At 43.2% G+C, this 72,089-nt stretch overlaps 5 non-coding genes across 5 annotated transcripts; 3 read left to right on the forward strand and 2 right to left on the reverse strand.

Annotated features, from left to right (window-relative positions):
- Positions 1-17,255: 17,255 nt before the first annotated feature.
- Positions 17,256-17,327, forward strand: TRNAT-GGU (transfer RNA threonine (anticodon GGU)). The gene has a single exon. It is a non-coding gene; the product is annotated as a tRNA-Thr (tRNA).
- A 945-nt stretch (positions 17,328-18,272) lies between these two features.
- On the forward strand, positions 18,273-18,346 carry TRNAD-GUC (transfer RNA aspartic acid (anticodon GUC)). Its single transcript has one exon. It is a non-coding gene; the product is annotated as a tRNA-Asp (tRNA).
- Positions 18,347-20,941: 2,595 nt separating this feature from the next.
- TRNAC-GCA (transfer RNA cysteine (anticodon GCA)) lies at positions 20,942-21,012 on the reverse strand. Its single transcript has one exon. It is a non-coding gene; the product is annotated as a tRNA-Cys (tRNA).
- A 26,011-nt stretch (positions 21,013-47,023) lies between these two features.
- TRNAS-GGA (transfer RNA serine (anticodon GGA)) lies at positions 47,024-47,110 on the forward strand. Its single transcript has one exon. It is a non-coding gene; the product is annotated as a tRNA-Ser (tRNA).
- A 1,213-nt stretch (positions 47,111-48,323) lies between these two features.
- TRNAT-UGU (transfer RNA threonine (anticodon UGU)) lies at positions 48,324-48,396 on the reverse strand. Its single transcript has one exon. It is a non-coding gene; the product is annotated as a tRNA-Thr (tRNA).
- Positions 48,397-72,089: the final 23,693 nt, after the last annotated feature.

The following is a 72,089-nucleotide window of genomic DNA, read 5'->3' on the forward strand; positions in this document are numbered from 1 at the left end:
GACCATGATCTTGTTCCTTGACAATAACCAACTTTTTGACCAAACTTTTTTCCTATTTAGAGCGAAACATGGCCCACAACGATGAGGCCGGCGGTTCGGGCAGCAAGCAATTCTGGGAGCTGTCCCAGGAGATGGAGGAAGAACCTCACCGCTATCGGGACGATGCCGCGGAAGACACCGATCCTGACTACACAACCCCTATTGGGGTCGGGGATGACACCACTGATGGTGCCGCCGAGGATGCCACCACTGATGATGGCGGCGCATGCACAGATGGCAGCCAACCGAAGAGGCAACGGAAGGACCGGCGCCCGAACATGCTCGGCACCGTCAAGGATGAATTTACTGAAGTGAACTCCGACGGGCATCCAATGGCGCCCAAACATGTAGTCAAGGGGTACTCGGTTTAGCTCGGGTGCATTCTCCGGAGCACCGTCTCGATCAACACCGAGAACCTAAGGCATAAGGACCGAGGGAATTTGCGCTGCCTCCTCTTCACGAAGCTGCACGAACGATACAAGTTCCCCAATGAGTTTGCAAACACACGCCTCTCAGGGAATAAAGTGAACAGTGCCGCCCTCACGAGGATGAGCACGGCCCTGTCTACATGGAGAAGCACGGTGAAGGCAATGATTGAAAAAGGTGATAGTTATGAGAAGATCAAGGCGAAATATCCTTTGATGAGCGAAGATGACTACAAGGAGTTCAAGATCAAGTGCGAGAGCAGCGCAACCTCCGAATCAAGTCAGTGGGGGAAAGAAATGCGGCAGTTGAACTTAGGGGTCCACCAACTCGGTCCCGGCGGTTATAGAGTGGCGGAGCCTATATGGGACAAGGAGGACGCGGAGCGTGCCGAGCAAGGCCTACCGCCCTGCTTCAAGAAATTCCCTGACAAGCAGACCAGGAACTTTGTCAGGGCCCGATACAAGGAGGAACCGGTAACAAAGGAGCTTACCACGGATCCGAAGACCAAGGCGCTTGAGAAAGTTCTGGTAAGGAATACACCCCCGCGTAATTAGCTACATATATGGTTGCATTCTAGTTAATGAAGCCAAATTTCTAAATGGTTCACATTCCTTCCGCAGGAGGCTGAAAGCAGTAGCGCGGGGTCATCTCAGAGCTCCCCTTTTGACACCCCTTTAAATAGGGCGTTGAACGTAATGAAAAACAAGGATAAGCTCAGTAAGCCGTCATCAGCTGGTCGTGTGGCCGGCAAAGGCTTGTCCACAAAATGGTCGTCATACTATACCGCTGGTGGGCGAAAGGAGAAAAAGACCAGCTCGGAAAGCCAGTCGCGCGAGGTTCAAGAACTCAAGGCACAAGTGGCACGGATTTCGGAGATTGTCCAAGAGCAAGTGCAACAACAACTGGGAATGACGCTCACCGCCATTGTGCCTACCTTGATTCAGGGGCTGACGACGTGGATTGCGGGCGGCCAACAGGGGCCTCCCTCGGTTCCCAGCTTCACGGCCAGCAACTCGCACAACGCGCAGGCGGCGCCATTGGTGTCTCCGGCGGAGGCGGTATTCGTGTCTCCGGCGCCGGCACGGGCATTGGAGCTTAATGCACCTGGGTGTACGCCGGCCGGCACCTCGCCAGCAAGCGGCCCCTCCGTCAGTTGCACGCGCACGCCCGCCGTTGGCGGTGCCTCGACATTAGCCGAGCTCGACGGCATCACGGTAACTAAGCCTCTCGGCCGATGACTTCATCTCCTTGCCTTTGACTGGGCATCCCTGACGCCCTACATGTTTTCGCAGGGCGCCACCGATGTTCCTTGCACTCTCCTGCACTTCGTGGGCGGCGAGTTGGTCGATGTCGCCAAGGGCAGAATCGTTCAACCGGGCAACCGCGTGTTCCACGGTAATCCGATGCCACCCACCTTATATAGGGTTGAACTGGTTCGGGTACTACCAGGCTGCGACGAGTTGTTACCTCCGATTCGACCCGCTGGGGCCGACGAAGATGATGTGATGACCCTCAGCGCCTGTGTAAGCTGGCCCCTGCTTTGGCCGAAGAGCCAGATTCGTTTGGGGGCGGGGGACACCACCCCACAGACAAGACCGCCAGTCGTGCCAGTGCCAAGCCATGGCAAGAACGCCGCAACGCTACCGGACCTGCCGGACATCCCTATGGCACAGGATCCGAACATGCATATGGCACAGGATCCGGACGACGACGACAACGACGACGGTACATTTACCAACGTCGATAAGTACTTTGCCGAGCATGGGTACGGTGACGAGTTCTGCGGGCCTCCTTCTCAAGAACCCAACCCTCAAAAAGACGACCGCGATCTAGCTGGTACGGCGGAGAAACCCATTGCAACAGGCGTCGTCTGGTGTTCAGTTCTCAGGAGACGCCTCCAGCTGCCGCCTTCACCGAGCCTCAGATAGCTGAGGTGCCAAATATTATCAGCCCCAACACGCTCAAGAAGGCGGTCTGTGAGCAGAACTCGATCCCATTACAGCAGATCAAGAAGAAGGGACGGAAACGAAAGACTAACAAGGGCGCCAGTGCGAGCCAACCGGCACCGAGTACGATCCGTGCTCAGGACGGACCACCTTCACCTAAGGATATCTCGAGGAGGGTGCATGTGGCGGGTAGGCCGATGCTACCGACAAATATGCTCAATGCTGCAACCGGTGCTATGCGGAGTCTGCATGATAGTGTTCTTTCTTTGGAGAAGCGGCGTCTCAGAGAGAATGATGTGGCATACCCGGTTTTCGTGGCCAAGGTGCCAGAGGGCAAGGGCTTTGTGGATAGCGCCGTCAGGGGTACGATCGTCCTGCGATTTGATGACATCTTTGCTATGCTTAACCTTCATCCGCTGCACTACACCTTCGTTCGGCTGTTTTCGCTGAGTATGGAGATGCGGATCATTAGAGACAAGACCCCGGACATTGTGATAGTCGACCCCTTCTACATGCGTGCCAAGATCTTGGGCAGCGCTGGGGACCGGCAAGTCGCGAGTTCACACCTCGAAGGCGTCATTCTGGCAAACCCAGATAAGGATAACTTCCTCGTGCCTTACTTTCCCGAGTAAGTCATCTCCTAACCGCCCCGTAACATATGATTTCTTAGATTTTGATCGTTCTTTTTTTTCTAACATTCCGTGTTCTATGCAGTGACACACATTGCACACTCATCCTCTTAAGCCCGAAATATTCCATGGCCACGTATCTCGACCCGGACCGTGACTCCAAGATAGACTACACAAATATCAAGAAAGTTCTTGATGATGCTCTCCCCGGCTACGTCGCATCTGGAGGCACCTTTAAGAGGCCAGTTCGTAGGTACGGCAGGCACGTGTTCACCCATAATACGACGTTCCCCTGCGTCAAGCAGCCGCCTGGCGGTCAGAAGGATGCCTACTATGCCCTCCATCACATGCGGGCGATCGTGCGGGACCATAATCACCTTCTGCTACCAAATAATCTCAAAGATTGGGCCGCAAGCTTGGCGGCAATCCAGGACGCGGACATCCGACAAGAATTCTTTCGCATCCAGTCGGAGTTTGCAGAAATCATCCATCAAGATGTCCTTCGTACCTCGGGGCAGTTCTACCTCAAATTTCAACCGTCCACCAGCGAGATAGACACAACGCTACAAATGCAGGCTGACAACGCCCGCGACTTCATGACCATCACGACAGACGGCGGCTTCATCCACGCTCCGGTCCCATGAGTCGAGTCGAAAGTTGTGATGCTATGTGTAGTTCTGAAACATTCATTAGCTCATGTTGTAATTAAACTGTAGTGAACTTGTATGTCTCTTTGGTTTGGACAGTCGTTCAACTTAGATGTAATCGATGCTATTTGTTAGTAGGACCATGAATCGTGCTATGGATGTCTTGCTTTTCTCTTCCGATCCTTTTGTTGCATACTTATATATTGCTTACGTATGTCGTGTACAAGGGTAAGGTTACCGGAGTCTACGACGACTGGGAGGAGTGTCGGAGACAGGTTCACCATTTCAGCGGTAATAGTTACAAAGGGTACACCACTAGGGCGGAGGCGGAATCTAGATACGCGTGCTATCTACCGGGAGAGAGGAGGGAGCGTTGGAGGAACCGGATGAAGACCAGTTTCATCGCGATGATGCTCATCGTGATGACCGCATCTCTCTTCTATGTGATGGTAGTTTAGATGATCGATATCGACTTGTAATGTGAAGACAAACTCGCTACTCGCGGTCTCGAGACTTGTAATGTTCTATCTTCGTTCGGTCTTTTGAATTCGGAGACTAATATGATGAATTGTATTCGGAGACTAATCTTCTATTGTATTCGATGAATCTGCTGTTGCTGTGTCCTGCTGCTTATTTTCTGTCCAATAATATATTTTGTAATCTGTGCAAAAATCAGAAAAGAAAAAAATAATAATCCCTAATATACATACTAATGGCGCATCACACCAACGTGCGCCATTAGTATGCCAAAGGATACTAATGGCGCATCCCAGAGTAGTGCGCCATTAGTATGCCAGAGGGTACTAATGGCGCATCACCCAACAGTCGCCATTAGTATGCCGAAGGATACTAATGGCGCATCACACCGCAGTGCGCCATTAGTATGGCAAAGCACATGGGTATATATGGCCCCCTGGGAGGCATACTAATGGCGCACCGTGGCCTATACTAATGGCGCACTGCTCGGTGCGCCATTAGAGTACCAGATACTAATGGCGCACCAGCAGTGCGCCATTAGTAAAAATTACTAGTGGCGCACCAGTAGTGCGCCATTAGTAGGCAAAACTGGTGCGCCACTAGTAAGCCTTTCTCTAGTAGTGTATAGACCAAATGGCCAGACTCAGATCAAATACCAAGATCTCGTTAAGCGTGTTAAGTATCCGCGAACGCTGACCAGGGCCAGGCCCACCTCTCACCTAGGCGGTCTCAACCTGCCCTGTCGCTCCGCCACAAAGATCCACTTGCGGGTACTCCTACGAGCCGACCCGACTTTAGTCATCACATGTGTCATGTATATAGTATATAAGTATATACCCGTGATCACCGCCCAGGTGATCACGGCCCGATAGTATAGCACAGGAGACATACAAGAATGTAGGGCCACTGATGGAAAACTAGCATCCTATACTAAGCATGTAGGATTGCAGGTAAAGGTAACAACAGTAGTAGCAAGGATAGGCTATGCATCAGGATAGGATATCGGAAAGCAGTAACATGCTACACTACTCTAATGCAAGCAGTATAGAGAAGAATAGGCAATATCTGGTGATCAAGGGGGGGGGGGGCTTGCCTGGTTGCTCTGGCAAGTAGGAGGGGTCGTTAACTCCGTAGACGAACTGGGCAGCAGCAATGTCGGTCTCGTAGTCTACCGGAGAGAAGAGGGGGAAGAAACAGTAAATACAATGCAAACATAAACATGACGATGCGTGACATCACAATGAGCAGTGCGTGGTGTGTCCTAACGCGACAGTAGGTGGTACCGGCGAGGGGGGGGAACATCCGGGAAAGTATTCCCGATGTTTTGCGTTTTCGGACAGATGGACCGGAGGGGGAAAGTTGCAAGTTCGATAGGTTAGGGAGGTGTGGTGGACGAACGGACTGCGTATCCGGATTCGTCTCGTCGTTCTGAGCAACTTTCATGTAGAAAACATTTTCATCCGAGTTACGGTTTAAAAGATATGAATTTTCAAAGATTATTTGAATTTCTGGAATTATTTGAATTTAGCAAAAATGAATTATGACGTCAGCATGAGGTAACGCTGACGTCAGCAGGTCAACAGGTCGGCTGACCAGTCAAACCAGACCGGTGGGTCCAGTGGGACCCACATGTCATTGACAGGGCACTAACAGAGTTTTATAACTAACTTAAACAAGGTTATTAGCAGGTAGGCCCCACATGTCAGTGCCTATTTAGATTAATTAATTAGTTTTATTTTATAAAAACATTTTATTTAGTTTATTTACGCGGCGGGGCCCGCATGTCAGCGTCACAGAGACGCCCAGTCAGCACGTTGACTGGGTCAACCCAGTCAACGGGGCCCGCGAGGCCCGCTGGCAGTGACCCGGGGTGGCCCTAGGTGTGCCACGTCAGCGGCGGCCGGCGGCACGTGGCCGGTGACGCCAAACACGGCGGAGGGCTTCGGACCTCGTCGAATTTCGCCTACGGGCAACCATTTCGCGCGCGCGAGGGCGCGTTCGAACGAGCGGAGCAACGCGCGTCAAACAGCGGTGGTGGCGTCGCCGGAGTTGGCTGGAATCGGCGCCGGCGTCGAGGCCAGCGGCGGAGCGGCTTCGGTCGAAGACGGAAACGGCGAGGCAGCACGCTATTGAGCAAAAGAGGAGGCTGGGGAGGAACTACGTGGTGCGGCGAGTCTAATGGGTACGGGCCCGTGACCAAACCGTCACCGGAGAAGCGTCGGCGGCGAGCTCCGCGGCGACGCGTTCGGCCTCATCGTGAGAGCTAGCTAAGGTTTGCGCGAGAGCAAACGGAGAAGGGTAGGAGGTAGAGGAGCTCACCGCGCGGCACACGAAGGCCGGTGAGAGGCTTAGTAGCAGCAGCAGTCGCCGGAGTCGAAGAAGACGGCGGCGACCCGAGGAAGAAGGCGACGTCGTTGGGGGTGATGTAGGGGGTCCCAGCTCGAGCAGGTGGTCGGGGAGGACGGGCTCGACGCGGTGGAGCTCGTGGACACGTCGGGGAGGAGAACGGGGCTCGGTGGCCGCGGGAACGACGGCGGCACGTCGGCGACCGCGCTCGGGTGGTGGGGAAGGAGGGAGCGGCGTGGATCTGGGGGGGAGAGGGAGAGGCGCAGAGGCCGAGAGGGTGAGCGGGGGCAAGTGGGAGAGGGGCCCGAGGAGGCGGGGGCGCTGGCGTCCTTATCCTCGACGCCGGCGAGGGGGGGGGGGGGGTCCGGCGGGGACGCGCCTGTTGCGACCCCGGTCGGGGGAACAGGGGGGAAGGCGACCAGGGGAGGTGGGCCAGGCCGGCTGGGCCTGGGGTCGGCCCAGTTGGGCCAGGGTCCAGTGGGGGGGGGGGCTTCTCGTTCTCTTTTTTTTGTTTGTTCTGTTTTCTTTTGTATTTTCTTTTTATTTATTTATTTTATTTTCTGTTTTAATTCATTTAAACGCATTTAGGCATTTTATAAAAATATGTTTTCTTTAGTATAATTACCCTTGTAATATTTGGCACCCACCGAACATTTTGTTTCAATTTTTGAAAAACCTTTTCTGTCGGCATTAATTTAAATTTGAATTTTGAAACGGTTTTGGATCATCCCACGGTTAACAACAGTAACCGAGGTGACGTGGCATGATTAGCGGGGAATTACTGTAGCTTGATTCCCCGGGCGTTACAAATCTCCTCCACTACACGAAATCTCGTCCCGAGATTTAGGAGGTAGAAGGAAACAGTGCGGGGTATTCTTCGCGCAGACGATCCTCTCGTTCCCAAGTGGCTTCATCTTCAGAATGGTGCGACCACTGGACTTTGAGAAACTTGATCACCTTCCGACGTGTGCGGCGTTCAGCTTGGTCGAGAATGCGGACCGGATGCTCCTTATAGGAGAGGTCTTGCTGCAATTCGAGCACTTCATGATCCACTGCTCGGGTTGGATCCTTAAAGCAACGGCGGAGCTGTGACACATGGAACACATCGTGAACCTGAGAAAGGTTCGGCGGTAGCTCCAGTTGGTATGCCACTTTTCCACGCCTTTCGAGAATAGTGAATGGGCCAATATAGCGAGGAGCTAGTTTGCCCTTGAGTTCGAAGCGGTGAGCACCCTTCATTGGTGTGACTCGAAGATAAGCCTTTTTGCCAGGTTGATAGACCATGTCTTTATGATGACGGTCATACTGACTCTTCTGATGTGATTGAGCAGTCTTGAGATTCTCACGAATAATGCGGACTTGTTCTTCGGCATCTTGGATAATATTCGGACCAAAGAGTGGACGTTCCCCAGTTTCTGACCAGTTCAGAGGGGTTCGGCACTTTCGTCCATATAACACTTCGAGGGGGGCCATCTTCAGACTAGCTTGATAGCTATTATTATAAGAGAACTCAGCATACGGGAGAGATTCCTCCCATTTCTTGCCGAAGGAAATAACACAAGCTCGAAGCATGTCTTCGAGAACTTGGTTGACGCGTTCAACTTGCCCTTGCGATTGAGGATGAAACGCAGTACTGAATGACAGATGAGTTCCCATAGCTTCTTGGAAACTTGCCCAGAATCTTGAAGTGAATAAGCTACCACGGTCTGAGCTGATAACCAATGGAATACCGTGGAGTGAAACAATCCTGGACATATAGAGCGTTGCCAGTTGACTAGCAGTGATCGTTTCCTTGACCGCCAGGAAATGTGCAACTTTGGAAAGCCGGTCAATGACGACAAGAATAGCATCATTACCTTTCTGTGACTTGGGAAATCCAGTGACGAAGTCCATCTCAACATGGTCCCATTTTCCATTCAGGAATAGAGATAGGTTGCAGAGTTCCAGCAGACCTTTGATGTTCTGCTTTGATACGACAGCAAACGTCACACTCAGCAACATAACGAGCAATGTCTTGTTTCATATTAGACCACTAGAATCTCTGACGGATGTCTTGGTACATCTTTGTACTACCAGGGTGGATACATAGAGGCGTATCATGAGCTTCTTTCATAACTCCCTGTGTCATATCCAGGTTTTTCTCTGCACATGGCACCACTAGGCGGCCCTTGAAGTATAGGGTGCCATCTTCAGCAATGGTGAAGAATGAGGGCTTTCCTTCTGTGAGGTAGCGCTTAATCTTGTGGGCTTCAGAGTCATACTTCTATAGCCTTTTGATGCTATCCACGAGATCTGGTTTAGCAACTAGGGTATTGAGGGAACCCTGGGTAACAACGTGGAGGTTCACCTTGCCAAACTCCTTAGGAGGGGGAGCGAGTGCACCTGGAGGAACAATATGGAGGTTCAGCTTCCTGAATTCTTCAACAAGCGAGGGCTGAACTTTGTGAACCTGGAGGTGGTTGCAGTAAGACTTGCGGCTCAAGGCATCAGCCATTACATTAGCCTTGCCTGGCGTATAGGAAATACCCAAGTCAAAGTCTGCAACAAACTCCATCCATCTCTGCTGACGGAGGTTTAGATCTGGCTGAGTAAACAGATACTTCAGACTTTGGTGGTCAGTGAAGATCTCGCAACGATTACCGAGAAGGTAATGTCGCCACTGCTTCAGCACATGAATGACAGCAGCAAGTTCGAGGTCGTGAACTGGGTAGTTCTCTTCGTGAGGGCGCAATTGCCGAGAGGCATAAGCAATCACTTTGCGGTCTTGCATTAGGACACAGCCTAATCCTTGACGGGAAGCGTCGCAGTAAATGACGAAGTCCTTCTTAGTATCCGGTGGAGCTAGAACTGGGGCAGAAGTCAACTTGTCTTTGAGTGCCTGGAAACTTTCCTGACATTTGTCTGTCCATTGGAACTTGACGCCCTTAAGCAACAGGTTAGTCAGAGGTCTGGCGATCTTGGAGAAGTTCTCGACAAATCGATGGCAATAGCTGGCGAGACCGAGAAAACTTCTGACTTGCTTAACGTTCTTCGGAGGAGTCCAATCGAGAATAGCCTGAACTCGCTCGGGGTTGACGGCAATACCATCCTTAGAGATGACATGCCCAAGATAGGTTACTTCCGGTAGCCAGAATTCACATTTGGAGAACTTGGCATATAGTTGATGTTCTCATAGCTTTTCCAGCACAAGTCGAAGATGTTCAGCATGTTCTTCTTCGTTCTTGGAAAATACCAGGATATCATCCAGATAAACCAGGACGAACTTGTCGAGGTAATCCATGAATATATAGTTCATCAGACGAGAGAAGGTGGCTGGAGCATTGGTTAAACCGAAAGACATGACGGTGTACTCGTATGAACCATAGCGAGTCACGAAGGCGGTCTTTGGGATATCCTCTTCGCGAACACGGATCTGGTGGTAACCCAATCTCAGGTCGAGCTTAGAGAACACTGACGAACCCGCCAGTTGATCATACAGATCATTGATCCGAGGAAGAGGGTATTTATTCTGAATGGTAGCTTGGTTTATAGGACGGTAGTCTTGAACTAACCGGTTTGTCCCATCCTTCTTCTTGACAAGGAGAGAAGGTGCTCCCCAAGGAGAACAACTTGGGCGAACGAATCCTTTGCGAAGAGATTTGTCGATTTCCTCCTTAAGCTCAAGGAGTTCATGCGGCAGCATTTTGTAAGGTCGCTTGGCTATAGGAGTGGTGCCCGGTTTCAAGTCGATGATGAATTCGACAGCTCTAGCAGGGGGAATCCCTGGAAGTTCTTCAGGGAAGACGTCGAGGAATTCACGCACGACGGGAATGTTTTCAATGCCCTCGAGTGGTGCAGCGTTCAATGCATTCAATGCATAGAGCCTGGCCTCGGCATTTTGCACCAGATGAGCTTGGTAAGCAACTATTTCATCTGAAGGGTGAAGTAGATGGACGGTCTTAGTGGCGCAAACTATAGAAGCAGTATGCGCTTTCAACCAGTCCATACCCAAAATGAGGTCGATGTTAGACGACTTCAGGATAATGGGGGAGGCATAGAATTCCAGCCCTTCGATTTCCACGGGGACATCGATGCCAACCAGGGAGGTTTGACACTATCCCACGGGGGTTTTGACTAGTACCGAGGTGTTCATCTCCTCACATTTAACGTCGTGCTTGTATGCAAAATCTTCTGACATGAATGAATGCGATGCACCTGTATCAAATAAAACGGATGCTGGTACTGAATTTACGAGGAGTGTACCCATCACAGTAGCAGGCTGGTCTTGAGCTTCGTTGAGATCAACGTGGTTGGCATGAGCACGACCATAAGACTTAGCATTGTTGTTGCGGGGCTGATTGTTACCACGGCCAGTTGCTGGAAGGGCCAGTTGATTCTGGTTCTGGTTGCATTCTCTAGCACGGTGTCCTGGTTGACCACACCTGAAGCACAAGCCATTATTGGGAGTGGGAACAGGAGCTTGGGATGGTGGAGCTGGAAGTCTTGACTGCCTAGATGGTGGTGGAGGCAGACGAGGTGCAGCATAGGTCTGCCTTGGGGCAGATGCATTTGCACGGTACATGCTGTTCGGGATCCATATCTTACGCTTCTGTGAGGGCGAGCCCGAAGATGAGCCTGTGTCACGGTTGCGCCTGTGAGAGCTCTGGTATTCCTGCAGACCAGTTTCGACATTGATGGCCTTGTTCACCAAGGTGGCGAAATCAGCAAAGTCATGCACTAGAAGTGCGAGCTTGATGTCAGCTTGGAGGCCATCACGGAACTTCTCCTGTCTGCGTGCATCAGTTGCAATGTCCTCTTCAGCATAGCGAGACAAGTCCAGAAACTCCCATTGATAAGCTTCAACAGTTTTGTTGCCTTGGGTGAGGTTGCGGAACTCACGCTTCTTCCGGTCCATGACTCCCTGAGGAATGAAGCGGGCACGGAAAGCTGCTTGGAAGTCTGGCCATGTGATGATTGTTCCAGCTGGCAGAGTACGCCTGTGGCTGTCCCACCATTGAGCTGCGGGTCCCTTCAAGAAGAAGGAAGCAAAGGTGACATAGCTGGCAGGGGCTACATCAGCAGACTCCATCTCATAGGTGATGTCACGGAGCCAGTCATCAGCATCCAGAGGCTGAGTTGAGCTGCGGTAGATGGTTGGGTTGAGGCGTATGAAATCTTGAAGAGTCACTTGGGCTGGCTGCTGGTTCATATTGGGGCGAGGAAACTGAGCCATCATATTTTCCATGAATTGGCGGTTCAGTTCAAACTGTTGGATCATACCAGCCATGTACTCAGGTGGTGGTGGGGCATCGCCACCACGACCACGACCACCTGGTCTAACCATCCTGCTAATATATAACAGGGGTAGTTCAACATTGAGAAATATTTGCAAAGACAAGAATCATTCATGATGAAACATGCATAACGAAAGGAGCACGATAGCTACTACATAGTAGTCGGCATAACTTACAAAAGGGGTCATGCATAGAGTTCAGTAAATAGACTAAAACATCATAGGCGGCACACAGGCTCGCGGCGAATGCATCTAACACTACAAGCAAGCCTACATCAGTGCCAAGAGGTACTGTGGAGGTAATCGTAGCCCGACAGCTGGTAGTGAGGCAACGGATAGCCCTCCACGTCAGCAGACTGGGGGCCGCGGATACTCAGGTGTAGAGCCCGACGCTCAGGTGGCAGAAGAGGACCAAGTGCGGGAGAGTAGCCTCCCACCTCTGGCCAACCGACACCGTGGGGCATCACAGTCCTGGCTGGGTAGATCGCAGTATGCAGTAGCTGTCCAGACCGGACAAAGGGGTGCATCAGCGTCAGAGCACGGTAAAGGTGCTGACGGGTGGTGTACATCTCGTGGCGAAGAGCTCGGTTAGCACGATCCAGCCCATCAGCATGCAGAACCAGGTTCTGATGGTAGAAGGGCTCTCGGTTGACAGTGGAGTAGGCAGCAGTATAGTATCCCTCCGCACCAACATCAGATGCGATAGCAATGTGCCTGAAAGGGGAGGTGTCCAACTCCCGATACTCTCCACGAAGACGTGTCAGAGCAGCATAGGCAGCACCGTGGACAGCCATATCGATGGTCACACCAACACCATGTGCGGTGTGCAGCACAGTAGTGGAGTCATACTCCCGCGAGTAGAGGTGGACGATGGCACGGTACTGCTCCTGGTTAAAGTCCTGGTACTCCTCGTAGACGGTGTACTCAGGGTGCCAGCGATAACCCAGATAGGTCATCATCTCAGGTAGCACAGCCGGTGATCCCGAGGCACCAATGGCCGTCGTGTGGCGCACGACCTGCCTCGTGGGTTCCATCTGAAAGCAAAGATGTTTCAAAGGAGTCAAATGTCAGTGTGTGAATTGTTCAAAATACTATCCTAAGAAACAACTATGGCTTATCCAACTTCGGGGTGAATGCGGTCACGGGATCCTAGTGTTAGAGTTAGTAAATTCGTTTAACCCGAGTAGAAGAAAGTTCAGAGTCCCAGAGTAAAGGTCGAGGAGTAAAAGATCCTAGTACCACCCAATGGCGACGTGGGCCCGTAAGACACACAGCCATGTTAGTAAAAGTTTTTGTAATGTGTAGACTCGACTTCGGCCAAGGAGTGTGGAAAGGGGGATTCCTACAGGCAGTCGGCTCTGATACCAACTTGTGACGCCCCCGATTTGACCGTACACTAATCATGCACGCAAATGTGTACGATCAAGATCAGGGACTCACGGAAAGATATCACAACACAACTCTACAACATAAATAAGTCATACAAGCATCATAATACAAGCCAGGGGCCTCGAGGGCTCGAATACAATTGCTCGATCATAGACGAGTCAGCGGAAGCAACAATATCTGAGTACAGACATAAGTTAAACAAGTTTGCCTTAAGAAGGCTAGCAAAAACTGGGATACAGATCGAACGAGGCGTAGGCCTCCTGCCTGGGATCCTCCTAACTACTCCTGGTCGTCGTCAGCGGGCTGCACGTAGTAGTAGGCACCTCCAGTGTCGTAGGTGTCGTCGTCGACGGTGGCGTCTGGCTCCTGGACTCCAGCATCTGGTTGCGACAACCAGGTAGAAAGGAAGGGGGAAAAGAGGGAGAAAGGCAACCGTGAGTACTCATCCAAAGTACTCGGAAGCAAGGAGCTACACTACATATGCAATGGGTATATGTGTAAAGGGCCATGTCAGTGGACTGAACTGCAGAATGCCAGAATAAGAGGGGGATAGCTAATCCTGTCGAAGACTACGCTTCTGGCCATCTTCATCTTGCAGCATGTAGAAGAGAGTAGACTGAAGTCCTCCAAGTAGCATCGCATAGCATAATCCTACCCGGCGATCCCCTCCTCGTCGCCCTGTTAGAGAGCGATCACCGGGTTATATCTGGCACTTGGAAGGGTGTGTTTTATTAAGTATCCAGTTCTAGTTGTCATAAGGTCAAGGTACAACTCCGGGTCGTCCTTTTACCGAGGGACACGGCTATTCGAATAGATAAACTTCCCTGCAGGGGTGCACCACATAACCCAACACGCTCGATCCCATTTGGCCGGACACACTTTTCTGGGTCATGCCCGGCCTCGTAAGATCAACACGTCGTAGCCCCACCTAAGCACAACAGAGAGGTCAGCACGCCGGTCTAACCCTATGCGCGCAGGGGTCTGGGCCCATCGCCCTATGCACACCTGCACGTTGCGTACGCGGCCGGAAGCAGACCTAGCCTAGTGGCATTCCAGTCCAATCCGGCGCGCGCCACTCAGTCGCTGACGTCAAGAAGGCTTCGGCTGATACCACGACGCCGGGATACCCATAACTACTCCCGCGTAGATCGCTAGTGCGTATAGACCAAATGGCCAGACTCAGATCAAATACCAAGATCTCGTTAAGCGTGTTAAGTATCCGCGAACGCCGACCAGGGCTAGGCCCACCTCTCACCTAGGCGGTCTCAACCTGCCCTGTCGCTCCGCCACAAAGATCCACTTGCGGGTACTCCTACGAGCCGACCCGACTTTAGTCATCACATGTGTCATGTATATAGTATATAAGTATATACCCGTGATCACCGCCCAGGTGATCACGACCCGATAGTATAGCACAGCAGACGGACAAGAATGTAGGGCCACTGATGGAAAACTAGCATCCTATACTAAGCATGTAGGATTGCAGGTAAAGGTAACAACAGTAGTAGCAAGGATAGGCTATGCATCAGGATAGGATATCGGAAAGCAGTAACATACTACACTACTCTAATGCAAGCAGTATAGAGAAGAATAGGCGATATCTGGTGATCAAGGGGGGGGGGCGCTTGCCTGGTTGCTCTGGCAAGTAGGAGGGGTCGTCAACTCCGTAGTCGAACTAGGCAGCAGCAATGTCGGTCTCGTAGTCTACCGGAGAGAAGAGGGGGAAGAAACAGTAAATACAATGCAAACATAAACATGACGATGCATGACATGACAATGAGCAGTGCGAGGTGTGTCCTAACGCGACAGTAGGTGGTACCGGCGAGGGGGGGGAACATCCGGGAAAGTATTCCCGATGTTTTGCGTTTTCGGACAGATGGACCGGAGGGGGAAAGTTGCGAGTTTGATAGGTTAGGGAGGTGTGATGGACGAACGGACTGCGTATCCGGATTCATCTCGTTGTTCTGAGCAACTTTCATGTAGAAAACATTTTCATCCGAGTTACGGTTTAAAAGATATGAATTTTCAAAGATTATTTGAATTTCTGGAATTATTTGAATTTAGCAAAAATGAATTATGACGTCAGCATGAGGTAACGCTGATGCCAGCAGGTCAACAGGTCGGCTGACCAGTCAAACCAGACCGGTGGGTCCAGTGGGACCCACATGTCATTGACAGGGCACTAACAGAGTTTTATAACTAACTTAAACAAGGTTATTAGCAGGTAGGCCCCACCTGTCAGTGCCTATTTAGATTAATTAATTAGTTTTATTTTATAAAAACATTTTATTTAGTTTATTTACGCGGCGGGGCCCGCATGTCAGCGTCACAGAGACGCCCAGTCAGACGTTGACTGGGTCAACCCAGTCAACGGGGCCCGCGGGGCCCGCTGGCAGTGACCCGGGGTCGCCCTAGGTGTGCCACGTCAGCGGCGGCCGGCGGCACATCGCCGGTGACGCCAAACACGGCGGAGGGCTTCGGACCTCGTCGGATTTCGCCTACGGGCAACCATTTCGCGCGCGCGAGGGCGCGTTCGAACGAGCGGAGCAACGCACATCGAACAGCGGTGGTGGCGTCGCCGGAGTTGGCTGGAATCGGCGCCGGCGTCGAGGCCAGCGGCGGAGCGGCTTCGGTCGAAGACGGAAACGGCGAGGCAGCACGCTATTGAGCAAAAGAGGAGGCTGGGGAGGAACTACGTGGTGCGGCGAGTCTAATGGGTACGGGCCCGTGACCAAACCGTCACTGGAGACGCGTCGGCGGCGAGCTCCGCGGCGACGCGTTCGGCCTCGTCGTGAGAGCTAGCTAAGGTTCGCGCGAGAGCAAACGGAGAAGGGTAGGAGGTAGAGGAGCTCACCGCGCGGCAGACGGAGGCCGGTGAGAGGCTTAGTAGCAGCAGCAGTCGCCGGAGTCGAAGAAGACGGCGGCGACCCGAGGAAGAAGGCGACGGCGTTGGGGTGATGTAGGGGGTCCCGGCTCGAGCAGGTGGTCGGGGAGGACGGGCTCGACGCGGCGGAGCTCGTGGACACGTCGGGGAGGAGAGCGGGGCTCGGTGGCCGCGGGAACGACGGCGGCACGTCGGCGACCGCGCTCGGGCGGTGGGGAAGGAGGGAGCGGCGTGGATCTGGGGGGGAGAGGGAGAGGCGCAGAGGCCAAGAGGGTGAGCGGGGGCGAGTGGGAGAGGGGCCCGAGGAGGCGGGGGCGCTGGCGTCCTTATCCTCGACGCCGGCGAAGGGGGGTCCGGCGGGGACGCGCCTGTTGCGACCCCGGTCGGGGGAACAGGGGGGAAGGCGACCCGGGGAGGTGGGCCAGGCCGGCTGGGCCTGGGGTCGGCCCAGTTGGGCCAGGGTCCAGTGGGGGGGGGGGCTTCTCCTTCTCTCTTTTTTTGTTTGTTCTGTTTTCTTTTGTATTTTCTTTTTATTTATTTATTTTCTTTTCTGTTTTAATTCATTTAAACGCATTTAGGCATTTTATAAAAATATGTTTTCTTTAGTATAATTACCCTTGTAATATTTGGCACCCACCGAACATTTTGTTTCAATTTTTGAAAAACCTTTTCTGTCGGCATTAATTTAAATTTGAATTTTGAAACGGTTTTGGATCATCCCACGGTTAACAACAGTAACCGAGGTGACGTGGCATGATTAGCGGGGAATTACTGTAGCTTGATTCCCCGGGCGTTACAGAACACATAAAAAATAGCATAGAGGATCAAGGCCATTACCAAAAGTTCCTCCCAAGGATCCTATATCCTATTGGGTATCTGTTCCCCGCCTTTTCCCGCTAGGATCTGAAATCTTATATTTTCCATATCCATATACCGTTGAATCCTTGGGGTTCCAGAATCCGCCTATTTTACTAGTCTTCGGAAACGGAAAACCCTGAACCAAGAAGAGTTGGATATGTTATGTAGGGTATGTTTTTTTTATTAATTTTATTTTGAGCTCTCAAGATATCGATATATACATATACAATCTCTACATAATGTCTCTCTCTCTATCTCTATATATTATATATATAATATGTACATTATGCAGTAGACCCATAATGGGAAATCCAAGTGGCTAATTTTTGAATTAAATAAAAAGCCCTTTTAACTCAGTGGTAGAGTAATGCCATGGTAAGGCATAAGTCATCGGTTCAAATCCGATAAAGGGCTTTTTAAATTAGTGGTAGAGTAATCTCGTGCTAAGACGTAAGTCGTTGGTTCGAATCTGATAGAGTACTTTTCTACTAAATTGATTCACTTTTGTTCTTTGTTTTTGAAACTTTCTCTATATTTTTAGAGAATTTTATGACTTAGTGCGGGATGGATGCATTTTTGGTCTGAACACTAAATGAAGCACGGAGAATTAATCTATAACAATCAACTAAAAAAAATCCTAGATGAAAACATCACAGAAAAGTTGGAAAAACTCTTTGCTTTGGATCTATTTATACTTTTCGAGTATATTGACAATTCCAAAAAACTGCTCATACTATGATTATAGTATAATCACGAGCGGTTGTATATGGCCCTATCGTCTAGTGATGCCCCTATCGTCTAGTGGTTCAGGACATCTCTCTTTCAACGAGCCAGCGGGGATTCGACTTCCTCTGGGGGTAGGGAGTATTATGAAAGGAGGTTAATCATAGATTAGTAAAAACCCTAGAATAAATTCTTCCTGGGTCGATGCCCGAGTGGTTAATGGGGACGGACTGTAAATTCGTTGACAATGTCTATGCTGGTTCAAATCCAGCTCGGCCCAAACCAGAAATCTAGGGCTTCGTGAGTATGAACTAAATCCTTTTGTTTTCCTTCCATAAAATAAAATGTCTGATCTATAGAAATAAAAGATAAAGAAAAAAGGGAATTTTTTTTCTAATCCATATCTCTCTCATTCCTTTCTTACAAACAAAAGAGTTTTTCTTATTGAAGGCTGGATTATTATCCATTTTTAGTGATAAAAAATCACGACATACTAGTTATGTCACTCTCACTATACCCACGTATAATATAATATGTGGGTATGTAGTATATGATTCGTCTATTTCTTAGAGTACGAAAGACGAATCGAATCTTCTTATGGTTCTATTTAAGAATGGGTATGCCATACACCCCGCGGGGATTGTAGTTCAATTGGTCAGAGCACCGCCCTGTCAAGGCGGAAGCTGCGGGTTCGAGCCCCGTCAGTCCCGAACTAGGGTTCAATGAATGGAGAAAGTGATATTTCCTTTTTCCATGAAAAAAGGGGCAGGGAGCAAGATCAAATACCCACAGGGCACCCTTACTTCACTTTTTTATTTTGCATCCCTCATTAAAGAGGGAGGGAAGGCATATAGGAATTTTTTTTCACTACTCCCGATCGATAAAGATAAAGAAAGACACACATACGATATGTGGATTAGTAGAATTTAGGATATTATATTACTCTATGTTTCTTTATGATGATACCATCCTCATCTTAATTTCCTATTCCACTCTTATGGAATAGAGTACCGGTATTTTACCGGAATCCATACATAAATCGTATTCCCTTTTTATTTCAGACCTCTTTTCCCCATCTCACTTCTACTGCTTATTTGGATGTCAATGTGACCCATAGAAAGTTGGTCATATAATACATACATAATTGTATGTATAACTATAAGAAAAAGGAAGGGAAATTGTATAATATTAAGAAAGTAGAAGATTAAAAAAGCTCGTGGGTTAGAGATATAGAAAAGAAAAAGTAGAAAAGGATTAAAAAAGAGGGAATTCCTAATCCAATCAAAAAACCCATTTTGGTCTTAGTGTGGATAGAGGATCTTCCTATGTTATACTATATAACTCTCATCCGTGAAATATAACTCTCATCCATGAATTGATTTGATAGATCCGATATTCATAATATTGAATTGATTCAGTATTATCAGAATGCAAGCCCTACCCTTGAATTTACAACATACCCCTTTTTCCTCTCCATGGGATTACATCCCGAGTTATTGTGAAAATAAAAAATAAAGAGGTTATGGAAGTCAATATTCTCGCATTTATTGCTACTGCACTGTTCATTGTAGTTCCTACTTCTTTTTTACTTATTATTTATGTAAAAACAGTCAGCCAAAATAATTAATTGGAATTCCAATTAATCATTGAAGAAATTAAAAAGGGATTAAATAAAAAAATCCAAGTCTTAAATGAAAGGATCTGGTTGGAATCTTAAAGTGTGGTAGAAAGAACTACATATAGTTTTTTCTACGACACTTTAGATTCTTTCTATTATATTATCTTTGAATCTACATAGAATAGATTAGTAGATTGAAATAGTTAAGTAGTCTAATTCAATTTCTTTTTTCATTGGATCCACTTAATTTCAATCAGGTCAAAATAAAAAAATCTAAGACAATTCTTGACCAAAGAATCCATGGAAGGAAAGAAAAATAATATTAAGAATAGACTATAGTAAAAAGTAAAAGGAAATGGAAAATGTGTGATATGCCGTGAATAGTTCCGTGGAAGAAAGTCTAATTTTCTTATGTATAGAACTTTTTTTAACCATTCGTCATTTCTAGTAGAAATTATGAATTGGTATAATGGCTCTTTCTTACATTACAACTTACAATACAAGAGTTTCTTACAGGAGTGAAACAAAACTAAAGAAAAAGATTAAAGAATAACGTTTGACAAAATGATTAATGCAAAATGATCCATTAATGAAAAGAATTGATACAACAATTTGATTACTTAATCAATTAGTAGGATCCCTAGAGTCGACTCCTTCCCCATACTACTAGTGAAAGAGAAAATGTAAAGACTACCATTAAAGCAGCCCAAGTGAGACTTACTATATCCATCTAAATTATGTCTCCTATTTCTATGAAGGGATTATTCTATTCTACTATTGATCAATAATCATAGTGGAATCAAGGGTACAGAGTTAAAAAGGGATTCCGCCCTAAGGCCATGGATCAATCAGTTCAAGGAATTTACTCCTAACAAATTCTTATAGGAATTCTGGTAGAATTAGAGAGCATTAAAAATACGATACTATAGCCCTTTTTTCCTTAAAAAAGAAAGAGTACGGGAATGATGTCCTAAATAGAAGAAGCGGGAATAGGAAGATTTTTTATTCCTTTTGTTACTCTTTTTTTTAAGCAAAGGACGCCCGAATATACCATAAAATTAACAATAGATAAATATTTATTGGATACCTACCTTACCTAATGTTTATTTTTGACCTAAACCCTGCAGCCTTGCTTTGTATCATTCTATGAAAGAATGAAGAGGAAGAGATTTTATCCATAACACTACTCCTAAATTGATTTTTGATCGACCTATTTAATCTGATTCTCGTTAGAATTAAGTAGTCCTTACTTTAGTGTATGTAGGTAACATAAGATGTACGATTAAAAAATGTATAATAATTAGTAAGTCTTGATATTCTTTCGTGGAGTCCCTTCTTGAATCCTAGATTGAAAAAAAAGAATGCCCCTTAGGGACCTTTCTTTGGATACCAAGATTTCTGACATCTTATCCTCGTATTTTAAAATTATCAAATCGAATCTCAATTAAGAACCAATTCAAATTCATATAATAAAAGAATAAGGAAACACTACCTCTCCCCTATTGATAACCATTTTGGCCACTACCGTCAAAACAAACCCTAACCCTAGTTTGAGGATAGAACTATGGTATGGTTTCTCTAAACCCAGTATCGGCAGGCCCAGTTACTCTCTTGCCCGAACTTATGCGAAGTAAAAATTGATCGAATTCGATCAGCACTATAAAAAAACCTAAGTATTTTATTGATCAGGCGGCACCCAGATTTGAACTGGGGATAAAGGATTTGCAGTCCCCTGCCTTACCGCTTGGCCATGCCGCCAAAAAATCCGATCAAAAATCTAGAAAACAGCAAGTATTCATCCATGTTTTCTTACGAAAAGCCCCTTTTATTTTGAATATAATTCTACTTAACTTTTTCCAATCTTTTTCAAAACATCTATTCCTGCTTTTTTTGATCCAGTTTCTATTATTCTCCTCGATAGATTCTATCTTAAAACATACATTGTTAACACAATAAAACTTCCCATTTCTTTCTATTGAGATGAAAAAGAAGAAAAAGTGGATTTCTATTCACAGGCTGCAAAATTCAGAATAAATTGGAACCGTTAACTAGAATTCTCTTTTTTTTATTGCAGTAGTGAACTACTCTTAAATCGGTATTATCTCCCCCCCTTCAATGGCATAATAAAATATTATGACTTTATGCTTAATCCGTGTATAGGTAAACTTTAGGTCCGAACAGCATTGTTATCCAAAGATCCCCTTTATGTACATATCTCTATGGGGAATCATGCTTTAATTCTTCAAAGTATTAAATTAAATATCTTGAATAAAAAAAGGAAATTTGCTCTGATATAGAGTATAACCTTACTGGCCTACCCAAGTGAAATTACGATAAAAGAAAAGCATGGATATGGGGAGAGGTGGATAACTAGATTGGCATGTACTTAAAAAAGGGACTTACTTGATTTTAGAATTCCACAATGAAATACTGAATTTTCTAGCAATTATACTACTCCGATCCGAAATAAAAAAGAACCCACAAATTATTTTGAGAAATTAAAGTAAGCACGCTATTCTAAATCGAAGTAAAGTCAAACTTTCTAGTATATTATATTACGGCTTTATTACATTCATAGAAAGGAGATAAAATGAGAAATCTTTGCCATCCAATCTGATTAGAATATCATAACATAAAGTATAAGTGGCAGAATTTTCTTTTTAGGAATGTTTTATCAATTCATTTTCATTTCATTTGTACCCCTGGCAAACTCGAACTTTCGTCCAAATGGTCTCTATTCATATGTATGAAATACATATATGAAATACGTATGTGGAGTTCCCTAGAATTTCATGTGATTCAGTAAACAGAATATAGATTCCATGATTGCTAGATCGATCCAGAGGGATTGATGAAGAGTGAGCTGATAATGGAATTTTTCTTTGATAAACAGGAAACATAAGATTAAGATGCTCCGGAATGGAAACGAGGGAATGTCCACAATACCCGGATTTAGTCAGATCCAATTCGAGGGATTTTGTAGGTTCATTAATCAAGCCTTAGTAGAAGAACTTGACAAGTTTCCAACAATTAAAGATCCAGATCACGAAATTGCATTTCAATTATTTGCGAAAGGATATCAATTGCTAGAACCCTCGATAAAAGAAAGAGATGCTGTGTATGAATCACTCACCTATTCTTCCGAATTATATGTATCTGCGAGATTAATTTTTGGTTTCGATGTGCAAAAGCAAACCATTTCTATCGGAAACATTCCTATAATGAATTCCTTAGGAACCTTTATTATAAATGGAATATACCGAATTGTGATCAAGCAAATATTGCTAAGTCCTGCTATTTACTACTGCTCGGAATTAGATCATAAGGGAATTTCTATCTACACTGGCACTATAATATCAGATTGGGGGGGGGGCAGATCGGAATTAGCAATTGATAAAAAAGAAAGGATATGGGCTCGCGTGAGTAGAAAACAAAAGATATCTATTCTAGTTCTATCATCAGCTATGGGTTCGAATCTAAGAGAAATTCTAGATAATGTTTCCTACCTTGAAATTTTCTTGTCTTTCCCGAATGCTAAGGAGAAGAAGAGGATTGAGTCAAAAGAAAAAGCTATTTTGGAGTTTTATCAACAATTTGCTTGTGTAGGTGGGGACCTGGTATTTTCGGAGTCCTTATGCGAGGAATTACAAAAGAAATTTTTTCAATAAAAATGTGAATTAGGAAGGATTGGTCGATGAAATATGAATCGGAGACTTAATCTTGATATACCTCAGAACAATACATTCTTGTTACCACGAGATGTATTGGCCGCTACGGATCATTTGATTGGAATGAAATTTGGAACGGGTATACTTGACGATGACGATATGAATCACTTGAAAATAAACGTATTCGTTCGGTTGCAGATCTGTTACAAGATCAATTTGGATTGGCTCTTGGTCGTTTACAACATGCAGTTCAAAAAACTATTCGTAGAGTATTCATACGTCAATCGAAACCGACTCCCCAAACTTTGGTAACTCCAACTTCAGCTTCAATTTGATTAATAACTACTTATGAGACCTTTTTTGGCACATACCCGTTATCTCAAGTTTTTGATCAAACGAATCCATTGACACAAACTGTTCATGGGCAAAAAGTGAGTTGTTTAGGTCCTGGAGGGTTGACGGGGAGAACCGCAAGTTTTCGGAGCCGAGATATTCATCCGAGTCACTATGGGCGTATTTGTCCAATTGACACGTCTGAAGGAATCAATGTTGGACTTACTGGATCCTTAGCAATTCATGCGAGAATTGATCACTTGTGGGGATCCATAGAGAGTCCGTTTTATGAAATATCTGCTGAGAAAGCAAAAGAAAAAAAAGAGAGACAGGTGGTTTATCTATCACCAAATAGAGATGAATATTATCTCATAGCAGCAGGAAATTCTTTGTGCTTGAATCAAGGTATTCAGGAAGAACAGGTTGTTCCGGCTAGATACCGTCAAGAATTCTTGACTATTGCATGGGAACAGATTCATGTTAGAAGTATTTTTCCTTTCCAATATTTTTCTATTGGGGGTTCTCTCATTCCTTTTATTGAGCACAATGATGCGAATCGGGCTTTAATGAGTTCTAATATGCAGCGCCAAGCAGTTCCGCTTTCTCGGTCCGAGAAATGCATTGTTGGAACTGGATTGGAACGCCAAACAGCTCTAGATTCGAGGGTTTCCATTATAGCCGAACGCGAGGGAAAGATCATTTCTACTGATAGTCATAAGATACTTTTATCAAGTAGTGGGAAGACTATAAGTATTCCTTTAGTTAACCACCGTCGCTCTAACAAAAATACTTGTATGCACCAAAAACCCCGGGTTCCACGAGGTAAATCCATTAAAAAAGGACAAATTTTAGCAGAAGGAGCTGCTACAGTTGGGGGCGAACTTGCTTTAGGAAAAAACGTATTAGTAGCTTATATGCCATGGGAAGGTTACAATTTTGAAGACGCAGTACTAATTAGTGAACGTTTGGTATATGAAGATATTTATACCTCTTTTCACATCCAGAAATATGAAATTCAGACGGATACGACAAGCCAGGGCTCCGCTGAAAAAATCACTAAAGAAATACCACATCTAGAAGAACATTTACTCCGCAATTTGGACAGAAATGGAGTTGTTAGGTTGGGATCCTGGGTAGAAACTGGTTATATTTTAGTAGGTAAATTAACGCCTCAGATAGCGAGCGAATCATCTTATATCGCGGAAGCTCGATTATTACGGGCCATATTTGGCCTTGAGGTTTCCACTTCAAAAGAAACTTCTTTGAAATTACCTATAGGTGGAAGAGGGCGCGTTATCGATGTGAAATGGATCCAAAGGGACCCGCTCGACATAATGGTTCGTGTATATATTTTACAGAAACGTGAAATCAAAGTTGGGGATAAAGTAGCCGGAAGACATGGGAATAAAGGGATCATTTCCAAAATTTTGCCTAGGCAAGATATGCCCTATTTGCAAGATGGAACACCCGTTGATATGGTCTTCAATACCTTAGGAGTACCCTCCCGAATGAATGTGGGACAAATATTTGAAAGCTCGCTCGGATTAGCGGGGGATCTGCTAAAGAAACATTATAGAATAGCACCCTTTGATGAGAGATATGAGCAAGAGGCTTCAAGAAAACTTGTGTTTTCAGAATTATATGAAGCCAGTAAAGAAACAAAAAATCCATGGGTATTTGAACCCGAGTACCCGGGAAAAAGCAGAATATTTGATGGAAGAACAGGCGACCCCTTTGAGCAACCTGTTCTAATAGGGAAGTCCTATATCTTAAAATTAATTCATCAAGTTGATGAGAAAATTCATGGGCGTTCTACTGGGCCCTACTCACTTGTTACACAACAACCGGTTAGAGGAAGAGCCAAGCAAGGGGGACAACGAGTAGGAGAAATGGAAGTTTGGGCTTTAGAAGGATTTGGTGTTGCTCATATTTTACAAGAGATACTTACTTATAAATCTGACCATCTTATAGCTCGCCAAGAAATACTTAATGCTACGATCTGGGGAAAAAGAATACCTAATCATGAGGATCCTCCAGAATCTTTTCGAGTGCTCGTTCGAGAACTACGATCTTTGGCTCTAGAACTGAATCATTTCCTTGTATCTGAAAAGAACTTCCAGGTTAATAGGGAGGAAGTTTGATCGGAATAAATATAAATTATTTTCTTATTTCTATTTTATGATTGACCAATATAAACATCAACAACTTCAAATTGGACTCGTTTCCCCTCAACAAATAAAGGCTTGGGCTAACAAAAACCTACCTAATGGAGAAGTCGTTGGCGAAGTCACAAGGCCCTCTACTTTTCATTATAAAACCGACAAACCAGAAAAAGATGGATTGTTTTGCGAAAGAATCTTTGGACCCATAAAAAGCGGGATTTGCGCTTGTGGCAATTCTCGAGCGAGCGGAGCTGAAAACGAAGACGAAAGATTTTGCCAAAAATGCGGGGTAGAATTTGTGGATTCTCGGATACGAAGATATCAAATGGGATACATCAAACTCGCATGTCCCGTGACTCATGTGTGGTATTTGAAAGGCCTTCCTAGTTATATCGCGAATCTTTTAGATAAACCTCTTAAGAAGTTGGAGGGCCTAGTATACGGCGATTTCTCTTTTGCTAGGCCCAGCACTAAAAAACCCACTTCTTTACGATTACGAGGTTTATTCGAAGAGGAAATTGCATCCTGTAACCACAACATTTCTCCCTTTTTTTCTACCCCAGGCTTTGCAACATTTCAAAATCGGGAAATTGCGACAGGAGCAGGTGCTATTAGAGAACAATTAGCATATTTGGATTTGCGAATTATTATAGAGAATTCTTTGGTAGAATGGAAGGAATTAGAAGACGAGGGGTATAGTGGAGATGAGTGGGAAGATAGAAAAAGACGAATAAGAAAAGTTTTTTGATTAGACGCATGCAATTGGCGAAACATTTTATTCAAACAAATGTAGAACCAGAATGGATGGTTTTGTGCTTATTACCGGTTCTTCCTCCCGAATTGAGACCTATTGTTTATAGGTCTGGAGATAAAGTAGTGACTTCAGACATTAATGAACTTTATAAGAGAGTTATCCGTCGGAACAACAATCTTGCCTATCTATTAAAAAGAAGTGAATTAGCGCCAGCAGATTTAGTAATGTGCCAGGAAAAATTGGTACAAGAAGCCGTGGATACACTTCTTGATAGTGGGTCCCGCGGGCAACCGACGAGGGATGGTCACAATAAAGTATACAAATCACTTTCAGATGTAATTGAAGGTAAAGAGGGAAGGTTTCGCGAGACTCTGCTTGGGAAACGGGTCGATTACTCGGGGCATTCTGTCATTGTTGTGGGTCCTTCGCTTTCATTACATCAATTGGATTACCTCTAGAGATAGCAATAAAGCTTTTTCAGCTATTTGTAATTCGCGATTTAATCACGAAACGCGCCACTTCTAATGTAAGGATTGCTAAAAGGAAAATTTGGGAAAAAGAACCCATTGTATGGGAAATACTTCAAGAAGTTATGCGGGGACATCCTGTACTGTTAAATAGAGCACCTACCCTGCATAGATTAGGCATACATGCCTTTCAACCCACTTTAGTAGAGGGGCGTACTATTTCTTTACACCCATTAGTGTGTAAGGGTTTCAATGCGGACTTTGATGGAGATCAAATGGCTGTTCATCTACCTTTATCCTTGGAAGCTCAGGCAGAAGCCCGTTTACTTATGTTTTCTCATATGAATCTCTTATCTCCCGCTATTGGGGATCCTATTTGCGTACCAACCCAAGACATGCTTATCGGGCTTTATGTATTAACGAGTGGAAAGCGTCGAGGTATTTGTGCAAATAGATATAATAGTTACAGAAACTACCCAAATCTAAAAGTAAATTACAATAATAATAATAATTCTAAATATAGGAAAGATAAAGAACCCCATTTTTCTAGTTCTTATGATGCACTGGGAGCTTATAGACAAAAACTAATCAGTTTAGATAGTCCCTTGTGGCTACGATGGAACCTGGATCAACGCGTCATTGGGTCAAGAGAAGTTCCGATTGAAGTTCAATATGAATCTTTGGGGACTTATCATGAGATTTATGCCCACTATCTAATAATGGGAAATAGAAAAAAAGAAATTCGTTCGATATACATTCGAACCACTCTTGGTCATATTTCTTTTTATAGAGAAATAGAGGAAGCCATACAAGGATTTAGTCAGGCCTATTCGTACACTACCTAAACAAGAAAGTTAGATTCGGCGATGCCCCTCCCCTTTCGGGGGGCATTCCGATTTCCCTAGTATCATCATTATTTGCCACGCGAATCCAGATTGAGATTGAGGCAAGTTAATTAAATTTTCGAATCACTGACTCAGGCCCATTGTCGAATCCTACTCAGCAATTGTCGAATCCTACTCAGCCGAAAAGGGGGTACTTATGTATGGCGGAACGGGCCAATCTGGTCTTTCATAATAAAGAGATAGACGGAACTGGTATGAAACGACTTATTAGCAGATTAATAGATCATTTTGGAATGGGATATACATCCCATATACTGGATCAACTAAAGACTCTGGGCTTCCATCAAGCCACTACTACATCGATTTCGTTAGGAATCGAGGATCTTTTAACAATACCCTCTAAGGGATGGTTAGTCCAAGACGCGGAACAACATATTTTTCTTTTGGAGAAACACTATTATTATGGGGCTGTACACGTGGTAGAAAAATTACGCCAATCTGTTGAGATATGGTATGCGACAAGTGAATATTTGAAACAAGAAATGAATTCAAATTTTCGGATAACGGATCCTTCTAATCCAGTCTATCTAATGTCTTTTTCAGGAGCCAGAGGAAATGCATCTCAAGTACACCAATTAGTAGGTATGAGAGGATTAATGTCGGACCCTCAAGGACAAATGATTGATTTACCTATTCAAAGTAATTTACGCGAGGGACTTTCTTTGACAGAATATATAATTTCCTGCTATGGAGCCCGCAAAGGGGTTATAGATACTGCTGTGCGAACAGCAGATGCTGGATATCTTACACGTAGTCTTGTTGAAGTAGTTCAACATATTATTGTGCGTAGAAGAGATTGTGGTACTATCCGAGGTATTTCTGTAAGTCCTCAAAATGGGATGACGGAAAAACTTTTTGTCCAAACACTAATTGGTCGTGTATTAGCAGACGATATATATATCGGTTCACGATGCATTGCCGCGCGAAATCAAGATATTGGAATTGGATTAGTCAATCGATTCATAACTGCCTTTCGAGCACAACCATTTCGAGCACAACCAATATATATTAGAACCCCCTTTACTTGCCGAAGCACTTCTTGGATCTGTCAATTATGCTATGGCCGGAGTCCTACTCATAGTGATCTGGTCGAATTGGGAGAAGCCGTAGGTATTATTGCAGGTCAATCAATTGGGGAGCCAGGGACTCAACTAACATTAAGAACTTTTCATACTGGCGGAGTATTCACAGGGGGTACTGCCGACCTTGTACGATCCCCTTCGAATGGAAAAATAAAATTCAATGAGAATTTGGTTCACCCCACACGTACCCGTCATGGGCAGCCTGCTTTTCTACGTTATATAGACTTGCATGTAACTATTCAGAGTCAAGATATTCTATATAGTATGAATATTCCCTCAAAAAGCTTGATTCTAGTGCAAAATGATCAATATGTAAAATCCGAACAAGTAATTGCGGAGATTCGTGCCGGAACGTCCACTTTACATTTTAAAGAAAGGGTACAAAAGCATATTTATTCTGAATCAGACGACGAAATGCACTGGAGTACTGATGTTTACCATGCGCCCGAATATCAATATGGTAATCTTCGCCGATTACCAAAAACAAGCCATTTATGGATATTGTCAGTAAGTATGTGCAGATCCAGTATAGCGTCTTTTTCACTCCACAAGGATCAAGATCAAATGAATACTTATGGTAAAAAATATAGGGAAATTCTTGATTATTCAACGTCGGATCGAATCATGTCCAATGGCCATTGGAATTTTATCTATCCTTCTATTTTTCAAGATAATTCAGATTTGTTGGCGAAAAAGCGAAGAAATAGGTTCGTCATTCCATTACAATATCATCAAGAACAAGAGAAAGAACTAATATCCTGTTTTGGGATTTCGATTGAAATCCCCCTTATGGGTGTTTTACGTAGAAATACTATATTTGCTTATTTTGACGATCCCCGATACAGAAAAGATAAAAAGGGTTCAGGAATTGTTAAATTTAGATATAGGACCCTAGAAGAAGAATATAGGACTCGAGCGGAAGACTCAGAAGAGGAATATGAGACCCTAGAAGATGAATACAGGACCCGAGAGGACGAATATGAATATGAAACCCTAGAAGAATCTAAATATCGAATCCTAGAAGATGAATACGAATATGAAACCCTAGAAGACGAATATGGGAGCCCAGAAAACGAATATGGGAACCCAGAGAACGAATATAGGACTTTAGAGAAAGTCTCGGAAGAGGAATATGGGAGCCCAGAGAGCAAATATAGGACCCAAGAGGACGAATATGGTACTCTAGAGGAAGACTCAGAAGACGAATATGGCAGCCCCGGGGAAAGCGCAGAGGAAAAATATGGTACTTTAGAGGAAGACTCAGAAGAAGATTCAGAGGACGAATACGAGAGCCCAGAGGAAGATTCCATCTTAAAAAAAGAGGGTTTGATTGAGCATCGAGGAACAAAAGAATTTAGTCTAAAATACCAAAAAGAAGTAGATCGGTTTTTTTTTCATTCTTCAAGAACTTCATATCTTGCCGAGATCTTCATCCCTAAACATACTTGACAATAGTATTATTGGAGTGGATACACAACTCACAAAAAATACAAGAAGTCGACTAGGCGGACTGGTCCGAGTGAAGAGAAAAAAAAAGCCATACGGAACTCAAAATATTTTCCGGAGATATTCATTTTCCTGAAGAGGCGGATAAGATATTAGGTGGCTGTTTGATACCGCCAGAAAGACAAAAAAAAGATTCTAAGGAATCAAAAAAGGAAAAATTGGGTCTATGTTCAACGGAAAAAAATTCTCAAGAGCAAGGAAAAGTATTTTGTTTCCGTTCGCCCTACAGTGGCATATGAAATGGACGAAGGAAGAAATTTAGCAACACTTTTCCCGCAGGATCTCTTGCAAGAAGAAAATAATCTCCAAATTCGACTTGTCAATTTTATTTCTCATGAAAATAGCAAGTTAACTCAAAGAATTTATCACACAAATAGTCAATTTGTTAGAACTTGCTTAGTAGTGAGTTGGGAACAAGAAGAACAAGAAAAGGCTGGTGCTTCCCTTGTTGAGGTAAGAGCAAATGATCTTATTCGCGATTTCCTAAGAATTGATTTAGTCAAGTCCACTATTTCGTATACATGAAAAAGGTATGGTAGGACAAGTGCAGGACCGATTCCCCATAATAGGTTAGATCGCGCCAATATCAATTCTTTTTATTCCAAGGCGAAGATTGAATCACTTAGCCAACATCCAGAAGCTATTGACACTTTGTTGGATCGAAATAAAGAATACCACTCTTTGATGATTTTGTCGGCATCCAACTGTTCTCGAATTGGTTTATTCAAGAATTCAAAACATCCCAATGCGATAAAAGAATGGAATCCTAGAATTCCTATTCGAGAAATTTTTGGGCCCTTAGGCGCTATTGTAGCTAGTATATCGCATTTTTCTTCATCTTACTATTTACTAACGCATAATAAAATCCTGTTAAAAAAATATTTGTTCGTTGACAATTTAAAACAAACCTTCGAAGTACTTCAAGAACTTAAATACTCTTTAATAGATGAAAATAAAAGGATTTCTAATTTCGATAGTAACATAATGTTGGATCCATTCCTTTTGAATTGTCACTTTGCCCATCATGATTCTTGGGAAGAGACATTGGCAATAATTCACCTTGGACAATTTATTTGTGAAAATGTATGTCTATTTAAATCGCACATAAAAAATCCGGTCAAATTTTCATTGTAAATATGAATTCCTTTGTTATAAGAGCAGCTAAACCTTATTTGGCCACTATAGGAGCAACTGTTAATGGTCATTATGGAGAAATCCTTTACAAGGGAGATAGGTTAGTTACGTTTATATATGAAAAATCAAGATCTAGTGACATAACGCAAGGTCTTCCAAAAGTGGAACAAATCTTTGAAGCGCGTTCAATTGATTCATTATCCCCGAATCTCGAAAGGAGAATTGAGGATTGGAATGAGCGTATACCAAGAATTCTTGGGGTCCCTTGGGGATTCTTGATTGGAGCTGAGCTAACCATAGCCCAAAGTCGTATCTCTTTGGTTAATAAAATCCAAAAGGTTTATCGATCCCAAGGGGTACAGATCCATAATAGACATATAGAGATTATTATACGCCAAGTAACATCAAAAGTGCGGGTTTCCGAAGATGGAATGTCTAATGTTTTCTCGCCTGGGGAATTAATCGGACTATTGCGAGCGGAACGAGCAGGACGAGCTTTGGATGAATCGATCTATTATCGGGCAATCTTATTGGGAATAACAAGGGCTTCCCTAAATACCCAAAGTTTCATATCTGAAGCAAGTTTTCAAGAAACTGCTCGAGTTTTAGCAAAAGCTGCCCTACGAGGTCGCATTGATTGGTTGAAAGGCTTGAAAGAAAACGTAGTTCTGGGGGGGATTATACCTGTTGGTACCAGATTCCAAAAATTTGTGCATCGTTCCCCACAAGACAAGAACCTTTATTTCCAAATAAAAAAAATCTATTCACGTCGAAAATGAGAGATTTTTTGTTTCTCCATACAGAATTAGTTTCTTCAGATTCTGACGTAACAAACAATTTTTATGAGACATAAGAACCCCCATTTAACATTTAACCCTATATCATTTAAGGATACATAAAAAATATTTTTTATTTCAAGCTATTTTGGATCTTTCTTAATCTTCAAAAAGAACTAAATTCCGTAATGGCATGGTAGGATTAAAAAAAGGAAGTGTGGAAAAAATGACAAGAAGATATTGGAACATTAATTTGAAAGAGATGATAGAAGCAGGAGTTCATTTTGGTCATGGTATTAAGAAATGGAATCGTAAAATGGCCCCTTACATTTTGGCAAAGCGTAAAGGTACTCATATTATAAATCTCACTAGAACGGCTTGTTTTTTATCAGAAGCTTGTGATTTAGTTTTTGATGCAGCAAGTCAGGGAAAAAGTTTCTTAATTGTTGGTACCAAAAAAATAGCAACAGATTTAGTAGCATCAGCTGCAATAAGGGCTCGTTGTCATTATGTTAATAAAAAGTGGTTCAGTGGTATGTTAACGAATTGGTCGATTACGAAAACTAGACTTTCTCAATTTAGAGACTTAAGAGCAGAAGAAAAAATGGGAAAATTCCACCATCTCCCAAAAAGAGATGTGGCAATCTTGAAGAGAAAATTATCTACCTTGCAAAGGTATCTCGGCGAGATCAAATATATGACGAGATTGCCAGACATTGTGATCGTCCTTGATCAGCAAAAAGAGTATATAGCTCTTCGGGAATGTGCCATTTTGGGGATTCCTACTATTTCTTTAGTCGATACAAATTGTGACCCGGATCTCGCGAATATATCGATTCCAGCCAACGATGACACTATGCCTTCAATTCGATTGATTCTTAACAAATTAGTATTTTCAATTTGTGAGGGCCGTTCTCTCTATATAAGAAATCGTTGATTAAGAATATATAGTGAATTCTTGGGCAACTGCGTAAATTTATGGAATCACTTACTTTACTATATCTTTTTTTTGCATAGAAAAAAGAAGGGGAATATTGATATATATTAGAGGGTATTGATATATATTATGATCTGATGTGCTTTCTTGGTATCCTAAATATAAGATTAATACTTCAAGTTGCTGAGTTGAGAAAGAGATGGTTGAATCAAAAGAATTCCTTTTTTGAAGTTCAATTTTTATCAGAGGACAATATGAATATTATACCTTGTTCCATTAAAACACTCAAGGGGTTATATGATATATCGGGTGTAGAAGTAGGCCAACACTTCTATTGGCAAATAGGAGGTTTCCAAATTCATGCCCAAGTACTCATCACTTCTTGGGTCGTAATTACTATCTTGCTAGGTTCAGTTGTCATAGCTGTTCGGAATCCACAAACCATCCCGACCGATGGTCAGAATTTTTTTGAATATGTCCTTGAGTTTATTCGAGACTTGAGCAAAACTCAGATTGGAGAAGAATATGGTCCCTGGGTTCCCTTTATTGGAACTATGTTCCTTTTTATTTTTGTTTCGAATTGGTCGGGTGCTCTTTTACCTTGGAAAATTATAGAGTTACCCCATGGGGAATTAGCAGCGCCCACGAATAATATAAATACTACTGTTGCTTTAGCTTTACTCACGTCAGTGGCATATTTTTATGCTGGTCTTAGCAAAAAAGGATTGAGCTATTTCGAGAAATATATTAAACCAACTCCAATCCTTTTACCAATTAACATCCTAGAAGATTTCACAAAACCATTATCGCTTAGCTTTCGACTTTTCGGGAATATATTGGCGGATGAATTAGTCATTGTTGTTCTTGTTTCTTTAGTCCCCTTAGTAATCCCTATACCGGTCATGTTTCTTGGATTATTTACAAGCGGTATTCAAGCTCTTATTTTTGCAACATTAGCCGCAGCCTATATAGGTGAATCCATGGAGGGTCATCATTGAATTGACTCTTTTTGGAAATAGTAATTTTTTTGCAGCTTAGCTCAATTCATGCATGGTTCCAGATAATCTGCTTGGTTGCAAAAAAATAGTTAGAAATGCGTATGAATATATAGCCTAGAGTTGTAGGAGAGAGAATAGAATAGACTATATTATGGAATTTTCAAAGTATATATGCATTAAGGAGGGTGGAGTCAGGCTAGATCTATACTATAATATCCTTAATGTCTATAAGTGGAGTCCTCTTTTATGCAGGTTTCCACTTTAAGCAATGATTTTAGAATCCGATTCAATAGAAAATGAGAAAATATGCAAACAAAATAGAAGAAACAAATGTATATATATATATATATAGGATATTATATTATATATTCCTAGGTTAGATTCATTATCTAATCCGATATATGGATATGGAATTCCCTTCTATGTAGTTCGGACAATTCACATTATCATTTCAATTTGATTTCAATTTGTACTTTTTAGTTACTTTACTTCTCCCCAATAGAGCTTAGAAGTAAGAATTTATTGGTTGATTGTATCCTTAACCATTTCTTTTTTTTGACACGAGGAACTACTCACCATGAATCCACTAATTGCTGCTGCTTCTGTTATTGCTGCTGGATTGGCCGTAGGGCTTGCTTCTATTGGACCTGGAGTTGGTCAAGGTACTACTGCAGGACAAGCTGTAGAAGGTATTGCGAGACAGCCAGAAGCAGAAGGTAAAATACGAGGTACTTTATTGCTTAGTCTAGCTTTTATGGAAGCTTTAACAATTTATGGACTAGTTGTGGCACTAGCGCTTTTATTTGCGAACCCTTTTGTTTAATCTTAAAAAAAATTCTTTCGATTTCGATTAGATACTTTTTTCTTTTTTTAGTAAATTGGTATTTGCTTCCACAATTCCAATTATATCAATACTTTATTTAATTTACTCCTATTTATTACTCCTGGAATTATCTATTTATCGGGACAGATAATACCCCATTCTAGGAAGGGCATAGTTGAGTATTATTAATTTAGAAGATATGCTCACCTTCTTATTTCCCGTCCTTAGTTTAGGAAAGTGGAAAGTTTTTTCCTTTTATTTTAGGAATTTTGGGAACAGAAAATTTCAACAAAGGAAGTCTTTCACCGGTCAAACAAGACGTAAGACTTAATCTAAAAGAAATTACTAGATTGAATCTATTTGCATTAAAAAAACCGATCAAAAAAGGGCGAGCGAAGTAAGTGATCGAAAAACTTTGTTCTTTGTTCGTCCTATCTATAAGAGGAGAGCATATGAAAAATGTAACCCATTCTTTCATTTTTTTAGCTCACTGGCCATCCGCTGGCAGTTTCGGGCTTAATACCAATATTTTAGCAACAAATCTAATAAATCTAACTGTAGTGGTTGGTGTTTTGATTTTTTTTGGAAAGGGAGTGTGTGCGAGTTGTCTATTTCAAGAATAGATTGGATCTATCTGGCTGCACTTTATAATATTTTTTAGTATTTTTGGATAAATAAGAAAAGGGTGCACGATCTCGACGAATTACTTCTGAATAAATTCAGAAATCATATGGAAGAACCATAGCATTTTGTGACTCATTGGTAAATCAACTTTGATTCTCTATAAACCAAGAATGTGAGACCATTAACACGGTTAAAGCTAAACTGCTTGAAGTCCAGGCAAAAAGAGGTACTCTTTCTACAACTATGTTAGTATTAGTACCGAATAATAACGGGAAATAGCTAATGTAAAATTTATCTAATATAGAACACTCATATCGATAAAATGGTTTGAACTATTTACTAGAAAAAAAAGGGGGCACCCTGCCCTTTTTTAACCAATGCCGAATCGACGACCTATGTATAAAAAAGAGAAATTTTTTGGATTTGAAGAAAAAAATAAAAAAGAATTCTATTAATTTTCATTTTCCATTTATTTAGTTAGTTTTTCTTAATGAAATTGAAATTATTAACTAGAGGGCAAATAAAAATATAGAAACAACTTTGCTGACCATGATATATTTTTATCTAGGCGGAAGAGTCCTCTTAATATTTATCTAGTCTTATATAGGTTTCGGTATATTGAAATATAAACATAAAAAATAAGATAGAGGATAGGCTCATTACTTAAAAAAAGATATGGAAATAGCTATAGAAAAAAAGGAGCGTGAGAGCCAAATGAATCGAAAGATTCATGTTTGGTTTGGGAAGAGATCATAAAAGTTGTAAACTTACAAAATAATCTACTTTCATTAAAAGATTTATTAGATAATTGAAAACAGAGGATCTTGAGTACTATTCAAAATTCAGAAGAATTGCGTAGAGGGACCATTGAGCAACTCGAAAAAGCTCGGATTCGATTACAGAAAGTCGAACTAGAAGCGGATGAGTATCGAATGAATGGATACTCTGAGATAGAACGAGAAAAAGAAAATTTGATTAATGCTACTTCTATTAGTTTGGAACAATTGGAAAAATCTAAAAACGAAACCCTTTATTTTGAAAAACAAAGGGCAATGAATCAGGTCCGACAGCGGGTTTTCCAACAGGCCGTACGAGGAGCTCTAGGAACTCTGAATATTTGTTTGAATACCGAGTTACATTTCCGTACGATTCGTGCTAATATTGGCATTCTCGGGTCCCTGGAATGGAAGAGATAATTAAATTAATTAGGCCATGAACTTCTACTTTCGTTTAGAATTTAGGCATTATATTTCCCCTTGCTTCCGAAAAAAGAGTCAAGAAACACTAATGGCAACCCTTCGAGTCGACGAAATTCATAAAATTCTCCACGAACGTATTGAACAATATAATAGGAAAGTAGGGATTGAGAATATAGGTTGCGTAGTTCAAGTGGGGGATGGGATTGCTCGTATTATAGGTCTTGGTGAAATAATGTCAGGTGAATTAGTCGAATTTGCAGAAGGTACTAGGGGTATTGCTCTGAATTTGGAATCCAAAAATGTTGGGATTGTATTAATGGGCGATGGGTTGATGATACAAGAGGGAAGTTTTGTAAAAGCAACAGGAAGAATTGCTCAGATACCCGTGAGTGAGGCTTACTTGGGTCGTGTTGTAAATGCTCTGGCTAAACCTATTGATGGGAAAGGCGAAATTATAGCTTCCGAATCTCGCTTAATTGAATCTCCTGCTCCATGTATAATTTCCAGGCGTTCCATATACGAACCTCTTCAAACAGGGCTTATTGCTATCGATTCGATGATCCCTATAGGGCGCGGTCAGCGAGAGTTAATTATTGGGGACAGAGAGACTGGCAAAACAGCAGTAGCCACAGATACAATTCTCAATCAAAAAGGGCAAGGTGTAATATGTGTTTATGTAGCTATCGGTCAAAGAGCATCCTCCGTAGCTCAAGTAGTAACTACTTTCCATGAGGAGGGGGCTATGGAATACACTATTGTAGTAGCTGAAATGGCGGATTCACCTGCTACATTACAATACCTCGCTCCTTATACGGGAGCAGCCCTGGTTGAGTATTTTATGTACCGCGAACGACATACTTTAATAATTTATGATGATCTCTCCAAACAGGCACAAGCTTATCGCCAAATGTCCCTTCTATTAAGAAGACCTCCCGGCCGTGAGGCTTATCCAGGGGATGTTTTTTATTTGCATTCACGCCTTTTAGAAAGAGCCGCTAAATTAAATTCTCTTTTAGGCGAAGGAAGTATGACCACTTTACCAATAGTTGAGACTCAATCTGGAGACGTTTCCGCCTATATTCCTACTAATGTAATCTCCATTACAAATGGACAAATATTCTTATCTGCGGATCTATTCAATGCCGGAATTCGACCCGCTATTAATGTGGGTATTTCTGTTTCCAGAGTAGGATCCGCGGCTCAAATTAAAGCCATGAAACAAGTAGCTGGCAAATCAAAATTGGAACTAGCGCAATTCGCAGAGTTACAAGCCTTTGCACAATTCGCCTCTGCTCTCGATAAAACAAGTCAGAATCAATTGGCAAGGGGTCGACAATTAAGGGAATTGCTTAAACAATCCCAGGCAAATCCTCTCCCAGTGGAAGAGCAGATAGCTACTATTTATATCGGAACAAGAGGATATCTTGATTCGTTAGAAATTGAACAGGTAAATAAATTTCTGGATGAGTTACGTAAACATCTAAAAGATACTAAACCTCAATTCCAAGAAATTATATCTTCTAGCAAGACATTCACCGAGCAAGCGGAAATCCTTTTGAAGGAAGCTATTCAGGAACAGCTGGAACGGTTTCTCTTCAGTAACAAATAAATTTTGCATGTCTACTCTTGTTAGTAGAATAGGAATCGTTGAGAAAGCTTTTTCATTTGAATCATGCAAAAAAGTTTTCTTTGTTTTTAGTTTAGTATAGTTATTTAAAGAATAGATAGAAATAAGATTTCATCCAATAGGATTCGAACCTATACCAAAGGTTTAGAAGACCTCTTTCCTATCCATTAGACAATGGACGCTTTTCTTTCATATTTTATTCTTTCTTTTATTTTTTTGCTTCTTCCGAGAAAAAACTGTTAGACCAAAACTCTTTTAGGAAATCAAAAAATCCAGATACAAATGCATGATGTATATATTATATCATGCATATATCATAAAGAAGGAGTATGGAGCCGGTAGTGGGAATCGAACCCGCAACCCCAAGGTTATGAGCCTTATGAGCTACCAAACTGCTCTATACTCTTAAACTAAAGAGGGGTAACTAGTGGATAAAAGAGGGTTGGATACGCCCCACTACCAATGTCTATACAAATAGAATAGTCCATTTATACAGAATGGTAAAGAGGGCTCCTCTATGATTATCAATTCCAGAAATCCATACAAATACGAAAGGGTATTTTATCCTTACCAACTGGATCTTGTTGCACCCGGTAACAAACACTCATAAACCATATCTCGAAGTACGTGTCTGGATAGCCCAAAATGTCGATAGTTAGCTCTAGGTCTTCCGGTCAAAAAACAACGTCGATGAAGGCGTGTAGGTGCACTATTACGCGGTAGGGATTGCAATTTTTCTCGCATTTTCGTTTTTTCACTCAAACTCAAGGGAGAAACTTTGCTTCTTATCTTTTTTTTAAAGATTGACGAATCAAATGATATTTCTGTTCTAATTTCTGCCGCTTCTTCTCCCTCTGAATCAAACTTTTTTTGCCATAATGTGTCGTTGCTATTATTACCAAGTATACGGTTCTAATCCTAGATGGAAAAATAAATAGAAAAAGAAATCTAAAAAGGAAGATCCTCCCTCTCTATCAAGAGTAATGAACTAGGTGCTGATACAGTACAAAAAAACAAACTAAATTAACCAAACTTTCCTGATGTTGAGGCAATCAAGAAAGCTGCATAAGTGGATATATAACCCACGAAAAAATGAGCTAATCCAACCAATCTTGCTTGCACAATGGAAAGAGCCACGGGCTTATCTCTCCAGCGAATTAAATTAGCTAAAGGTGTGCGTTCATGAGCCCATGCTAAAGTCTCAATTAATTCCTGCCAATACCCCCGCCAGGAAATTAAGAACATAAATCCAGTAGCCCAAACAAGATGTCCAAATAAGAACATCCACGCCCATACCGATAAACTATTCATCCCAAAAGGATTATATCCATTGATAAGTTGTGAAGAGTTTAACCATAGGTAATCTCTTAACCATCCCATCAAATAAGTGGAGGATTCATTAAATTGTGAAACGTTGCCCTGCCATAATGTGATATGTTTCCAATGCCAATAAAAAGTAACCCACCCAATGGTACTTAACATCCAGAAAACTGCCAAATAAAATGCGTCCCAAGCAGAAATATCACAAGTACCGCCGCGCCCTGGGCCGTCACAAGGAAAACTATATCCAAAATCCTTTTTATCTGGCATTAATTTGGAACCGCGTGCATCTAAAGCGCCCTTTACTAAAATCAATGTAGTTGTATGCAAACCTAGAGCGATAGCATGATGAACCAAGAAATCCCCAGGTCCTATTGTTAAGAAAAGCGAATTACTATTCTCATTAACAGCATTCAACCATCCGGGCAACCATAGGCTTCGACCCGCATTGAAAGCGGGGCCATTCGTTGAAGATAAGAGTATATCGAACCCATATATCGTCTTGCCATGAGCAGATTGTATCCATTGGGCAAATATAGGTTCGATCAAGATTTTCTTTTCTGGAGTACCAAAAGCAAGCATGACGTCGTTATGAACATAAAGGCCCAAGGTATGGAATCCTAGAAAGAGGCTAGCCTAACTTAAATGAGATATGATAGCTTCTTTATGGTCTAACATTCTTGCCAATACATTATCCTCATTCTGTTCCGGATTGTAATCCCTAATGAAAAAAATAGCTCCATGAGCAAAAGCCCCTGTCATGATGAACCCTGCAATATATTGGTGATGAGTATATAAAGCAGCTTGAGTAGTAAAGTCTTGTGCTATGAATGCATAAGGAGGTAAAGAGTACATATGTTGAGCTACTAAGGAAGTAATAACCCCTAAAGAAGCTAGAGCAAGACCTAACTGAAAATGAATCGAATTGTTGATTGTGTCATAAAGGCCCTTATGCCCACGCCCTAATCGATCCCCCGGAGGAGTATGCGCTTCTAAAAGATCTTTAATACTGTGCCCAATTCCGAAGTTAGTTCGATACATGTGACCGGCAATGAGAAAAATAAATGCAATAGCTAAATGATGGTGAGCCATATCGGTCAGCCACAAACTTTGCGTTTGTGGATGGAATCCCCCAAGAAGAGTTAGAATGGCAGTTCCCGCTCCTTGAGCGATACCAAATAAATGATTACTCGAATCAGGGTTTTGGGCATAAAGATTCCATTGACCCGTCAAAAGGGGTCCCAACCCCTGGGGATAGGGTAATACATCTAAGAAATTATTCCATCGAACGTACACCCCCCTGGATGCGGGAATAGCAACATGAACTAAATGTCCTGTCCAAGCCAAAGAACTTACCCCGAAAAGTCCTGACAAATGATGATTGAGACGAGATTCCGCGTTTTTGAACCACGAAAGGCTTGGTTTCCATTTGGGTTGTAGATGTAACCAACCCGCTATTAAGGACAACATAGAAAGAAATAATAGAAAAAGAGCTCCAATATAAAGATCCTCATTGGTGCGTAATCCTATTGTATACCACCACTGATAAACTCCAGAATAAGCTATATTCACTGGACCAGCAGCACCTCCTCGAGTAAAGGCTTCCACAGCGGGTTGACCAAAATGAGGATCCCAAATCGCATGAGCAATAGGTCTTACGTGTAAAGGATCCTGTATCCATGATTCAAAATTTCCTTGCCAAGCTACATGAAACAGATTTCCGGACGTCCATAGAAAGATTATTGCTAATTGCCCAAAGTGAGAAGCAAAAATGTACTGATAAAGACGTTCTTCAGTAATATCGTCATGACTTTTGAAATCATGTGCGGTAGCAATAACAAACCAAATACGACGAGTAGTGGGGTCCTGAGCTAAGCCTTGGCTAAACCTGGGAAATCTTAATTCCATAATGCCTTTCAAATCCTCCTAGCCACTATCCTACTACAATAATTCTCGCTAAGAAGAATGCCCATGTTGTGGCAATCCACCCAGAAGGTAATGGGTTACTCCTACAGCGCGTCCTTGTATAATGCTCAAGGCTCTAGGCTGAGTAGCAGGAGCAACTTTTAATTTGTTATGAGCCCAAACGATAGATTCAATGAGTTCTTGCCAATAACCATGACCGCTGAATAAAAACATTAAACTGAAGGCCCAGACAAAATGAGCACCTAAGAAAAAAAGACCATAGGCAGATAATGAAGAACCATAAGACTGAATCACTTGCGATGCCTGTGCCCACAAGAAATCTCGAAGCCACCCATTAATCGTAATGGAACTCTGTGCAAAGTTTCCCCCTGTAATATGAGTTACCACCCCTTGATCACTTATAGTACCCCAAACATCCGACTGCATTTTCCAACTGAAATGGAAAATGACTACCGAAATTGCATTGTACATCCAGAATAAACCTAAGAAAACATGATCCCAGGCGGATACTTGACATGTTCCCCCTCGGCCAGGCCCATCGCAAGGAAAGCGAAAACCTAGATTTGCTTTATCGGGTATCAAACGGGAACTCCGAGCAAATAAAACACCTTTCAAAAGTATTAATACAGTCACATGTATGGTAAATGCATGAATGTGATGGACTAAAAAATCTGCGGTTCCTAATGGAATAGGTAACAAAGCCACTTTGCCACCTACTGCTACTAACTCGCCGCCTCCCCACGTTAAGCTAGTACTTGTTGTTGCACCAGGAGCTGTTACGCCAGGCGCAGTAGCATGGATATTTTGTACCCATTCAGCAAAGATAGGTTGTAATTGTATGGCAGTATCCGAAAACATATCTTGTGGACGGCCTAAAGCACTCATGGTATCATTATGAATGTACAAGCCAAAACTGTGAAAACCTAGAAATATACATACCCAGTTAAGGTGGGATATGATTGCATCGCGGTGTCTAAGGACGCGATCTAATAGATCGTTGTATCGAGTAGTTGGATCATAGTCTCTTACCATAAAAATTGCTGCATGTGCAGCAGCACCGACTATTAGAAATCCGCCAATCCACATGTGGTGTGTGAACAAGGAAAGTTGTGTACCATAGTCAGTAGCTAGGTATGGATAGGGAGGCATAGAATACATATGATGAGCTACAACAATGGTTGTAGAGCCTAGCATAGCTAGGTTAAGAGATAATTGAGCATGCCATGATGTTGTTAAGATTTCATAAAGACCCTTATGGCCTTGTCCTGTAAATGGGCCCTTGTGAGCCTCCAAAATATCTTTAAGTCCATGGCCAATACCCCAATTGGTCCTATACATATGACCTGCGATTAGGAAAAGAATAGCAATAGCTAAATGATGGTGCACAATATCGGTCAGCCAGAGACCACCGGTTACTGGATCTAGTCCTCCGCGAAAAGTCAGAAATTCTGCGTATTTGGACCAATTTAAAGTGAAAAAAGGGGTTGCTCCTTCGGCAAAACTAGGATAAAGTTGAGCCAAAAGGTCCCGATTCAAGATAAATTCATGAGGAAGTGGTATCTCTTTAGGATCCACCCCAGCGTCAAGAAATTGGTTAATTGGTAAAGATACATGAATTTGGTGCCCCGCCCAAGAAAGAGACCCAAGTCCTAATAATCCCGCTAAGTGGTGATTCAACATGGATTCTACATCTTGGAACCAGGCCAATTTGGGAGCGGCTTCGTGATAATGGAACCAACCAGCAAAAAGCATTAACGCTGCAAAAATCAATGCACCAATTGCAGTACAATAGAGTTGTAATTCACTAGTTATTCCAGATGCTCGCCAAAGCTGGAAAAAACCAGAGGTTATTTGGATTCCTCGGAAACCCCCGCCTACATCACCATTCAATATTTCTTGCCCTACTATAGGCCAAACTACCTGAGCACTGGGTCCAATCTGAGTAGGATCACTTAGCCATGCTTCATAATTGGAAAAACGGGCGCCATGAAAGTACATGCCACTCAACCAGAGAAAGATAATGGAAAGTTGCCCGAAATGAGCACTAAGGACTTTTCGAGAAATCTCCTCCAAATCACCAGTATGACTATCAAAATCGTGAGCATCAGCATGTAGGTTCCAGATCCAAGTGGTAGTATCAGGGCCCTTAGCTAGTGTTCTTGAGAAATGGCCGGGTGTGGCCCATTCCTCAAAAGATGTTTTTATAGGATCCCTATCCACAACAATTTTTACTTCTGGTTCCGGCGAACGAATAATCATTAAGTCCTCCTCTTTCCGGACAAGACATACAAAGAGACCCGCCAACTGTCTTTTTAGTGAATCTTTGAAAGATATATATTTTGAAAGATAGATTTTGAAAGATAGATATTGTGATTAGTTCTTTTCTTTACTATCTACCATCCTTCTATTTTTTTTAGTTATTCACTGGAGCAATTATATATTGAAGTCAATCCGAGGCAAGTGTTCGGGTCTATTATGACATAAAGATTAGGTGCCTAACAGACATTGTTTATCTTGAAAAACAAATATTTCTCGACATAAGAAAAAAATCTTTTTTATTTTTAATTTAAGAAACTAGTGTATTTTTTTGAGGGCATAAGCTCCTATCTATATCTACTTTCCTTGAGCATAATATAGGGTTTTTTATTTGATTCTAAATTCCAAGATAACTCATTAGAATTATTAATAAGATGGTCCTAATATATTAGCAATATTTAGATTGCCCCCTCTTTTTATTCAGTTTATTACTTCTATTCTAGACCCTATCCCTATGGTTTATTCTTATGAAATATCATATAAAATAGAAGGTATAAGAAATGGATATAATGAAATTCTTGATTCGATCTTACGACCTAATTTATTTGATTAATGGATCAACAACCAAACCACCCATTTTATGAAAAAGAAGGAGCATGGTCTTATTCAAATTCAAAGCGCTTCGTAATCTTCAACCAGTTCTGTGCTTCAATATAATTTCCCGGAGTAAGCGCTATAGCTTGTTTCCAATATTCAACAGCTTGATCAAACCAAGCTTCCGCAATTTCCGAATCACCCTGTAGAATGGCCTGTTCTCCTCGGTCGGAATAGGAAGTTCCTTCCCTTAGAACCGTACTTGAGTGTTTCCTACCTCATACGGCTCAGAAATTGCTATTTGAATTTCCCCTGTCTTAACTGAATTCGATTTATCAAAAATCGATCCAATTTGTTCTTGGGTTAAGCAGAAGAAATTAATTACCTAAGTTTCAAACCCTAATTTTTATCAATAATCAGTTTGATCTTTTTTCCCACCTTCAGAAGAATGAAGCATAGATAGATATAGAGCCTTCGTTCAAATTTTTTGAATGGTAACTATCCCGTTTTCATATCTGAAATCTCTATAGAATCCTTGAAAAAGACTTTTTCCATAAGAAAGAAAAAAGAACTTACTATCTTTGGGATCTGATACTACACCGCTGCTTAATCCCTTAGTGGATCGGCTCTATTACATAAGCGGATTCCTAAATTTTGCCCCATATCATGGGATAAGTAAGCAGTTTTTTAGTTGTATCGACCCAGTCGCTCACTAATTGATCTTTACGGTGCTTTCTCTATCAATTTGAGAAACTTTATCCATAGAGTAGTAGTATAGGCCATACTTTCTTCGTTTTTTGATTCTCGTGAAGTGTCCTTCCTTCCTACAGCTGATAGGGAAAAATCGTTGTTTTTATGATCCCTATGTAGAAAGCCCTTTTTTCTAGTATTTACTAGAAAATTTGATCCTCTTTTTTTTCTGTCTATAGTGGAGATAGTTGCACGTAATGACAGATCACGGCCATATTATTAAAAGCTTGCGGTAAGAAGGGGTTTCGTTCTAGTGCCTGGAAATAATATTCCAAAGCCTTTGTATGCTCTCGATTGCTTGTGTGTATAAGGCCTATGTTATAGAGTATATAACTTCGATCATAGGGATCGATTTCTACTCGCGTAGCTTCATAATAATTTTGCAAAGCTTCCGCATAATTTCCTTCGGATTGAGCCAACATCCGTTACGGTCGTTCATTCTATTCAAAAAATCTCCGTTCCAAAACCGTACATGAGGTTTTCATCTCATACGGCTCCTCCCTTCTGTACATAATAGTACTAAGCGAAATAATCTATAGAATCAAAATAGAATTAGTCCCGTCTCATTATGAACCGAAAGGGGCTGGTATTTTTCCAAGAAATCTCTAGCCAACCTTCCCACAAGAGGTTTTTCTTAACACCAATGAATTCTATTAATGCTAGAGGAAAACGATAGCTCCAATAATTTCTTTGTTCTCAACGCCTCCTATTTAGAGGAATTAGCTACTTCAACGATCTTTGATGGTTATAGGGATATCCAAAGTACAAACCTGATGGTTGTTTGTTATCCCAACCATTCTTCCCAGCCCTGATACCGATCAGGAAAGGGGTAATTTCTAACAAAGTTTTTCTCTTGTTGATTCCTATTTCTAGGTATAGTGCTTTTCTCCCCTATGCTGCCTACGGATACTAATAGAGTAGGATTGGCCTGTAATCTATACGATACCATATCCTGTAGGTGTAACCTTTCGCTCAATACTCAAATCTACAATTGAAGTATCTGAAGCCGCATCAATCGAGGATACACGACGGAAGGAATTGTTAGTTCGCCTCACCTTCCCGAAGCGTGGGTTGTTTGCTTTACAATTTTGGTTCTCTCTATGGCAACCCCCTCTCTTTTTCGTAAGACTGAGGTATAGGTAGGGCTAAAAAAAGCAAAAAAAAGAGTCAAATCGCACCATCTCTATAATAAGTAAATGCCTTTTTTTCTCCTGAGGTTGTCGGAATTATTTGCAATAAAATATTGGCTACAATTGAGGAGGTCTTATCAATGAAATTTCCATTTACACGGGATCTAGGCATAATTCCCAACCCATTCTATATATAATTGTTTTCATTCCTTCACAAAATAACATAAAAACAAACACATTCGATTCTTATAATTATAAATAGATTGATCCATATGCTCTACTCTAAATCCATATGCTTTAAATGGATAAGAGAGATAGAGATATGGATTTTCCGCTCAGCTCAAATTGTATCCTTTTCCTTCTGCTTGGACACAAAGAGATATGAAATATTTGACTAAGACTGGATTTCATTCCACTTTGCTATTTCTGAACAACAACTTATGTTATCAACTATTTCGTGTTTTCAAAGTTATTAATTGTCTCATACCCTATTTTTGATTTCGATAGTATGGTGTAGCGTATCTTTTGCAAACGGAATTCAAAGGTTTCTTTATTTTATTATGCAATAAGAAGAATTCTTCCATTTTATTTTTCTTTAGTTGTGGGAAAACCCAAATTAAAACTTTTATTTTATAGCGAGCGCAATTTCTAGTAAAAAATCATGTATCCTTCCACTTAGATCAAAAGGAATTTTTCCAATAGAACTATGGAACCCCCGAGTGGTTGCGGTTGTACCTGTACTGCAGGAATAAGAAAACTCGCTATTCACTCAGTTTATTTTCCATAATAAGTTATGTAGGAGAGATGGCCGAGCGGTTCAAGGCGTAGCATTGGAACTGCTATGTAGACTTTTGTTTACCGAGGGTTCGAATCCCTCTCTTTCCGTTTTTCTTAATTCATCAACGTTAAGGAGCACAATGTATCAAATCAAATAACAATTTTTTTCAGCAATAATATCTTATATTTTCTTATTTTGATTTAATAGAAATTAGAAATTCTCTATAGCAAATTACTGTGGTATGTAAAATACACATGGAGGAAAAAAGAAAAAAGGATCCTAATCCTAGGGTTAATCAATTTTAGCTAGTTGATGGGAAAATACAAATTAATGGTAATGGTCTTAGGGCGATTTAGTTCAGGGAAAGGGGAAGGGGAAGAAAATTCTATGAACCTTTCCTTTTTTCGTTAAGTTCAAGTCTGACGAGAGTAATATTCTACAACTAACAACTCATTTATTTTGAGACCGACCCACTTCCTATCTAGGATTTTATTTAATAGTCCTTTATATTCCAACGTGTCAATCGCCAAATGCTTTGGCAATTTCCCCGGGTCCGATGAAGCAATATAATTTTGAACCAGACCTTTTGATCTTTGGTTATCTTTCGAAGTAATAATATCTCGGGGTTTGCAACGAAAACTTGGTATATTGACTATACGACCATTAACTAAAATATGTCTATGGTTGACTAATTGGCGGGCCCCAGGAATGGTTGAAGCCATACCCAATCGAAAAAGGATATTATCCAAACGCATTTCAAGTAATTGTAGTAAAACCTGGCCTGTTGACCTTTTTGCTTTTCCAGCGATATGTACATATGTAAGTAATTGTCGTTCTGTCAGACCATAATGAAAACGCAATTTCTGTTTTTCTTGAAGACGAATACGATATTGCTCCTTTTTCCCAGAATTGATTTTTTTTAAGATTACTTCCGGATTTAGGTGTTTTTCTAGTGAGTCCTGGTAAAGCTCCCAGACGGCGTATTTTTTTAAACGAGGTCATCGATAACGGGACATGAAGACTCCTTTTTTATTTTATTGAAATTTCATTTTACACAATTAATTTCATTATATTTACATTACAGAATACATCGAAATTAAAACTGAATTAAACTACAGGATAAACAGAGTAAAATCAACTAAAGTACCCCAAAAAAATGGAATTTCATCAAAATCTTTATTTTTTGTATATATATTATTTATTTCATTGTTTTGTATCTAGGAAAATTGTAAGGTAAAAAACATAAAAGATCCTGGATTCTCCATTTAATTCGGAAAAAAAGAGATTCTTGTTCGTAGAACATCGATAGAGAAAAAAAAAAGCCGACTATCGGATTTGAACCGATGACCCTCGCATTACAAATGCGATGCGCTAACCTCTGAGCTAAGTGGGCTTACATAACGGAAATAGTCTAACAAATAGAAATAGGTATAGTATAGGAAATCCGTAAAATCTCAGATATTAGTTATTAATCTTAGCTATTAACTAGTTCTAAATTTGAAGTTATACTTATAAAAATAAAAAAAATACTAAAACTTCTTAAAGATAAAGTTAGCTTGATATGGTTAACTATAGGATATTAAAAAATAAAATTATAGAATTTATTGGTATTTTCATTTGATCATTATAGACTTTATTATTTGTTAATAATTTGAGGATTAATATTTCACTAAGGGGAACATAGAGTCAGAGTAAATAAAATTGCTAATTCTGATTAGAAAAAAGAATAAATATCAAGCGTTATAGTATAATTTTGAATACTATAAAAAAGTAAGACGGGAGGTGGGGGAGATAAAAACTTTTGGATATATTGATTCGGATTGAATTGCAAATACATCAAGGATAGAATCAATTCAATTCTGAATTGCAATAAGCAAGCGAGGTCTCTCAAATAGAGTCGAACTGAACTGCTAGACTACGTTGAGTGATGAACTCAATGATTCAAAAAAAAACTAAGAGATGGATGAAATTACACAAGGAATCCTGGTCTCAAAGAAGAGGGAAATGGGGATATGGCGAAATCGGTAGACGCTACGGACTTGATTGTATTGAGCCTTGGTATGGAAACCTGCTAAGTGGTAACTTCCAAATTCAGAGAAACCCTGGAATTAAAAAAGGGCAATCCTGAGCCAAATCCGTGTTTTGAGAAAACAAGGGGTTCTCGAACTAGAATACAAAGGAAAAGGATAGGTGCAGAGACTCAATGGAAGCTGTTCTAACGAATCGAGTTAATTACGTTGTGTTGTTAGTGGAATTCCTTCTAATTCTAAATTAGAGAAAGAGGGGTTTTATACCTTATACATTTAATAAACACGTATAGATACTGACATAGCAAACGATTAATCACAGAACTCATATTATATTATAATTATAATATAGGTTCTTTATCTTTTTTAAAAATGAAATTAGAAATGATAATGATTATGAAAAAAAACTCATATCACATTTTTTTTCATTATTGTGAGTCCACTCCAATTGAATATTGAATAATCAAATTCTTCAATTCAAATTCAAAGTTTTCGAGATCTTTAAAAAAGTGGATTAATCAGACGAGGGCAAAGAGAGAGTCCCATTCTACATGTCAATACTGACAACAATGAAATTTCTAGTAAAAGGAAAATCCATCGACTTTATAAGTTGTGAGGGTTCAAGTCCCTCTATCCCCAAATCCTCTTTTATTCCCTAACTATACTATATTATTATTATTTATCCTCTTTTTTTCTTTTTATCAATGCAATGGGTTTAAGATTCATTAGCTTTCTCATTCTACTCTTTCACAAAGGAATGCGAAGAGAACTCAATGGATCTTATCCTATTCATTGAATAGATTTCTTTTTTATTAGAGTATCGGCAAGAAATCTTGGTTATTCACTCTATTTTTAAGTTTTATTTAAGTAAACCATGCACAATGCATAGGACTACCCCCCCATTTTCAAATTTTAAATTTGAAATACTTTAATTAATTTTTAGTCCTTTTAATTGACATAGATACAAATACTCTACTAGGATGATGCACAAGAAAAGGTCAGGATAGCTCAGTTGGTAGAGCAGAGAACTGAAAATCCTCGTGTCACCAGTTCAAATCTGGTTCCTGGCAGAGAAAAAAAAAGATCCACCGAATAGGTATTGATCCAAATACCTCGAGATGGATTGTGATACATATTCATTAATAATATTTATTCATCTAAGTGGATAAATCTATAATATAAATATAGAGGCACTTCTTTTTCTTTTTTAAAGAAGTTTTAAAATATATATTTTCTTTATGATAAAGAAGGGGGTGAGTTTCCCCTTTATTTTTTTGCGTTTCTTAATTTTGTATTCCGCTATTCCGACGAATATTTTTTTAGTCTTGCTTATCTTTATCTTATCTTACTTTCCTAGTTGTGCTAAGTAATGTGCGCGGTACAAAGTTCCTGGTAGAGAACTTCTTTGAGTCATCCTATTTTTCTGTTCATATGAAGGAAATTAATATGCGATTTTCAACATAGGGGAATCCAAATGAAACCCTTTTTTTGCTCAGTCTATCTGGAATGCTTTTGTATAATTAGGAATTAATTATAAATAGGTATTCCGTTTCATCTAGGAAAAGAACCTAAAAATATTCCTTGACTTGAATAAAATCTGGAGTTGTGTTGTATAAGTGAGCATGAATTTCTTATCATTCAATGAGCATCTTGTATTTCATAAAAATTGGGGGTTATATAATCCTTACGTAAGGGCCAGCCTATCCAACTTTCAGGCATTAGGATACGTTTAAGGCGCGGATGATTATCATAAGAGATTCCCACCATATCATAAGATTCGCGTTCTTGAAAATCGGCACTTCTCCAAATCCAGAAGACAGACGGAATTCTAGGATTATCCTTTTGGGCAAAGACTTTTATGCAGACTTCTTCTGGATTATCTATACTATATTGTATTCTCGTAAGATGATACACGCTAGCTAAAGATCCACCGGGTGCTACATCATAAGCACATTGGGAGCGTAAATAATTGTAACCATATACATATAAAATGACAGCAATGGAATCCCAATCCCCTGCTTTTATTTGTAAAGTCTCTATTCCTCGGTGATCAAAGCCCAAAGATCTATGAACCACCTCATGTTTGACTAGCCAATTAGATAACCAACCCTGCTGCATTGTCTTCATCTCTCCCTCTTTGTATAAATATTTCACATTTCGGATGCAAGTTTGAAAGATTGCCCTGCTTTTTATTTTTCTACACAAAAGAGCCCCTCTCCTAATTCACTAATTTGTAGGAAGGTACTGAACTTTTGGATTTGAAAAAAGTTTCAGAAGATATATCTAATGTAGATGGTGATTGATAGAGCAATTTTTGCTCATAAGTTCCTGTATGAGTACTGCGCCTAACATAAAGCTTGTGACTGGTAGTAAAACATCTATTTTTATTTTGAGATAGAGTTCGATCCTCAACTATTTCTCGCGATATCTTCTTACGAAGTTTTGTTAGGGCATCTATAACTGCCTTCGGTTTAGGTGGGCAGCCCGGCAAGTAGACATCCACAGGAATTAACTTATCAACTCCCCGAACAGTACTATAGGAATCCCTATTGAACATTCCCCCTGTAATAGTACAGGCTCCCATAGCAATGACGTATTTTGGTTCAGGCATTTGCGCGTATAATCTCACTAAAGAGGGAGCCATTTTCATTGTTACCGTACCGGCTGTTAAAATTAGGTCTGCTTGCCTAGGACTTGATCTTGGTACCAAGCCATAACGATCAAAGTCGAATCGTGAGCCTATTAATGAAGCAGATTCAATGAAACAACAACTGGTATCGTATAGAAGGGGCCATAAACTGGAGAGTCTTGACCAATTCGAAAGATCATTTGGTGTAGTTGAAATAACAGAATTGGAACTTGTTTGGTCAAGTAAGGGAAACTCAATCAAATTCATAACTGTCTCAATAGAATCTTTTCCTTCTTTTTTTGTCTAAATATTCAGTTAAGACCATTCCAAGGCTCCTTTTTGCCATGCATAAACTAAACCAACAACTAAGATAAGCACGAAATTCAAAGCTTCGATAAAAACGGATACACCCAATACATCGAAACTCATTGCCCAAGGGTATAGAAAGACGGTTTCCACATCAAAAACAACAAAAACGAGCGCAAACATATAATAGCGTATTCGGAATGGTACCCAAGCCCCTCCCATGGGTTCTATACCCGATTCATAACTAGAAAGCTTCTCTGGTCCTTCACTAACCGGGGCTAAAAGTCCTGAAATCGAAAATGTCAAAATAGGAATAAGGCTTGCTATTATTAGAAATGTCCAAAAAATATCATATTCGTGAAGCAGAAACATAATGTACTCCCATTAATGTGGAATAGGCGGAACTTAAATTAGTCAATTCAATTCAGCATTGTCAATTTATCCAGAACTTCTCTCTTTTCCTCGGTGAAACAAGAATCTTTTTTGTTCAAACAAAAGCACTTAGTTTAGCCTTTGTTTCCTCTGTGCTGCATCTTCTTGAAAGATTCATCCAATGGAATCCCAACTCCCTTTCTTTTGGATTTCCATTCTATTTAGATATGGTGTATGTAGATCTAATTCTTATATAAAGAAAACTTTCTCGTTTCACTTTGTCTCGCTTTCTCTAGAATCTCTAGAAGAAAGAATAGCTCTATCCTTTATTTAATATTTAATAATAAAATAATAAGAGACTATTCAATAAAAATGAGAATACTACTAAATTAGAACCTAATTAAGATAGTAGGACTAATCTATGCAGTATAATTAATGAGAAGTAATACTATAAAATAAAAATAAAGAACTCTATTTCAGAACTATGAGACAAAATATTCTGTTTTCTTATTTACTCTTTACTTTATTTTTTTCTATTTAAAGTTGATCAATTTACATAATGTATCTATAAACAAAGTAATAAATATACTTAAAACAAAGTAGGAATTCGCAAAGTGGATAAAATCATTGCAGTTATTATAGGGAAGTCTAGAGATATCCTATTTGAAGGAGGACGGGATTCAAATCAGGGAAAGGATCCTTTCTTCTATTGATTTGATAGAAATTCGTTTTTATTTTCCTGTCTGTATGATTTTGATTTTCGATGAATGAACCTTTGGTAATGCTTTTATCTCTATTCTATGTCGCAGGCGCCTATCCAGTCTATAAACAAATACTAATGAGAAAATGAAAACTATACTAAACTAAAGAAAACATAGGATAGAGATCCTAAAATCTAAAAAAGGGCATATTAGGGCTATACGGATTCGAACCGTAGACCTTCTCGGTAAAACAGATCAAACGGATTATTATCGAAATGATTTGAACTGTTTCAAAGACCCAACATGCATTTTTTTGCATTGGGCTCTTTCATAAACTGATTTAAAGATCAGTTAGTCCACCATAGTTTTTCTTTACGGAAAGATAATGAGATGGCTCCCTGTGCTCTGATTGATTTTTTGTATTATGATCTATCTAGGAGCAATACCAAAGTGTTTCAAAGGAGGATTACCTTGACTTAGGTCTGCCTCCGTTCTAAATTAAATCAACCTAAGTGAAATGGAGTCTCTATCGTTCCACTGCAAGAGTTAACTATGAGACTTCATACACCTTAAAGTTCATAGAACGAAAAGAAGTTTTTTGGAGGCCCTTATCCTCATTATGCCTAGCATTTAGTGGGCTGGATATTTACCTTATCAACTAGCAAATCCATAAGGGTTCTATTTGATTAGGCACCTGAATTGGCTCTTGAATTGGACTGAACCGACTGTTTGTCAGGCTACTGTTCTCCTATTCTCTCGAATCTATGAAGTAAGACATACAATAAGATCGATTATGTGCATTGCATAATAAGCTCCTTTGAAAAGCATTGGCGCACGTGTAAACGAGTTGCTCTACCGAACTGAGCTATAGCCCTTATCAGAGATATCTTAACATATAGATAATTTCTTGTCAAGATGAATATTTTCTAATGCTAGAGGATACCCCTTCGATCTGTATCTGTTTAGTATTTAGTTTAGTATTTAGTATATAACAGACCAATAACAAAGCGGTATTGCTTAGAAAAGGGATTCAATATATAATCGATCGAAGTAATGGGTCTTCCTTTGTGGTGATAAATTGCCTACTTAACTCAGTGGTTAGAGTATTGCTTTCATACGGCGTGAGTCATTGGTTCAAATCCAATAGTAGGTAAGTAGGTAGAAAAATTACTAGATAGCATTGGACTTACTTCGCTTCACTATCTAATAACTTTTTCTATCCCTCTTCCCTTTTTCTTTGTATCAACTATAAACCACTGGATTGTCTTCAATTGGATGGGGGAATCCAATTAACAGCCTCGATTCGTCTCCTAGCTCGTCTGAGAGCGAGCTTCGCTTCAACCAAATCTTTCGTACCCTCAGCTTTACTCAAGTTAGCTTCGGCTATTTCAAGTGCCTTTTGAGCTTCTTCCGGATCAATATCACTACCCAATTCCGCATCATTTCCTAAAATGATGATCTCATTATTAACTATTCTCGCAAAACCGCTCCACAGAACCGCTGTTAACCATTGGTCGTTGAGGAGGCGTATTCTCAAAGGACCCATATCTACTGCTGTGTTAATGGGGGCGTGGTTTGGTAATACGCCAATTTGGCCACTATTAGTGGATAAAATGATTTCTTTCACTTCACAATCCCAAATAATTCGCTTAGGAGTTAGTACATAAAGATTTAATTTCATTTCTTTGATTTGTTCTCCTCTTCTAAGGTTATAGCTTTCGTGCTAGCTTCATCGATGTTACCCACCAAATAAAAAGCCTGTTCAGGTAGGCCGTCTAATTCTCCGGAAAGGATTAGTTGAAATCCCCTAATAGTTTCCGCAAGAGCAACATACTTTCCTGGAGAACCAGTAAAAACTTCTGCCACAAAGAACGGTTGTGATAAGAAACGCTCAATTTTTCTTGCTCTTGCTACAGTTAAACGATCCTCTTCCGATAATTCATCCAAGCCAAGAATTGCGATAATGTCCTGAAGTTCTTTGTAACGTTGTAAAGTTTCCTTAACTCTTTGCGCAGTTTCATAATGTTCGTTGCCAACGATCCGAGGCTGTAACATAGTCGAGGTTGAATCTAAAGGATCTACTGCTGGATAAATACCCTTGGAAGCTAATCCTCTAGAAAGTACGGTAGTAGCATCCAAATGTGCAAATGTTGTGGCAGGGGCATGGTCGGTCAAATCGTCTGCAGGTACATAAACTGCTTGAATCGAAGTTATAGATCCCTTTTTAGTAGAAGCAATTCTTTCTTGCAAAGAACCCATTTCTGTACTAAGAGTAGGTTGATAACCCACTGCGGAGGGCATTCTCCCTAATAAAGCGGATACCTCTGATCCTGCTTGAACAAAACAAAAGATAATATCGATAAATTAAAGCACGTCTTGCTTATTAACATCTCGGAAATATTCCGCCATAGTTAGGGCAGTTAAACCAACTCTCATACGAGCTCCCGGTGGTTCATTCATTTGGCCATAGACTAGAGCTACCTTTGATTCCTCAATATTTTTTTCATTAATTACTCCGGATTCCTTCATTTCCATATAAAGATCATTTCCTTCACGAGTCCGTTCCCCTACTCCACCGAATACAGATACGCCCCCATGAGCTTTAGCAATGTTATTGATTAATTCCATGATCAGTACTGTTTTACCTACTCCAGCCCCCCCAAATAGTCCTATTTTTCCTCCACGTCGATAAGGAGCTAAAAGATCGACGACCTTAATACCTGTTTCAAAGATGGATAATTTCGTATCTAACTCGATAAAGGCAGGCGCAGATCTATGAATAGGGAACGTTGCACTACTATCTACAGGACCCAAATTGTCAACAGGTGTGACGCGCCCGATTTGACCGTAAACTAATGATGCACGCAAATGTGTACGATCAAGGTCAGGGACTCACGGGAAGATATCACAACACAACTCTACAACATAAATAAGTCATACAAGCATCATAATACAAGCCAGGGGCCTCGAGGACTCGAATACAAGTGCTCGATCACAGACGAGTCAACGGAAGCAACAATATCTGAGTACAGACATAAGTTAAACAAGTTTGCCTTAAGAAGGCTAGCACAAACTGGGATACAGATCGAACGAGGCGTAGGCCTCCTGCCTGGGATCCTCCTAACTACTCCTGATCGTCGTCAGCGGGCTGCATGTAGTAGTAGGCACCTCCAGCGTCGTAGGTGTCGTCGTCGACGGTGGCGTCTGGCTCCTGGACTCCAACATCTGGTTGTGACAACCAGATAGAAAGGAAAGGGGGAAAAGAGGGAGAGAAGCAACCGTGAGTACTCATCCAAAGTACTCGCAAGCAAGGAGCTATACTACATATGCATGGGTATATGTGTAAAGGGGCATATCAGTGGACTGAACTGCAGAATGCCAGAATAAAAGGGGGATAGCTAGTCCTGTCGAAGACTATGCTTCTGGTCATCTCCATCTTGCAGCATGTAGAAGAGAGTAGATTGAAGTCCTCCAAGTAGCATCGCATAGCATAATCCTACCCGGCGATCCCCTCCTCGTCGCCCTATTAGAGAGCGATCACCGGGTTGTATCTGGCACTTGGAAGGGTGTATTTTATTCAGTATCCAGTTCTAGTTGTCATAAGGTCAAGGTACAACTCCGGGTCGTCCTTTTACCGAGGGACACGGCTATTCGAATAGATAAACTTCCCTGCAGGGGTGCACCACATAACCCAACACGCTCGATCCCATTTGGCCGGACACACTTTTCTGGGTCAGGCCCGGCCTCGTAAGATCAACGCGTCGCAGCCCCACCTAAGCACAATAGAGAGGTCAGCACGCCGGTCTAACCCTATGCGCGCAGGGGTCTGGGCCCATCACCCTATGCACACCTGCACGTTGCGTACGCGGCCGGAAGCAGACCTAGCCTAGTGGCGTTCCAGTCCAATCCGGCGCGCGCCACTCAGTTGCTGACGTCACGAAGGCTTCGGCTGATACCACGACGCCGGGATACCCATAACTACTCCCGCGTAGATGGTTAGTGCGTATAGACCAAATGGCCAGACTCAGATCAAATACCAAGATCTCGTTAAGCGTGTTAAGTATCCGCGAACGCCGACCAGGGCCAGGCCCACCTCTCACCTAGGCGGTCTCAACCTGCCCTGTCGCTCCGCCACAAAGTAATAGTCGGGGGCCGTCAGGAACCCAGGCCCACCTCTACCGGGGTGGGGCCACCTGTCCTTTCAGCTCCCTCATCAGAATCACTTGCGGGTACTCCTCGAGCCGACCCGACTTTAGTCTCCACATGTGTCATGTATATAATGTATAAAGTATATATCCGTGATCACCTCCCGAAGTGATCACGGCCCAGTAGTATAGCATGGCAGACGGACAAGAGTGTAGGGCCACTGATGGAACACTAGCATCCTATACTAAGCAGTAGGATAGCAGGTAAGGGTAACAACTGTAGCAACAATGACAGGCTATGCATCAGTATAGGATTAACCGAAAGCAGTAACATGCTACACTACTCTAATGCAAGCAGTATAGAGAAGAATAGGCGATATCTGGTGGTCAAGGGGGGGGGCTTGCCTGGTTGCTCTGGCAAGTAGGAGGGGTCGTCAACTCCGTAGTCGAACTGGGCAGCAGCAGTGTCAGTCTCGTAGTCTACCGGAGTGAAGAGGGGGAAGAAACAGTAAATACAATGCAAACATAAACATGACGATGCGTGACATGACAATGAGCAGTGCTAGGTGTGTCCTAACGCGACAGTAGGTGGTACCGGTGAAGGGGGGGGGACATCCGGGAAAGTATTCCCGCTGTTTCGTGTTTCGGACAGACGGACCGGAGGGGGAAAGTTGCGAGTTCGATAGGCTAGGGAGGTGGGGTGGACGAACAGACTGCGTATCCGGATTCGTCTCGTCGTTCTGAGCAACTTTCATGTAGAAAACATTTTCATCCGAGTTACGGTTTAAAAGATATGAATTTTCAAAGATTATTTGAATTTCTGGAATTATTTGAATTTAGCAAAAATGAATTATGACGTCAGCATGAGGTAACGCTGACGTCAGCAGGTCAACAGGTCGGCTGACCAGTCAAACCAGATAGGTGGGTCCAGTGGGGCCCACATGTCAGCCTCTGTTAGTCTAACAGTAATTTAAACTAAACTAACAGTCTAATTAGAGGGGTGGGCCCCATATGTCAGTGAGTGTTTAATCTAACAAGTTAATTTTATTTATAAAAATGTTTAATTAGCCTAATTAACAGACGGGGCCCACCTGTCAGTGGCTGGGGGCCGCCCAGTCAGCACGTTGACCACGGCGACCATTCCAGCGGCGGAAGTTCGCCGGAGTTGCTCGGATTTCCAGCACAGTGCACCATTCCGCGCGTTTTCGGTGGCGTTCGAACGAGTAGATCGTCCCGCGTAGATCTAGAGTGATCGCAGGAGCAGTGGTGGCCGGAGTGGAGCTCAACGACGACCGCGGGCGGCGCCGGACTACGGGCATCTCCGAAAACCACGCTACGGCTGCGTTCTAGCTAACAAACGACGCTAGCGGGCTCTACGGACCTCCGGCAACTCGACGGAGGCCACGGCTTGGCTCGGAGATGGACGGGGTGAGCGCAACGAGCTCGCGGACGAGGCCGCATGCGGCAATGGCGACGGCGGCACCGCGAGCCATCTACGGTGTATGAGGAGGAACCAGAGGAAGGAGGAGGGGGCGGAGGCTGACGGCGCGGCACACGGAGGCCCTCGAGTGAACGGGAGCGCAGAGGGGAGGCGGAATGAATCGCGGCGGGCGGCGGAGACCGAGGTTGGGGTAAAGCTTGACCCGGCCGCTGCAGGGCACCCCAGCTCGTCCTGAAGCGCGGGGTCGACGAGGACGACGTAGAGGGAGCTCGGGGACTCGGCGGCTCGACGAATTGTGGTCGGGGCCACACCTACGGCGAGGCTTCGGCGGCGATCTCGCTCGGGCGAGGGGGGGCCAGAGAGAGAGAGCGGCCGAGATGGAGAGGGGAGTTGGTGGAGGTAGGTGGGGAGGAGGCCGAGGCGTCGAGGGGAGGGGTCGGCCTTATCCTCTCCAGGTAGTCATCGTCGAGGCGGTCCGGCGGGGCTCGCCCCTGTTGCGACCCCGGTCGGGGGAACAGGGGGGAAGACGACCCGGGGAGGGGTTGGGCCGGACCAGCTGGAGTGGGCCGAGGCTCGGGCCAGGCACTGTGCACTTGGCCCAGTGCATAGTGGCCTGTGCTTTTACACTTTTGTTTTGTTTTCTATTTTTTTCTTTTCTGTTTTATTTATTTTAGTTAGCAAAACAGTTTACAAAAATACAACCCCTACTCCTAAATTAGCATAATAACATAGGCCACCTACTCCAAAAAGTTTGGTGATTATATAAACTAGATTAACATTTGTTTAGTATTTAAAAGCATTTAAATAATTGTTTTGCTGCTGTTTTTACTTATTATAGTGCAGTTAAATACTTTACAAAAGTGTGGTTTCTTCACCAATATTTAATATGGACTATTTGGCTCACTCCGAACATTTTAGTTTTAATATTTTTAAACTATTATTATTTACTTTTATTTAAATTTTGAATTTGTTTCGGTTCTGAACTATCGAGAGTTTATCAACAGTAAACGGGGTGACGTGGCATCGTTAACGTGGGATTACTGTAGCTTAATTATCCGGGCGTCACAATTCTCCTCCACTACAAGAAATCTCGTCCCGAGATTTAAGAGGGGAAGTGATGGGAAAGGGATTTGGTCGTGAAATTCTAACGAGCGTCCTCGATCTTGGTTGCTCTTCTCGAAGCGGTTGATCCATTACGTTGATGTCTTCATTTTCCTGCTTCAGGTCAACATGATGAAGCTGGCATCCTTTCCTCGGGGACTCCATCGTACTTACGAAAGGATAGGAGGGAAACTACAAGGACAGGTGTCTGCAAGGGCTGATATTCGGCAATTAGCTCTGGGGTTTTGGACCAAGGTATCCCTTGAGTCGAAACTTGGGAAAACATCGAGAGCAAAGTAAGAAGGTACTATAAGGAGTTTCAAGCGGCCAGACAATCGTTCGATGCCTGAAACAGGGCGTGAAAGGGGCTCAAAGCAATCGGGAATAAGTATTGCGTCTTATACCAGAATAGATCAATAGGCAGGTGGCCCGTGAATTACATACAAAGTCAAGCACGAGGAATAACTTTGACAAAAGGGTGTACAGGAGAGTCAGGTTTCGATCCTGTGGAACTGTGGGTTATGGGCCCACCATGTGGGTTAAAAGTAGGAAGGGCGGAGACGTCTTGCAGGATCATGTAAGCAAGGCATGTCAGAGGATAGCATGTCTTTTATGTCGGCAACCACATCGGTACCAAGGGCGAGGGACGAAGAGAACCATTTTCCTGCTCGTCGAAACGAGGCGGACCAATAGGCAAAGTTCTCGTCCATCGGTGGTTACCGGAATATCATCGACAATAGTAACAGGGTCTTACTGACAGAATTGTACACCGGGGTGTTTACATAAGCAGGAGAATACTACTGCTTAGATCATATAGATCACCAGAAAGGTTAAACCAAACAATGGAAAGGAAAATATGATTATCAGATTAAACAGAAGAATGGAAAGGAAAATGTGCTTAAACACATATTTCAAGGGTGTATCCTCCCCAAGGACAAGCAGAGCATGATATCCAGGACAGGATATAATGTAGAAAACTCTTTAGGTAAGGTGAGAGAAATTTCATGACATCACCCATACAACGGTGTTTGGATAATGGACAAAGAAAAATTTGCATTGTTCTTCAAGTGCTCTTATTGAAAATCGGAGTACCATAGACATGCTTCGAGATAACATTGGCATGGTCTTCAAGCAAAGGTCAGACTTTGGATACAAAGGATCCATCGGAAACAACTTATAGAATAAGTCTTACCACTTTCTCATGGAAGAATAGCTAACCTTGCTAAAAGGGAAAACTTATAACAATAGGTCCTCCCGCCAGGTATGCTGGGTATCATCACCTTACCGGGTCATAAATAGGCCAATGTTATAACTCTTGGAAATATGTTCCAACCATCATATCTGACCGAGATTCAGATCTGATTGGTGTCAGGATACCTCAGACTCAGGATGTCTGAGAAGAAAAGTGCAACACAAATTGATGGGATGACATTATAAGATTCTCGGGAAATGAACTATGAAAGCAAGTTCCGAAACCAGAGTTCTTCATTAAACCAAAGAGAGGGATAGGAGGTGGCTGATGGACTCAGCGACATTCCATTGAGAGTTCCAAAAGATGGATTTCCACAACTATGTGAACAAGGAGATAACAATAGCTAGATCGAATGACTTAATGATGTATGCTCGAGGAAAACATACACAGTTAAACATTGGTTGAAATGTGCACCCGAAATGTGGGCTAGGTAGCACGATCAATGTTCGAATGATGATTCATTAAGCCATAGACGTAGAATGAAACTATAGACCAATAACTTCAAAGCAATAGGGTTGCTAGAAGTTTAGAATTTACACGTCACAGACCATTTGTCGGTATTTCGTTTAGAAACAACACGGGGACCAAGAAAGAATGGTGATGGTGAGAAGTATCACTGTACCAAGAATTCTTAAGAGGTGGAGTAATGCTCACGACATTCTTGACATCGAAGATGGTAATACTCCACGGTAGAATATAACATAGGTTGGATAGCAGGGAAATCAAGATACAACACAAAATATGAACAAGTTTGTGTTGAGGGGAGGCAAGAATGTTGTCGATGATAACACAATTCATCGAGGGGCATGGATGGTATTTCTCATCCTGAATTTCGACACACAACTTGGAAGAAATCAAATTGTTGACAATGATCACGACAAATTTGTCGAGAGGTTTTCAAGAAGATGTAATTGATCGACGATGACATCAAGTCAAAGGAATGATGAAAGCGAAAGGTTATTGGAACCACGGGTAGGGCACAAACTCGAATTCAAGTTTGCTATTCAAGGAGAAGTGATATGACGAGGGAGATAGACGCAAGATTAGCTCACTGTCGAAATTTGTGCGCTGGGAAGGTCCAAGTAACACAGTTAAAATCACCAAGGTAATGATATGGCCAAACAGGCTAGGAATGGCGTGATCGGGTACAAACTCGTACTTAAGGAAGATTACTAAGAGTTGTTGAACCGTAGTGCGGACTCGGTTCAGTTATCGGTGTCTTTGCGTGATTAATAACTCAGAGCCCGTGGAAAATTGGAATCAATGAGAATGTAGCACTTGATGGAGAACTCATAATAAGTTATGCAGTTCCGTGATAATCTCGAGATACCAGGGGGTAATGCTCGACGACAGATCAAAGTAGAGGTTGGACTAGGGTATTGCTCTGCAGAAGACAAGTGCTTAAACTTGCACGAGAAATGGTACTTAAAGGAGAACATGGTCGGAACCACGATTGAAAAAGGCCAGATCCCAGATATAAGATGAACTTATACCAATGGAATAATTAATTTAAGAAAAGCTTTAATGATAAGATCTACATCGTGTCCATGGGCATGAACGCAAAGTTCAAGGTCGACTCCCACTTCTCCAATGCATAACCTTTCATTTACTTCTCGCGTTCGATGAAGTTATTTAGTAGAAAATTATCTGGTAAAATACCAGAAGGGTATGGCTTGTGAAAACCTTCGGGTTCATACGGTTTTTTTTAGGGAAGGTATAGGTTCAACCCATCAAGGCATCTTAGGAACTTATACCACAAACTTCGGAGTAAATAATACAAGCTCGAAAGTAGAGCATGGGTGTCAAAACGAGAGGATACAATTTACTAAAGGCATTATGTATCAGGGAAAGAACTCACAAGGTTATTCAATATGAAGGACACTGTCGGATAAAATCCAACAAAGGAACCGATGGTCCACAAGGGATCTGATGTGAGCATCGGTACTCAACCAGAGGAAGAAGAAGGCAAGGAGATCTAATTATAGAAACAACTGACTAACTCAAAGTTCAAATGCAAAAGAATTATGATTTCCAAATCAGGGGGTCAGAAGCAACGCTCTGATCAAGGATGGATAAGTGAGTAGGCTTAGGGGTACAATCGATGGCAATTTGATAGGTCGAGATCAAGCTCATGTTAAAAATGACGTTTGAGCCAGAAGGAAGAATTCTAGGATCTGATTGAGGATTGTGAGCATTCGCAATATTTTGAATCAATAGACTCAAAATGATAATGACAAGGAATGACTATAAGATTACGAGACTTATGGGATTATCCATAATGCAAGCAAGCAAGAATTTCAAGAGCAATAGGCAGCTCAGGATTTTTGGTAGATCGAATGGTATTTTGAACACTTCTGTGAAATACTTGAATCAACTGGGGATGAGCGGATACTCGATAAGGGCGAGAAATTATCCGTAGGGGTACTCATGTGACAAAGAACAGCAAGGCAGTAAGCTCAAGGATTCTCGGAACAACAGAGATAACTTCGGGGTATCTTGTAATAACAAGATCAACTGGGAAACATTGTATGAATGGCGAGTATACGCGGTTATCCATAGGAGTTTATCGATGAAAGGGAATTGCAAAAGCGATGAACACAAGTTCTCGGGTTATCAGCGGAGAGTATCTTCAGGGTCTTCACGTGCAGCAGACGATCATCAGTAATAAGGGGCTCTCCGGGTGAAAGTGATAACGAGATCCTAATGTTAGATTTAGTAAAATTCACTTAACCCGAATAGAAGAGAGATCAGAGTCCCAGAGTATAGACAAGGAGTAAAAGATCCTAATACCACCCAATGGCGACGTGGGCCCGTAAGACACACAGCCATGTTAGTAAAAGTTTTGTAATGTCTAGACTCGACTTCGGCCAAGGAGTGTGGAAAGGGGGATTCCTATAGGCAGTCGGCTCTGATACCAACTTGTGACGCCCCCGATTTGACCGTACACTAATCATGCACGCAAATGTGTACGATCAAGGTCAGGGACTCACGGGAAGATATCACAACACAACTCTACAACATAAATAAGTCATACAAGCATCATAATACAAGCCAGGGGCCTCGAGGGCTCGAATACAAGTGCTCGATCACAGACGAGTCAGCGGAAGCAACAATATCTGAGTACAGACATAAGTTAAACAAGTTTTCCTTAAGAAGGCTAGCACAAATTGGGATACAGATCGAACAAGGCGCAGGCCTCCTGCCTGGGATCCTCCTAACTACTCCTGATCGTCGTCAGCGGGCTGGACGTAGTAGTAGGCACCTCCAGCGTCGTAGGTGTCGTCGTCGACGGTGGCGTCTGGCTCCTGGACTCCAACATCTGGTTGCGACAACCAGATAGAAAGGAAAGGGGGAAAAGAGGGAGAGAAGCAACCGTGAGTACTCATCCAAAGTACTCGCAAGCAAGGAGCTATACTACATATGCATGGGTATATGTGTAAAGGGGCATATCAGTGGACTGAACTGCAGAATGCCAGAATAAAAGGGGGATAGCTAGTCCTGTCGAAGACTACGCTTCTGGTCATCTCCATCTTGCAGCATGTAGAAGAGAGTAGATTGAAGTCCTCCAAGTAGCATCGCATAGCATAATCCTACCCGGCGATCCCCTCCTCGTCGCCCTGTTAGAGAGCGATCACCGGGTTGTATCTGGCACTTGGAAGGGTGTATTTTATTCAGTATCCAGTTGTAGTTGTCATAAGGTCAAGGTACAACTCCGGGTCGTCCTTTTACCGAGGGACACGGCTATTCGAATAGATAAACTTCCCTGCAGGGGTGCACCACATAACCCAACACGCTCGATCCCATTTGGCCGGACACACTTTTCTGGGTCATGCCCGGCCTCGTAAGATTAACGCGTCGCAGCCCCACCTAAGCACAACAGAGAGGTCAGCACGCCGGTCTAACCCTATGCGCGTAGGGGTCTGGGCCCATCGCCCAATGCACACCTGCACGTTGCGTACGCGGCCGGAAGCAGACCTAGCCTAGTGGCGTTCCAGTCCAATCCGGCGCGCGCCACTCAGTCGCTGACATCACGAAGGCTTCGGCTGATACCACGACGCCGGGATACCCATAACTACTCCCGCGTAGATGGTTAGAGCGTATAGACCAAATGGCCAGACTCAGATCAAATACCAAGATCTCGTTAAGCATGTTAAGTATCCGCGAACGCCGACCAGGGCCAGGCCCACCTCTCACCTAGGCGGTCTCCACCTCCTCTGTCGCTCCGCCACAAAGTAACAGTCGGGGGCCGCCAGGAACCCAGGCCCACCTCTACCGGGGTGGGGCCACCTGTCCTTTCAGCCCCCTCATCAGAATCACTTGCGGGTACTCCTCGAGCCGACCCGACTTTAGTCTCCACATGTGTCATGTATATAATGTATAAAGTATATATCCGTGATCACCTCCCGAAGTGATCACGGCCCAGTAGTATAGCATGGCAGACGGACGAAATTGTAGGGCCACTGATGGAACACTAGCATCCTATACTAAGAAGTAGGATAGCAGGTAAGGGTAACAACTGTAGCAACAATGACAGGCTATGCATCAGTATAGGATTAACCGAAAGCAGTAACATGCTACACTACTCTAATGCAAGCAGTATAGAGAAGAATAGGCGATATCTGGTGGTCAGGGGGGGCTTGCCTGGTTGCTCTGGCAAGTAGGAGGGGTCGTCAACTCCGTAGTCGAACTGGGCAGCAGCAGTGTCGGTCTCGTAGTCTACCGGAGAGAAGAGGGGGAAGAAACAGTAAATACAATGCAAACATAAACAAGACGATGCGTGACATGACAATGAGCAGTGTTAGGTGTGTCCTAACGCGACAGTAGGTGGTACCGGTGAAGGGGGGGACATCCGGGAAAGTATTCCCGCTGTTTCGCGTTTCGGACAGACGGACCGGAGGGGGAAAGTTGCGAGTTTGATAGGCTAGGGAGGTGGGGTGGACGAACGGACTGCGTATCCGGATTCGTCTCGTCGTTCTGAGCAACTTTCATGTAGAAAACATTTTCATCCGAGTTACGGTTTAAAAGATATGAATTTTCAAAGATTATTTGAATTTCTGGAATTATTTGAATTTAGCAAAAATGAATTATGACGTGAGCATGAGGTAACGCTGACGTCAGCAGGTCAACAGGTCGGCTGACCAGTCAAACCAGACAGGTGGGTCTAGGGGGGCCCACATGTCAGCCTCTGTTTGTCTAACAGTAATTTAAACTAAACTAACAGTCTAATTAGAGGGGTGGGCCCCATATGTCAATGAGTGTTTAATCTAACAAGTTAATTTTATTTATAAAAATGTTTAATTAGCCTAATTAACAGACGGGGCCCACCTGTCAGTGGCTGGGGGCCGCCCAGTCAGCACGTTGACCACGGTCAACAAGTCAAGGGGGGACCTGGGTCCACCAGTCAGTGGCCCTGGCGGTGCCACGCAGGTGCCACGTCGGTGACGTCGCCGGAATCACGCCGGCGACCATTCCAGCGGCGGAAGTTCGCCGGAGTTGCTCGGATTTCCAGCACAGTGCACCATTCCGCGCGTTTTCGGTGGCGTTCGAACGAGTAGATCGTCCCGCGTAGATCTAGAGTGATCGCAGGAGCGGGGGTGGTTGGAGTGGAGCTCAACGACGACCGCGGGCGGCGCCGGACTACGGGCATGTAACACCCTGAGAATCATGCTACAGTAACCCCCTGTGATTAAGCTAGTCATGTTGCTAAACAGGGCTTGATCACATTTGAATCACACCCTTTTCAAGCTCCTAGTTCAAACTTCAAATATAATTAAAGTGGAAAATAAAAGTTTTCAAAAATTCAAACAGAAATGTTCAGTGGGTTCTAAATAATACACTGGTAATTATGGTGGAGAAAACACATTTTTATAAAATGTCTAAATACTTTTAAATGAAATAAAACAGAAAAGGAAATAAACAAATAAAAGAAAAGGCAAAACAAAACAGAAAACAGAACCAAAAAAAAGAACGAAAGCCCCCCCCCCACTGGACCTGGACCAACCGGGCCACCCCAGGCCCAGCCGGCCGGCCCAACCCCCCCCCTCACCTTATCCCCTGCCCCCCCCACCGACAGCCTCACCACCCACTCCTCCCGAAATATCTCCTCTGCCCCCCCCGATCGGGATCGAGGAGGAGGCGCTCGACCCCGTCGCCGACCGCCCCCGCGCCCTCGCCTCGCCGGAGTACTGCCTCGCCGGCCTGCCTCCTCCTCCTCCTCGCCGGCCTGCGCCTCGACACGGCATCGCCGTCGCCCCCGTCTCCCCCTCGACCCCACTGCCGTGACCCTGCATCCCTCGGTGAGGCCACCGGCCTCCGTCACCCGCCCCTCTCCTCTCGGTCACCGCCGCCCCGCTCGCGCTCCGACGCGCCCAGACGCGCCCCGCCGCGCCTGTCCACGCACGCGCGCCCGCACGGCCTTCGCCCGCGCGCGCCCCGACCGCGCGCCCGCGTCGGCCACGCCCCGCCTGCCCCCCCCCCTCGTCCTCGCGCACCCCGAGCTCCTCCGCCCGCACCGATGGTCCCCGCGTGCTCCTGGCACTCCCAGGACCCCGTAGAGCCCCACGTCTGGCCTTCCCGTGCCTCCCATCGCCGTGCCCGTGCAACCCCGAACTCCGGCCGCCGCTAAGCTCACCGCCGATGCCGTTTCCGGCCATCTCCGGACGAACCACTACCACCATCCGGCGCGGATCGTCTTGGCCGTTCGAACGCGACCAAGCGCGCGTGAAACGGACCCCTGTGGCCGAATTCCGGCCACGGCCGAGGCTCGTCGCCGTGTACGGGCTCGCCGGAGTGCCCTCCCGCCGGCGTCCGACGTGGCACACCTGGGGCCACCCCTGGGTCACTGCCAGTGGTCCCCCTAGTCACCTGTTGACCAGTTGACCTGGTCAACTGGGCTGACTGGGCAGCCCCAGCCACTGACGTGCGGGGCCCACCCCTTAAAATAAATAATTAAAATGATTTTATAATTAAAAGTAATTAGTTTAACTAATTAGTCACTGACATGTGGGACCCAGCTGCTAATTAACCACGTTTAATTAAAATAACCCACTGTTAGCCCTCTCTCTATGACATGTAGGACCCACTGGTCAGTTTGACCTGGTCAGCGAGTCTGTTGACTGCTGACGTCATCAGCACGTCATGCTGACGTCATTTTATTCTTTCTGTTAATTAAATAATTCCAGAAATTCAAATAAACTTTGAAAATTCATATCTTTTAAACCGTAACTCGGATGAAAATGATTTCTATATGAAAGTTGCTCAGAACGACGAGACGAATCCGAATACGCAGTCCGTTCATCCACCACACCTCCCTAACCTATCGAACTAGCAACTTTCCCCCTCCGGTCCGTCTGTCCGAAAACGCGGAACATCGGGCATACCTCCCGGATGTCCCCCCCCTTCACCGGTACCACCTACTGTCGCATTAGGACACCCCTAGCACCGCTCATTGTCATGTCACGCATCGTCATGCTTATGTTTGCATTGTATTTACTGTTTCTTCCCCCTCTTCTCTCCGGTAGACTACGAGACCGACACTGCTGCTGCCCAGTTCGACTACGGAGTTGACGACCCCTCCTACTTGCCAGAGCAACCAGGCAAGCCCCCCCCTTGATCACCAGATATCGCCTACTCTCCTCTATACTGCTTGCATTAGAGTAGTGTAGCATGTTACTGCTTTCGGTTAATCCTATTCTGTTGCATAGCCTGTCATTGTTGCTACAGTTGTTTCCCTTACCTGTTACCCTACTGCTTAGTATAGGATGCTAGTTTTCCATCAGTGGCCCTACATTCTTGTCCGTCTGCTGTGCTATACTATCGGGCCGTGATCACCTGGGCGGTGATCACGGGCATATACTTGTATATTATATACATGGCACCTGTGATGACTAAAGTCGGGTCGGCTCGTAGGAGTACCCGCAAGTGGATCTTTGTGGCGGAGCGACAGGGCAGGTTGAGACCGCCTAGGTAAGAGGTGGGCCTGGCCCTGGTCGGCGTTCGCGGATACTTAACACGCTTAACGAGATCTTGGTATTTGATCTGAGTCTGGCCATTTGGTCTATACGCACTAACCATCTACGTGGGAGTAGTTATGGGTATCCCGACGTCGTGGTATCAGCCGAAGCTCTTTTGACGTCAGCGACTGAGTGGCGCGCGCCGTGTTGGACCGCTTTGACGTAACCGCCGTGATCGTGTGGGTTGCTAGGTCTGCTCACGGCCGCGTTCGCAACGTGCAGGTGTGCATAGGGCGATGGGCCCAGACCCCTGCGCGCATAGGTTTAGACCGGCGTGCTGACCTCTCTGTTGAGCCTAGGTGGGGCTGCGACGTGTTGATCCTACGAGGCCGGGCATGACCCAGAAAAGTGTGTCCGGCCAATTGGGATCGAGCGTGTTGGGTTATGTGGTGCACCCCTGCAGGGAAGTTTATCTATTCGAATAGCCGTGTCCCTCGGTAAAAGGACGACCCGGAGTTGTACCTTGAGCTTATGACAACTAGAACTGGATACTGAATAAAATACACCCTTCCAAGTGCCAGATACAACCCGGTGATCGCTCTCTAACAGGGTGACGAGGAGGGGACCGCCGGGTAGGATTATGCTATGCGATGCTACTTGGAGGACTTCAATCTACTCTCTTCTACATGCTGCAAGATGGAGATGTCCAGAAGCTTAGTCTTCGACAGGACTAGCTATCCCCCTCTTATTCCGGCATTCTGCAGTTCAGTCCACTGATATGCCTCTTTACTCATATACCCATGCATATGTAGTGTAGCTCCTTGCTTGCGAGTACTTTGGATGAGTACTCACGGTTGCTTCTCTCCCTCCTTTTCCCCCTTTCCTTTCTATCTGGTTGTCGCAACCAGATGTTGGAGTCCAGGAGCCAGACGCCACCGTCGACGACGACTCCCACGGCACTGGAGGTGCCTACTACTACGTGCAGGCCGCTGACGACGACCAGGAGTAGTTAGGAGGTCCCCGGCAGGAGGCCTTGCCTTTTCGATCGTTGCTACTTTTGTGCTAGCCTTCTTAAGGCAAAACTTGTTTAACTTATGTCTGTACTCAGACATTGTTGCTTCCGCTGACTCGTCTGTGATCGAGCACTTGTATTCGAGCCCTCGAGGCCCCTGGCTTGTATTATGATGCTTGTATGACTTATTTATGTTTTAGAGTTGTGTTGTGATATCTTCCCGTGAGTCCCTGATCTTGGTCGTACACATTTGCGTGCATGATTAGTGTACGGTCAAATCGGGGGCGTCACAAGTTGGTCAACCGGGCCACTTTGCCAGGAACTGCTATCAGAACCAGAATCAACTGGCCCTTCCAGCAGCTGGCCGTGGTAACAACCAGCCCCGCAACAACAATGCTAAGTCTCATGGTCGCGCTCATGCCAACCACGTTGATCTCAGCGAAGCTCAAGACCAGCCTGCTACTGTGATGGGTACACTCCTCGTAAATTCAGTACCAGCATCCGTTTTATTTGATACAGGAGCATCCCATTCATTCATTTCAGCAGAATTTGCATTCCTGCATGGTATTAATCACGAGGAGATAAACACTCCGCTAGTGGTACACACCCCTGCGGGCCAATGTCAAACCTCTATGGTTAGTCGCGATGTTACTGTTGAAATCGAAGGACTGGAATTTCTTGTCTCTCCCATCGTACTGAAGTCCTGTAGCATTGATCTCATTCTGGGAATGAATTGGTTAAAAGCGCATACTGCTTCAATAGTTTGCACCACTAAGACCGTCCATCTGCTGCACCCTTCAGATGAGATAGTTACTTACCAAGCCCATCTGGTGCAAAATGCCGAGGCAAGGCTCTATGCATTGAATGCATTGAACGCTGCACCACTCGAGGGCATTGAAAACATTCCCGTCGTGCGTGAATTCCTCGACGTCTTTCCTGAAGAACTTCCGGGGATTCCCCCTGCTAGAGCTGTCGAATTCATCATCGACTTGAAACCAGGCACCACTCCTATAGCCAAGCGACCTTACAAAATGCCGCCGCATGAACTCCTTGAGCTTAAGGAGGAAATCGACAAGTCTCTTCGCAAAGGATTCATTCGCCCAAGTTGCTCTCCTTGGGGAGCACCTTCTCTCTTTGTCAAGAAGAAGGATGGGACAAACCGATTAGTTCAAGACTACCGTCCTATAAACCAAGCTACCATTCAGAATAAATACCCTCTTCCTCGGATCAATGATCTGTATGATCAACTGGCGGGTTCGTCAGTGTTCTCTAAGCTCGACTTGAGGTTGGGCTACCACCAGATCCGTGTTCGCGAAGAGGATATCCCAAAGACCGCCTTCGTGACTCGCTATGGTTCATAAGAGTACACCGTCATGTCTTTCGGTTTAACCAATGCTCCAGCCACCTTCTCTCGTCTGATGAACTACATATTCATGGATTACCTCGACAAGTTCGTCGTGGTTTATCTGGATGATATCCTGATATTTTCCAAGAACGAAGAAGAACATGCTGAACATCTTCGACTTGTGCTGGAGAAACTACGAGAACATCAACTATATGCCAAGTTCTCTAAATGTGAATTCTGGCTACCGGAAGTAACCTATCTGGGGCATGTCATCTCTAAGGATGGTATTGCCGTCAACCCCGAGCGAGTTCAGGCTATTCTTGATTGGACTCCTCCCAAGAACGTTAAGCAAGTCAGAAGTTTTCTCGGTCTCGCCAGCTATTGCCGGCGATTCGTCGAGAACTTCTCTAAGATCGCCAGGCCTCTGACTAACCTGTTACATAAGGGCGTCAAGTTCCAATGGACAGACAAATGTCAGGAAAGTTTCCAAGCACTCAAAGACAAGTTGACTTCTGCTCCAGTTCTAGCTCCACCTGATACTAAGAAGGACTTTGTCATTTACTGCGACGCTTCCCGTCAAGGATTAGGCTGTGTCCTAATGCAAGACCGCAGAGTGACTGCTTATGCCTCTCGACAATTGCGCCCTCACGAAGAGAACTACCCAGTTCACGACCTCGAACTTGCTGCCGTCATTCAGGCGCTGAAGCAGTGGCGACATTACCTTCTCGGTAATCGTTGCGAGATCTTCACTGACCACCAAAGTCTGAAGTATCTGTTTACTCAGCCAGATCTGAACCTCCGTC

Source organism: Aegilops tauschii, chromosome 5 (genome assembly GCF_002575655.3).
Source record: "Aegilops tauschii subsp. strangulata cultivar AL8/78 chromosome 5, Aet v6.0, whole genome shotgun sequence".
Lineage (NCBI taxonomy): Eukaryota > Viridiplantae > Streptophyta > Magnoliopsida > Poales > Poaceae > Aegilops > Aegilops tauschii.